Source organism: Papio anubis, chromosome 4, assembly GCF_008728515.1.
Source record: "Papio anubis isolate 15944 chromosome 4, Panubis1.0, whole genome shotgun sequence".
Classification (NCBI taxonomy): domain Eukaryota; kingdom Metazoa; phylum Chordata; class Mammalia; order Primates; family Cercopithecidae; genus Papio; species Papio anubis.
Window position 1 is genome coordinate 14,344,436 of NC_044979.1, and position 56,803 is coordinate 14,401,238.

A 56,803-nucleotide genomic window follows, 5' to 3' on the forward strand; every position below is an offset into this window, starting at 1 on the left:
ATTTCACTGTTAACTCACTTTTGGAAAATTACTAAGGCCACAAAAAATGTATCCAAAAAAGTTTTTTTTTGTTTGTTTTTTTGAGACAGAGTCTCACTCTCGTTGCCCAGGCTGGAGTGCAGTGGCAGGATCTCGGCTCAGTGCAACCTCTGCCTCCCAGATTCAAGCAATTCTGCTGCCTCATCCTCCCTAGTAGTTGGGATTACAGTCACCATACCCAGCTCATTTTCTTTTTTTCTTTTTTTTTTTTTTTTTTTTTGAGACAAAGTCTTGCTCTTGCCCCCCCAGCCAGGCTGCAGTGGCGCGATCTCGGCTCACTGCAACCTCCACCTCCGGGGTTCAAGCGATTCTCCTGCCTCAGCCTCCCGAGTAGCTGGGATTACAGGCGTCTGCCGCCACGCCCAGCTAGTTTTTATATCTTTAGTAGAGACAGGGTTTCATCATGTTGGCCAGGCTGGTCTCGAACTGCTGACCTCAGCCTTGGCCTCCAGCCTCCCAAAGTGCTGGGATTATGGGCTTTTATTTTTGACAGGGGTCTCACTGTCACCCAGGTTGGAGTGCAGTGGCGCGATCTCAGCTCACTGCAACATCCATCTCCTGGGTTCAAGTGATTCTCATGCCTCAGTCTCCCAAGTAGCTGGGACTACAGGCATTAGCCTCCATGCCTGGCTAATTTTTTATTTTTTTGTAGAGATGGGGTCTCTCCATGTTCCCCAGGCTGTTCCTGAACTCCTAAGTTCAAGCAATCTGCCTACCTCGGCCTCCCAAAAAAGTTATCTTTTGTTTTATTTTTAAGTTAGAATTCTTATTTTATAATAATTCTTTTTTGTTTGAGTTAGAATTATTATTTTATAGTTATTCTTTAAGTTTCGGGATACATGTGCAGAATGTGCAGGTTTGTTACATAGGTATACGTGTGCCATGGTGGTTTGCTGCACCCATCAACCTGTCATCTAGACTTTAAGCCCCGCATGCATTAGGTAATTGCCCTAATGGTCTCCCTCCCATTGCCCCCCAGCCCCCAACAGGCCCTGGTGTGTGATGTTCTCCCTGTGTCATCTGTTCTCACTGTTAACTCCCACTTATGAGGGAGAACATGCAATGTTTGGTTTTCTGTTCCTGTGTTAGTTTGCTGAGGATGATGGCTTCCAGCTCCATCCAGGTCCCTGCAAAGGACATGATCTCATTCCTTCCAAAAGAGTTACCTACCTTTGGATCACTTTTATTAACATATGTGGTTACTCAGCAACTATTTGTAGAATGCACAAGAAAACTTTCTATGTAATATTATGACATTCTACTCAGCTCTCCCTTATAGAAATTCTCATGCTTTGTCCTACCACAACTTGCTGAATAACCCCAATAATTTTAGTGTCATAGGTTAGGAAATTTTAAAAACAATCATTTTGAAGTAAGGAGCCTCCCAGTATTAGAGCTATGGGACCAAATGTATGAAAGACATAGAATAAGGGATTCCTTCGAATAATATGTGAGTTTTACTTTTTTTGCGCTATAGAAAATACATAAGCACCCATCAATACTCCTCTCTCCACCATATCAACGTAATTTATTTAAGAAATACCTTTCACTCTACCTTTAGTTCCTTATTCATGAAACAAATGTCCTAGGCCCCAATGCTCCACACATTATGCTCTTTTATTGGCATTCCTTAAAATTCAGGGAAGCCTACATGAATAATGAGATGGAGAGAAATGGTGTAGAAAGGTGTTGGGATAGCTTTTAGTCAGTGAATTTATTAGGCATATTTTAAAGTTGACCTTTTAATGCAAGTTTTTATTCAATTCTATTGCAAGGAACTGAGCAGCATGGCCAGTTGGAATATTTGCATGCCAGCGGCATTGAGCAGTGAGTTTCATGAGGAAGCCATGGATTAAATCATGAAGAAGCCAATATATTATTTCAAGGCTTGAGAGATACAGGAGTGTTTTTTGTTGTTGTTGTTTGTTTGTTTGTTTGTTTTGAGACAGAGTCTCGCTCTGTCACCCAGGCTGGAGTGCAGTGGTGTGACCTCAGCTCACTGCAACCTCCGCCCCCCGGATTCAAGCGATTCTCCTGCCTCAGCCTCCCGAGTAGCTGGGACTACAGGCGCCCGCCACCACGCCCGGCTAATTTTTTGTATTTTTAGTAGAGATGGGGTTTCACCGTGTTAGCCAGGATGGTCTTGATCTCCTGACCTCGTGATCCACCCGCCTTGGCCTCCCTGCCCTAAATTTTAAGAAGTGGATATGCAAATCATTTTCATAATTTCTTCTCTAGATACTCTAGTAATTATATACCCATATAAATACATTAATAATGTTAGTCATATTGAGGCCATTGTTATTCATTCCTGTTTTGAGGAATGAAAACTTTCCACAAGTTGCTGTAAGTCTTAATCATTCTTTTGGGTAGATGTATCATTTATAAGAGCCAAAGCTTCACAGAACTAAAATCAAGTAAATAATGTTAGCGTTTAAGGGGATGGGGTAAATGGATTGACTACAAAGAATTAGAGAAATTACAGAAGCCTCAAATTACTAAAGTTTCCAATTATTCATACTTTAGCCTCCTTAAAAAAATTCCATATACCAGAACCTTTTTGTTGACTCTGTGGGAGGCACTTTTCATCTTCACATAAAAAAGACTCTGCTAACAATTTTTCCATCCAACAACAACTACAGAACAGACCCATTCCCACTAGACATGGCAAGCTCCCGGCAACAGAAGTGTTCAGTCTAAGGCTAGACAAATGCTTGTGGGGATCTGGCCTCTAAATTAATCTCCAAGGTTCTGTGTTGAGTAACTCCCCAGGAAATCTAACATTTTATAGCTATATGAAGTTTGAGGGAAAGGGCAGATGTATCTGCTTCCTTCTAAAATTGTGCTGATTAGCTAAAATCATCACAAGCAACCTTAACTTTGTACTTTTTGTAAATGCATTCTTATGGCCTCATTGAAAATTTACCAATACTGCATCTACTGGTCAGGTTTCTAAGTAGATTTATGACTGAAGCGTTTGCTCTCTGTAAGACTATGGATGCAAGAATGTAGATAAAAATGAGTTTCACTGGGTAGATGAGAGTTCCACAGTCCTCGGCAGGAAACTAACCCTGGCCATTTCATTAGAAGTTAACTTTCAATAAACCAGACAGTCCAGTTATATGGGATATTCCAGGTTGACATGTCATTGTCCTTACATGCAAATTTTAGTACCTACTGTAAGACAGACATTAGGGTATAAGGATGCCCTCACAGAACTTACAGTGTGGTAAATGAATAGGAGACAAACGAGAGAAAGGGGCCAGGAGTCAAAGAGGCATGGGAAGAGAAAGAAAAAGAGACAGAAGTACCTGGGAACACAGACGGGGAAGACTGTAGAAAGTGCAAAAATGGGGCATTCGCTGTGGGCACAGGAGATGGGGAAAGAAGAAGAGAGTGGAAGGTTTGCTTCCCTTTTCTAAACCACTCAGAATGACAACATTACCTTAAATCATTGTTTTGTTTTGTTTCATTTTCAGACGAAGTTTTGCTCTTGTTGCCCAGACTGGAGTGCAATGGCACAATCTCGGCTCACTGCAACCTCTACCTCCCGGGTTCAAGCGATTCTCCTGCCTCAGCCTCCTGAGTAGCTGGGATTACAGGTGTTTGCCACCATGCCTGGCTAACTTTTTGTATTTTTATTAGAGATGAGGTTTCACCATGTTGGCCAGGCTGGTCTTGAATTCCTGACCTCAGGTGATCTACCTGCCTCGGTCTCCAAAAGTGCTGAGATTACAGGCGTGAGCCATCGTGCCTGGCCTACCTTAAATTATTAACACCAAAGTTGCTATAGAAGTGGAAGACAGTCTTTTATGCATCCAGTAAAAAGGATATTTGTGAGACATTTGTAATAGACTAATATTAAGAGCATAAAGGATACAGTGCATATGTACATTTTGATTACATGTATGTAAATAATAGCCAATACTGGAAGAGAATATATTTAAATTTTTAACATGGTTGATTTTGAATAATGATATTGTAGGTAAGTTTTTTCATTATAAATCTATCTACATTTTTCTATATTTTGTAAAAATAGGTGACATGTATGTTTATAAATCAGAATTTTTAAAAACAGTTGTATTTGATTTAAAATATTTAAAATATATGTAAGAAAAAAAACCTCAGTAAATTATTATTCAAACATTATGAAGACATGAGTTATTATTCAAACATTATGAAGAAACAGAGAGGCTCAACGAGGCCCACAGAGGCAGACAAAATCTGATTCTCCAAGGCCCTCATGAATAGAAATGTATAGACAGACCACGGAAGAAGGACAGAGAAATAGGCAAGGTGCGCAGAACAGCAGCCAGCACGAAGACCCTCATTGTCTGACTCATTCTGCAATTTCTCAGACATTGAGATGGCACTAATTCCCAAGCACATGTTTTTTCTTTTTTATAAAGTTTCAGCTTTTCCTTAAATCATTTATTCATTCAACAGACAATCATTAAGCACCTGTACAAACTCCATTTCAGTTAGAATCATGCTATTGCTTGTCCCCTGGACTCAGACTCACCAGGAAAAACCCTATCACAATCCCACCCTCTCCCTCTCCAGCACCTGAAAATTTCTGGGGGGGAGGTAAAAAAAAAAAAAACAAGGCCGGGTATGGTGGCTCATGCCTGCAATCCCAGCACTTTGGGAGGCTGAGGCAAGCAGATCACCTGAGGTCAGGAGTTCGAGACCAGCCTGACCAACATGGAGAAACCTTGTCTCAACTAAAAATACAAAATTAGCTGGGTGTGGTGGCACAGGCCTGTAATCCCAGCTACTCGAAGGCTGAGGCAGGAGAACTGCTTGAACCCGGGAGGCAGAGTTTGCAGTGAGCTGAGATCATGCCATTGCACTCCAGCCTGGGCAACAAGAGCGAAACTCTGTCTCAAATACATACATACATGCATACATACAAAAACAAAACATGACAACTATGATGTCTGACCTCACTTAAAATTGCATGCACACATCCCAATACACCTTTTTTAAGTGGGTCTTTAATGATGCCTGGCAATTCTACTGCATATCCCCAAACAATTCATTCTCCCATTTTCTTTGTTTCTATTTCATGGCTGCTCCTCTTCCTCAGACTTTCAATACCTCTTCCCCAACTCCTCACTTCCATTTGGTGACCTAGCTTCCAACTTCTCTGAGAAAATTGTAGCAATCAAAAAAGAACTCAGACTCCATCCCATTCTCCACCCACTGCCCCTGCCACCTTTCCTTCTGTTACCATAGATGAACCATCCACTGTTCCCATCAAAGTTGGCCATCCACTTGTGCACAGTTCTCCTTTCTGGTCCCTTCAGGATCATCCTACAACCTGCCCCTCTCTTTCCTACATCATGGGGTTTTCCCCCCTTTCCCCTGGATCATTCCGATTGGCATAAAAAGTACTTCCTTAAATTGCTTTATTGACCCTACCTCCTTTATCAGCCACTACCTCATTTCTTTATTCTCCTTTGCAGTATACTTTTAAATGTTGTCTAAGTGCACTGTAGTTCCAATTCCTCTCCTGTTTCTCTCTTAAACCCACTCCAAGGATGCATTGGCCTCCCCATTCCACCAAAACAACTGGGTGCTGGTGAATCCATGTTGCTGAAGTCAGTGGTCAAGCCTCAGTCCTCATTGGACTTGACATGTCTCATCAATATTTAATACAATTATCACATTCTACCCTTGACTCCCAGGACACTAAACTCTCCACTCTCCCACTGTTATTCCTGTCTCACTGGTCAGTCTTCTGTACCCTTCGCTGGTTCCTCATCTTTTCCCCCAGCCTTTTAACATAGGACGGCTGCTAGGGAAGGCCTCGTTCATTTCTTTTTCATTGTGTCTGCTCACTCTTAGTGGTCACACCTAGTACATATGGTCTCCAACAATGTGTGCATGGAAAGTCACATACTGAATCTTCTACTTGTCATCTCCACTCTGATATCCAATGGACTTTTCGCACTCAGCATGTCCAAGACTAAACCGGTACTCTTCTCCCAAAAGCCTGTGTCATCTCCTACCTCCCCATCTCAATTGCTGGTAATCCCGTCCTTCTCGTTTTCAAGCCCAAAACCTTGGATTCATTCTGATTTCCTCTTTCTCTTGCACTTGCTAGTTCTGCTTTCAAAATGGACTTTGACTCCTTCTTGCTGTGTCATGATCACGCTGGTTCAGGTCACGTGGTCTCTCTTGTGAATTACTGCAGTGGCCTCCCGGTGGTTCCTGCTTCTACCCTGAGCTCCTTCCTGACCGTTAGCACAGTGGCCACCTCCCGTCATGCCATTTCTCTACTTAAAATCCTGCTTAGGATTAGGAAGAAAGGCAAAGTCTTTACAATGAACTGAAATAGCCTAGATGGCCTCCCATCACTTCTCTAATCTTATTTTTTGCCCTCCCTCTTCTCACTCTGCTAAAGCTTCATGGGCCTCCCTCATGGGCCCCCTTATTCCTCAGACACAACCCTTGCAGCCTTGGTCCTAGCTGCTCTCTCTGCCTGGAATGCACCTCCCCACATGTCCATCTAGCCAGGGCTCTTGCCATTCACATATCATTTTTCAAACCTAACTTTCTCAACAAGGCCTCCTCGGAGCTTTGTATTTAATAAAGAAATAGGCCCACTAACCCAACTCCACCCCACCATACCCCGGCACTTTCAATGCCCCTTACTTAGTGTTGATTTTATTTTTTCCAAAGAATTCCTCACCTAGCATCCCACATAATTTACTTATTTATTATGTTCTCTCTCTTCCCCTTGCTAGAATGTAATCTCCATGAGGGCAACGATTTTTGTTGTTTTCACAGACGTTTCCCAAGGCTCTAGAGCAACATGGCAGATGCATTCCTTCATTCAACAAACACCTGCTGAGAATTTTCCACGTGCCAGGCAATGGGAACTGAGCGCAGAATAAAACCATCATGCTGTCTGTCCCTTTAAAACCTCACAGTCTGATTCTTATTGAGATTTCCTGGACACCTAACTTTTAAAATATCTATGGGAAAGTGGAAAAGCACCAAGAAGAATTGCATCAGCCACACTCACAGCATACTAAATGCTCTCTTCAAACCCTGAGATTCTGCTGACTGAAATAAACACCAGAACTGTCCACTTGGGTTTTAGGCTTCAGTGCTATCTCAGACAACTAAGTGTCTACAAACTAGGACTCCAAGGTTCCTCAATCTGGTACGCAAAAATGTATTTGCCTTAATGACACTAGATAGAATTAATGATGGGCTGGGCACGGTGGCTCAAGCCTGTAATCCCAGCACTTTGGGAGGCCGAGACGGGCGGATCACAAGGTCAGGAGATCGAGACCATCCTGGCTAACACGGTGAAACCCCATCTCTACTAAAAAAATACAAAAAACTAGCCGGGCGTGGTGGCGGCGCCTGTAGTCCCAGCTACTTGGGAGGCTGAGGCAGGAGACTGGCATGAACCCGGGAGGCAGAGCTTGCAGTGAGCTGAGATCCGGCCACTGCACTCCAGCCTGGGCGACAGAGCGAGACTCCGTCTCAAAAAAAAAAAAAAAAAAAAGAATTAATGATGAACAAAATAAAGCAAATAAGATACTATGTCTTTCTCACCCCAGGATTCTAGTTTCTCAATAATAATTCTAGCATCTCAATAATTCTTCCCCTAAATTAAAAAATTAAAAGCTTTGAATGAAAATATCCCCATTAAAAAAATTCCCCTGACATGGTAATCGAGTCTTATGCTTTAGCCAATAATTAGCTGGACTGAAATTTTTCCATGCCCATTTTTCTGCAGTTCTGGCAGCAAATTGATAACCCCAGGCAATTTTTAATTAGCACCCTTTAAAAGTGGTTTGCTAAATTAGTCGACTCTGAAATCACCTCACCCAAATGATTAAGTTCAAATTGCATTTCAAATCCATCACCTGTTTTGACTGTATGAACATACTATCAGGCCAGGATGGTTAATTACAATGTTTATGTGTCTGTGTGTTCACACACGCATAGCACAGCATGCAGCAAATGCCAGCTGGCACATCCTGACGCTGCTGTTTCTAGTGTCCTGCCGGCCTTTTGGTGTTGACATTTCTATCACCAGCAATCGTTCTGGCGCCTTAATCCTGTGGAGACAGTATTTAAAGATAACTCTCCTTACATCCAAGTAAATCACTTGTTATCTTGAGAAAACCTAGGGCCTACTTTAGTGAGGCCTTGGTGGTGGCTATGCTCAGCTGGCCTGACAGCTGTGCTAACTCAGGGGAGGCCACTCCGTCCTCATACCTTTCACACCCAAATCATATTTATGAAGCACCTATTAGTAAGTGCATTCAAATTATTTAATTCTAAAGACTAGGAATGAGGTAGTTTTTGTTTTGTTTTGTTTTGTTTTGTTTTGTTTGCTTTGCTTTGCTTTTTTTGGGATGGCGTTTCACTCTTTTGGCCCAAGCTGGAGGGCAATGGCATGACTTCAGCTCATTGCAACCTCCACCTCCAGGGTTCAAGTGATTCTCCTGCCTTAGCCTCCCAAGTAGCTGGGATTAGAGGCACATGCCACCACGCCTGGCTAATTTTTGTATTTTAGCAGAGATGGGGTTTCACCATGTTGGCCAGGCTGGTCTCGAACTCCTGACCTCAGGTGATCTGCCTGCCTCAGCCTCCCAAAGTGCTAGGATTACAGATGTGCACCCCTGCACCCAGCTGAGGTAGTTTTAACTCTGACTCATTGATGAGAACATGGAACAACAGAAGGCTTAAATAATTCAACCAAAGTTAGTGACAGAGTCAGAACAGACTCCTGGTTACCTGACTACAAGTCAATTGCCACCACCTAGTGCCCCCATCATCTCCAGTCTCCATTCCCCCAACCATCTCCTTGTCTCCCTTTCTCAAGTTCTGTCTCCCTCTAATCATGTTTCTACCCTGCAGCCAGTTCTTAAACCACGAACCTGCTTGCAATACTCTTTTGCTTACATAGCTTACCATTGACACTGGCTAAGGTTCAAGGTCATCCTGCAAAGCCTTGTGTCATCTGTCTTCTGCCTTCCTCTTCCATTTGCTCATCACACTCCAGCCACGCTGACAACGTGCAGTTCTCTAAACTCTCTTTGCTCTCTCAAGGCCTTTGCCCAAGCGAATCCCTCTGCCTATGACCCAGTGCCTACCCCTGCACTTTCACTAGGGTTATCACTGGTTCCTCCAGGCAGCCAGTGGGAAAGCTGAGTCCAGGCTCTTCCCTTGGCCTCTCCCAGGGGAAGGCAGGCTCCAGCATGGCTCTCACTGAATCTGGCACAGTGGGAGCTGCAGCAGCATTGGTGCCCATACCTGACCTGACTAGGCCCATTGAACTGGGCCTTCGCCAATGCTGGAAGACAAGGTAGACAGTGAGATTCCGTGAGGGGACAGCAGTGATGGGACTCTTCATGGAGCCAGCAGCCAGTGGCCCAGGAAAAGGAAGCAAGGAAATCTGGGAAGGGTATAAATCTGATTCAACATATTGTTATATGGTCATTCTACAAGATCAAGATGTCTTACTTATTGTTCCACAACCCAAAGAAAGTAGATCATCATTTTCCTTTTTCTTTTTTTTTTTTTGTAGTTGTTTTTTTTTTTTTTAGACATTGATTAGAAAAAAGAATCAACTTAAGGAAAATCGGTCAGGTACTTAGCATTGTTAAAACTTAACTTGCCTGCTTTTCCATTCTACTTCTTTACATGCTCCTTGCTTACAGGGCTATTTTCTGATAAAGGGAGGTGAGGATTCCTTCCTGTTGTAATTTGTTCCATGAGATCTGTTCTAAGAGTGGGTGGTTTCTAGGAGATTTCACACCTGGCTTGGAACTGGTGGGACGTGTGTTAGCTCCAGCTGGCAATAAGAATCTTAATAATTCTGGCCTCAAGTTTATTCTCGAAGTCTAGGTGAAGACTGACACAACCTCAGAGCTGGAAAGAACCCTCGAAGACAAAGACTCTGGGGCCTGAGTCTTACTTGGTTAATGAGCAATCATATTTGCAGATAGCAGGTACATGCCCTAACACAACCACAATTATAAGTCTTTAATTCCTTTAAGGTAACGGAACTATTTTGGAATATCTTAAGCATCCGAGCATACAGTTAGGTGACTAATGACTTGAGTCTTATGTGTTTGACGTTGAAATGAACATACTGCAGAATTTCCCCCACCAGGTGGCAGCCAAACCTTACTAAACTATGATGTGTATATTCCACATGTATACAAGTAGTGTGTATATTTTCACTGCTTGTTGGCCAAGTAGACAATGTAAACGTTACATCCATATTTTCAGCTCAGTTCAGTGGGCCCACCATCTGCAGACCCTATGGACGGTATCCTAATGGTGAAGTACTGAAAAAACGGAGGATTGATACAAGCGGCATTATTAGGGTACCAGGGCTAAACAGCAACTCTGGGGTAGCTATTGGCAGTCCAGCCTGAATTGGGTTCATGTCTCAGATAATCTTCATTTAGCCATTGAAGTGGGGAAAATCAGATAGTGTACCATTGACACAGTCCTAAATACAAGACTTTCCGTTAAATCCCAGGCACCTCAGTTCAATAAATCCTACATTGCATGTTGGCTTTTGTCAACCTCTCTTCTAGATACCAATGTAAGAAGGTCATAGCTATTGGGGAAAAAAAATAGACTCATACACAATAAGGGAGTAAAAGAAAAAGAAATTATTCTTATGAACCATTCGTCTTCCCTTCCCCAAATAAACTCCTTGAGCAAACTACAGAAATGCTAACAGCAAGAGGTCAATGTACTTAATTCTTTCAAAAATCACGATGTGTGATGGCCAGACAAACCACCCAAGGGTTCAAAATAGGGAAGGAAAGAAAGATGTTAGTTCATGGTAGCATAATATTACCAGAGATATTACTGTTGTTCTCAGTGGGAAAAAAAATATGTCAATTTTATAGGGGAATGAGGACAGAAAAAGCGGTTCTTTCCTTCACCATTTACTCCTCCTTTTAATCAAGGCTTGCCTGCCCAGTTCCCATCTCCCTGAGTGTTCTCTGAGGATCCCACATGTAAGTCTGCAAGGGAGAACAGGACAGGAAAGTTTGTTGATCAACTATATTACACTGTGTGTGTGACTGTATGTGATTTGTGGGGAAAGGGACAGGGGGCGCACTCACTGTCCCCACCCTTAACGAAGAGCAGAAACAGGTGTCTCCTTGAGACAGCTGATCCAAACAGATGGGAAGCAGGATCAGATGAGAAGCGAGGTTTTGAATGGTTTGCTCAATACACGTGTTCTCTCTGATGTGAGGAAAAGTTTAAAATGAGAAAAGGTAAATAATTAAACCATAGCACTGTACCTCATTCCCACACTCAGATTACCATTTACCACAACATTCTCTCTCGGTGTATCTAAATATGATTGCAAGTCCTTCCCACACAATGCTTCAAGCAGCCCCTTCTGGTCGATTAATCTATCAGACTTAGCAGAAAAGTTGAAAACTATTTCCCAAATACCAGCTCTAAAGATCACCTACACAGAAGACTCTTTTGATTCCAGAACTATCCAGTATGGAAGCCACTACCATATGTGTCCACCAAGCACATGAAATGTGGCCAGTGTGACTTAGGAATTAAAATTGTATTTAATTTTAATTGAAAGTTTAAATTTAAATAGCCACATATAGCGGCTACTGGGCTGAACAGTGCAGATCTAGAATGTTTCCATCATCACAGAAAGTTCTATGGGACACCAGTCTATTCCACAGCCACATCAGAAAGCTCTAAGTATTTACAGAAGTCACAATTAGAACTTGGCTTCTGGCCAGGCACGGTGACTCATGCCTGCAATCCCAGTCTTTGGGAGGCCAAGGTGGGTGGATCACCTGAGCTCGGGAATTCAAAACCAGCATGGCCAACATGGCGAAACCCTGTCTCTACTAAAAAATATAAAAATTAGCTAGGCATGGTGGCGCATGCCTGTAATCCCAGCAACTCGGGAGGCTGAGGCACGAGGATCACTTGAATCCAGGAGGTAGAGGTTGCAGTGGGCCGAGACTGCACAACTGCACTCCAGCCTGGGTGACAGAGCAAGACTCCATCTCAAAAAAAAAAAAAAAAAAAAACTTGGCTTCTTCATTTGAATATACCCTTGCAAGCAGTCTTGCAACTTCTTTATAGATTATTTTATTGGTAATAACACCTGAATCAAATTAAATTTGATCTTTAGCTCTCATGCAACAAACAGCATGTTGAGAAACTCAAACTCAGTGATGTTTGGGGCAAAAGAGTCTTTAGTGCAGACTGCTGCTGAGATGCTCACCGTCTGAGCCCACATTATTCATTCACAGATGGGCGGTGTATTTCATTATTCTAAGCCTAGGCCTAGCAATCCTTCTTGATAAACCTCAAGAGCATGGATCTCAGAGTTAATCTCCTATTCCCACCCCAGGCATTCACACATCACACAGAATTTTATTAACCAAATAGGAAGTAATGTGTAAATGGGGCATGGATCTTTACCATTCACAGATTACAAACACACACACACACACACACACATACATACACACATGAAATAGTCATGGGGGGAGATTTGCATATGCCACCCATGCTACCCAGAGCCCCTTGCCACCAGTCACGTTCAACCTCACAGTATTCTTCAACATCGCCATAGCAAACCCTTGGGCAGCATCTCCTTTGAGCTGTTTGCAGACAAAGTTCCAAAGACCACAGGAAACTGTCTTGCTCTGAGAACTTGAGAAAAAGGATTTGGTTATAAGGGTTCTTGCTTTCACAGAATTATTCCAGGGTTTACGTGTCAGAGTGGTGACTTCACACACCACAACGGCACTGGTGGCAAGTCCATCTGCAGGGACAAATCTGATGATGAGAACCTCATCCTGAAGCATACAGGTCCTGGCATCTTGTCCATGACAAATGCTGGACCCAACACAAATGATTCCTGGTTTTTCATCTGCACTGCCAAAACGGAGTGGCTGGATGGCAGGCGTGTGGTCTTTGGCAGGGTGAAAGATGGCGTGAACCTTGTGGAAGTCATGGAGTGCTTCTGTTCTAGGAATAGCAAGACCAGCAAGAAGATCATCACTGCTGACTGTGGGCGAATCTAATAAATTTGATTTGTGTTTTACCTTATCTACCAGACCATTCCTTTTGCAGCTCAGGAGAGCACCCCTCTACCCTATTTGCTCTCAGTATCCTATAATCTTTGTGCTCTTGCTACAGTTCTTTGAGTTCCATATTTTCCTAATTCTCTTCCACATCTAGCCGGATTACAGAGTTAAGTTTATGATTATGAGACAAAAACTAACAAAAAAAAAAAAAAAAGAGAGAGAGAGAGAGAAAGAAAGAAATGGTGTGGTGAACTTACCCCTTTTCTCACTGCAGATAAACTATCCTCCAGGTTTGGCCCATCAGCCTCTTCAAAGCCCTTACCTTTTTCCTCCACACTGTGATTCAAAGATTTGAGGGAATGCACTCCTCTAAATCTGCTCTAGGGACAGCAAAGACCACACTGTTACCATCCCTGGTCTTGGGTTCAAATTACTGCTTGTTAGGTAAAGAAAATGTTGATGTGTGGGGTGAGAGGGTTTAGTTGTCCACAAAGAAATGATAGCTTCCATTCTTTCTGATTTGTTTATAGCAATGATGCTAAAATACAGATGAACACCTTAATAAGTTATTCTTCCAGATTGATCCGGTGTTGCTATTTGATAAGTAGCAATAGTATCTAACAACACATCCACCCAGCATGTAGCATTACATTGTAATATTGTAACATTATAATATTAACTGCCCTGATTAATGAAATGATTTAATCAATGCAAATAGTATGTCTTCTTCCAAACTCAGCTGTGACATTTTGCCACTGACCATGCAAGGTTTCAAGGAAGAGAATTTTAAAGTGGCTTCTCCATTTAGAATGTTCTACTGTTTACGCAAGGCAGCCTACTCTTCTCCCTTGTCCAGACAGATTTGACCTGTCCGGATAATCTGAACATCAACTCTACCACTGTGTTAGTATTTAAAGGTTATATGCTGCTCAAGACCAACTTTTCTTCTAAAAGCCCTGATGCTGCAATTTCCAAGCAGAACTGGGACTAGCTTTGCCTCCTTTCATTCATTGCCTTGTATTACATATATAAAGGCCCATTTCCTCACCGAGCTGTAAAGGCCTTTGAGGGCAGAGCCTAGATTATTCATTGTTATTTGCCTTTCTTCATTTTCCATACCTGGCCCCTACATATTTCTTAAGTGTTTTCTCTCATTCACCTGGCTAACTCCATATTATTTTTTTCCTTTTCTTTTCTTTTTTTTTTTTTTTTTTTTGAGTGCATGGGGGCGGAGGGGGAGTGGGGACTTCTTTGATGCACCCAGCCCCTTTTGCTTAAATTTGCAAAAACTGATTTTTTTGACTGCACCCTGAACCCCACCTGATGTAGGCAAGGACCACCATACGCCTTCAATGCTTAACAGAGTGCCTAAGCTACCATTAGCACCAATTCACAAGAAGGAAAGTGTACTGAGTGTTATACATAGTAGGAACTCAACAAATGCCTGGTTGTTAGGATATGACACTTCTACTATCAGCCTTCTTTATTTTTTTTCTTTGCTACACTAGAAGGATAAGACGCAAATAGACCCCTCACTTTCTGAGCCTTTGTCCCTGTGTTCTCAACGAAAGGGAAACTAAATTTTTGTCATTAATGATTCAGTATAAGAACAAGGTTTCAAGGCCGGGCGCGGTGGCTCAAGCCTGTAATCCCAGCACTTTGGGAGGCCGAGACGGGCGGATCACGAGGTCAGGAGACCGAGACCATCCTGGCTGACACGGTGAAACCCCGTCTCTACTAAAAAATACAAAAACTTAGCCGGGCGAGGTGGTGGGCGCCTGTAGTCCCAGCTACTCGGGAGGCTGAGGCAGGAGAATGGCGTAAACCCAGGAGGTGGAGCTTGCAGTGAGCTGAGATCCGGCCACTGCACTCCAGCCTGGGCGACAGAGCGAGACTCCGTCTCAAAAAAAAAAGAACAAGGTTTCAGGGAAATTGTAGAATGGAGAGAAAAAGCAGACAGCAAGAAGGAGCTTCAAAAAGAAAGATCTGTCCCTGCGCTGAGGAGGTGGGGAGTGTCAGGGAGGAGAAGCAAGACCTCAGAGAAGAGGACTGTGCTGCTTCTACAGAGATAGCACCACCGAACCAGTTTACAGAATATCTTGTTTTCCCAAGCAGAGAGATCTCAGACCTAAAGAGAATGTTTAGACAAGAAGAGCAGATGTCCCTGATGATCTGTAAGAACAAGTAACAGACAAGTAGGTGGTCTCTCCTGTATAAGGCCCAGGACCCTAGAGAACCCCTCAGTATGACATGCCCAATTTCTAATCAGACTGATTTGGAGAACATAAAGAAAAAGATGTTAGCCTGTAATCCCAGCACTTTGGGAGGCTGAGGCAGGCGGATCACCTGAGGTCGGGAGTTTGAGACCAGCCTGACCAACATGGAGAAACCCTGTCTCTACTAAAAATACAAAATTAGCTGGGTATGGTGGCACATGCCTGTAATCCCAGCTACCCAGGAGGCAGAGGTTGCGGTGAGCCAAGATCGCACCATTGCACTCCACCCTGGGCAACAGGAGTGAAACTCCATCTCAAAAAAAAAAAAAAAAGATAGTATTTCTCACGTATCTGAATATGTGAACCTAGATTCATATATACGTTATTAAATAAATTGGAAGTGCTCAGGATACGTTCCCATATTATTCAGCTTTGGCATTGAGCTGTTGGTTGTACTGCTCTGACTGACCATGAAGAGCAGAGCTTTAGTGCACAAACGCAAGGGAGCAGTGAGACTGTGTGTTCTTACAGGCTGCCCAGGACAAAGCTAATCCTCGCTCGAGGTCGAGAATAGAGATGATGTAGGCTTCTTTCTTTGGTGTTTAACATTCTTGTAAGTCTAAGGACAAATTTACGACGTAGAGTCCTCCCAGAACAAATGGTACTCTCTCACCTCTGAGCCTCCAGTGATTTACTACCATCATCTTCCAACTCAGAGTTCAAAGAATCAAGGAAATTGAGGCCTACCTCTTCACCTTTTAAATTAAAATCTACAAAGAAAGTTTCAAGGTGAGAGAAGACATAAAATCATATCAATGTATAAAATACAAGACAAAGAAAATGTTCTAATCCTCTTAATAAAACACTGTCAGTGTAGAGGAAGGCAGTCTCCTTATTCAAGCATATCCTTCTAACCTCTTGCTTACCGTAAAGACAGAAAGTAAAGCCATACTTTTAAGCCAGGCTAGTGAACAATAGAAGAACCCTCAAAATAATTTTCTATGGATAGTTCCACGGTACAAAACAATCCTTTAAACCATCACGCTTGAAAAGAAAGATCCAAAGGAGATCATAAGGGCTGGATCATAATGTGCCCATACTGTGCCCAAACAAGAGAGTAAATATTCACTGCAGGTCACACAGAACATCCCTTGAGCAGGGCCAGAAGGGCACATTGACAAATAATTTGACTTATGGCATGACCTGTGCAAATCTGCCCTAGTGAAAACCTGTTGGGTTGCAGAAACAGAAGTCTAGTCAAAGTGTTACTGTTTACTATGATGAGGATTCAGGCCACTTTTGCATTAGTCACCTATTGCTTCTAGTCAGTACCCATTCTAAATGGTCAGTACCTGTGCCTTTCTAGTTATCTTTTTCTTTTTCTTTTTTTTTTTTTTTTTTTCTTGAGACAGGTTTTCACTCTGTCACCCAGGCTGGAGTGCAGTGGCATGAATATGGCTCACTGCAGCCTCAACCTCCTGGGCTCAAGTGATCCTCCCACTTCAGCCTCCCCAGTAGCTTGGACCACAGGCTTACACCATCACACCTGGGTAATTTTCTTATTTTTTGTAGAGATGGGGTCTCACCATGTTTCTCAGGCTGGTCTTGAACTCCTAGGCTCAAGTGATCCTCCCACCTCAGCCTCCCAAAGTGCTGAGATTACAGGCATGAGCCACCGAGTCTGGCCTCCAGTTATCTCATACTGTATCAACCAAAGCAGCCACATAAAACTCAATTTCTGGAAATACAGACAAACTCCAAGGGATGCAGAAGGTAGAAGGTAGTTTCCCTGGATCTCCCTGATGCTATCGCCACAGAATAGGTAGAGAGGCCTATAAGAAGTTCTGTACTGGTGATGGTGGGACAGATAGAGTATAAAGTTAGTAATAAAGATGGCTTGAACGTAGTCTTTGCAATAGAGAAGACATACTGTTTTAGGGAAAAGATTGGGAAGACTTGAGAGATACAGCAGAGAAAACATTGGCAAAAATTTGTAATAGATGAAAACCCTGTTTCCCAAAGAGCACAGCCATTATTAGTTTGAAAATTTCCTGGGCCACCTGCTGAAAATGACAGACTCCTGGGCTTTCCTTCAGAAGCTCAAAAATCAGCATTGCAGAGGAGAGAGAGGAAGTCTAGAAAATCTGCATTTTTAACTCGTTTCACAGGTGATTCTCAAAGAAATAGTCCGAGAAGGGGAAGACGGATGATGTGCCTGGTCATTATCCTATGTGAGTTTATCCTATGGAGCACCCAAGAAGATGCCCCTGAATGCATTTGGAAAAACAAGTGTAGATGATAAGAGCTGGAGTTAAAGATCTGGGATGAATCAGAATTTTCTGATAAAATGGAGGCAGGCACTGACAGAGAGAGAAGTTACTTGTCTATATATTCAATATCCAAATACTCTCCTATTTTGGAAGAAACTTTACTGTGTGGATCTTGGTGGGAGCAGGGCCCCACCCCTCACTATGGGAGAAGCAGCCAGTTATTCCCTCCCCCTACCCTCTAGTGACCAGGATGTAAACACACATCAAGGTGAGGTCAATTAGATGCTTCCACTCAGGACTTGGTGTATTGAACTGGAGACTTAAAGATGCAAAAAGAGTTGAGATGTCCCAGCAACCACCACTCTAGTATTAAGGTTCCCATGGTAATGCCCTACCCAGAATCTTACTGGAAGAGGAACTTCTCTTCTGCTGAGCCATTTTCCAAGTCTGGTTTTTCACTGCTGCCAGAATCTATGAGCTACTTATATATTTTTCCATAAATTCTCCTACTGCCTCAGTTTATATGATTTGAAGAACCCTAGGGGACAAAAACAGACCCATAATAAATTCCTCTGGATATTAAAAAGAAGTACAAATATATGAGACAGAGAAAGCACATTCAAAAAACAAAGAGTCAAAGAGTTTCTTGAGATAAGGATTCAGGAGAGCACAATACAGAAATTAATAAAGAGTTCACTGAAGAAACCGATGTTCTAGGGCTGGCCATTTCCTTTTCTCTCCTCCCAGATTACATTGATAGTATTTCTATTTTTAAGAATTATCACACAATAATTATTTCTCCCAGTAGACTATTGGTGCCAACAGGGTAAGAACTGCCACGTATTCCCTGATAAATCCACAGGCCACTTCCAAGTGTTGTCTGCACACAGCATGTGCTCCAGAAATTCGTAAGGGAGGCAGGGAAGAAAAAAGGAAAGACTGAGCCTTGAAAAAGGAAAAACAGGTGGAATGGCAGTTCCCTTGGGCCTCCCTGAGATACAAACTAAGCCAACCTATCGGGTTCCTCTCCCTCCTGCTGAGATGTCGCCAAAGCAGTACCTGGGTTCCCACCATGACCTCTTCCTCCTTGGGACATGTCTTTGCCCCTTTCAAAGATACTCGCCTCTCTCCTCCCCACCAGACACTTTAATATCATTTACACCAATTATGCAGCGGGATAGATTATACTTAGAAATATAAGACCCCTTTCAGACAGCCGGAAAAAGCCAGAAAGTGGAGGAAGAGCCCCTTCTTTCTAGTGAGAAGAGGCCAATGAAGCAGAAGAGTGCATGCTCATAACTTCCATTCTTGGCTTTCCAGAATGTGTTTATTGATGTTAATCTGTTCTTGTTCTATCACTGAGTACTAGTTATATGGGCAGCAGAAAACTCATCTTCTTAGCTCTTAGATCTGCAGACCAAGAAGAGCCAGGTCCTAACCTGATATGGTAACTATTGTATAGCATTCAGTGATCCTGGAATGGGTGCCAGATGCATTGATCAAATTGAAGTTTTAGGTTGTCTATGGAAATTGGGAATAAGGAAGTGATGTGGTTTGGCTGTGTCCCCACCAAAATCTCATCTCAAATTCCCATAGGCTGTGGGAGAGACCTGGTGGGAGGTAACTGAATCTTGGGAGCAGGTCTTTTCCATGCTATTCACATGATAGTGAATACGTCTCACAAGATCTGATGGTTTTAAAAAGGGGAGTTTCCCTGCACAAGTTCTCTCTCTTTGCCTGCTGCCATCCACGTGAGATGTGACTTGGTTCTCCTTGCCTTCCACCATGATTGTGAGGCCTCCTTAGCCGCATGGAACTGTAAATCCAATTAAATCTCTATCTTTGTAAATTGCCCAGTCTTGGATATATCAGCAGCATGAAAATGGACTAATATAGAAAATTGGTACCAGCAGAGTGGGGTGTTGCTGAAAAGATACCCAAAAATATGGAAGCGAATTTAGAACTGGGTAACAGGCAGAAGTCAGAACAATTTGGAGGGCTCAGACGACAGGAAAATGCTGGAAAGTTTGGAACTTCCTAGAAACTTGTTGAATGGCTTTGCCCAAAATGTTGGTAGCAATATGACAATAAAGTTCAGGCTGAGGTGGTCTCAGGTGAAGATGATGAACTTGTTGGGAACTGGAGCAAAGGTGACTCTTGTTATGTTTTAGCAAAGAGACTGGTGGCATTTTGCCCCATCCTAGAAATTTATAGAACTTTGAACTTGAGAGAGATGATTTAGGATATCTGGTGGAAGAAATTTCTAAGCAGCAAAGCATTCAAGAGGTAATTTGGGTGCTGTTAAAAGCATCCAGTTTTATAAGGGAAGGTGAACATAAAAGTTTGGGAAATGTGCAGGCTGACAATACAACAGAAAAGAAAATCCCATTTTCTGAGGAGAAATTAAAACCAGCTGCAGAAATCTGCTTACATAATGAGGAGCCAAATGTTAATCCCCAAGACAATAATGGAGGGAAAACATCTCCAGGGCATATCAGAGGTCTTCACAGCAGCCCCTCCCATCACAGTCCTAGAGGCCTAGGAGGAAAAAATGGCTCTGTGGGCTGGGCCCAGTGTCCTTGTGCTGCGTGCAGCCTAGGGTCTTGGTGCCCTGCATTGCAGCCACTCCAGCCATGGCTGAAAGGGGCCAAGGCAGGACTTGCCTGTGGCTTCAGAGGGTGCAAGCCCCAAGCCTTGGCAGTTTCCACATGGTGTTGAGCCTGCAAATGCACAGAAGTCAAGAATTGGGGTTTGGGAACCTCTGCCTAGGTTTCAGAAGATGTATGGAAATGCCTGGATGCCCAGGCAGAAGTTGCTGCAGGACCGGGGCTCTCATAGAGAACTTCTGCTAGGGCAGTGCAGAAGCGAAATATGGGGTCAGAGTGTCCACACACAGTCCCCACTGGGGCACTGCCTAGTGGAGCCATGAGAAGAAGGTCACCATCCTCCAGACCCCAGAATGGTAGATCCACTGACAGCTTGTACCATGGACCTAGAAAAGCCACAGACACTCAACACCATCCTGTGAAGGCAGCCAGGAGAGAGGCTGTACCCCGCAAAGCCACAGGGGCATAGCTGCCCAAGATCATGAAAACCCACCTCTTGCATCAGTGTGACTACAATATGAGACATGGAGTCAAAGGAGATCATTTTGGAGCTTTAAGATTTGACTGTCCCACTGGATTTTGGACTTGCATGAGGCCTCTAGCCCCTTTCTTTTGGCCAATTTCTCCCATTTGGAATGGCTGTATTTACCCAATGCCTGTACCCCCATCGTTTCTAGGGAGTAACTAACTTGCTTTTGATTTCACAGGCTCATAAGCAGAAGGAACTTGCCTTGTCTCAGATAAGACTTTGGGTTGTGGACTTTTGAGTTAATGCTTAAATGAGTTAAGACTTTGAGGGACTGTTGGGAAGGCATGATTGGTTCTGAAATGTGAGGACATGAGATTTCAGAGGGGCCAGGGACTAAATGATATGGTTTGACTGTGTCTCCACCCAAATCTCATCTCAAATCCCCACAGGTTGTGGGAGGGACCTGGTGGGAGGTAACTGAATCATGGGGGCAGGCTTCCCATGCTGTTTTCTTGATAGTGAATAAGTCTCATGAGACGTTTTTAAAAGGGGAGTTTCCCTGCACAAGCTCTCTCTTTGCCTGCCGCCATCCATGTAAGATGTGACCTGCTCCTCCTTGGCTTCCACCATGATTGTGAAACCTCCCCAGCCATGTGGAACTGTTAAGTCCATTAAACCTCTTTCTTTCGTAAATTGCCCAGTCTTGGGTATGTCTTTATTAGGAGTGCGAAAATGGACTAATATAGGGTATAAATAGATATTCAGTGATCAAAAGAGCAGGCTGAGGCAAAGACAATACTGTTGTCCCAAATATTCCATTTTCTCACACATTTCCCAGTGCCCTTCCAATTAATCATGACCATAGACTAGTTCAGGCTAACAAAATATAAGCAGAAGGGAGGGGTGTCAATTTTCAATTTCCATTCTCCCAATGAGGAATATGAATAAAGATCATCTTTTGGACCTGCAGATAGTAATTTTTCAGGAAGAATGGAGAGATAGAGACAGAAGAAGCTGAGGCAGTTGAACGGCCGTCATTTCTCCTGCTGGCAGGGCTGAGGAGGAAGATATGCTCTCCAGATGAAGGAGCTGTAAGATGGTCAGCTTGGGCCTTTGTGTACATGCAGCAGAATGCCCTGCTGACCAGTGATGGACATGTACTATGAGAGACAAATTAGCTGTGTTGTTTCAAGACTCTGGGATTTGAGGATTCATTTTCTTAAAATGCAGCATAACATATCCTGTCCTAGTCACACTGCAATATTCTGTTTCCTCTTTCATAAGGTTCACACTGTACACATCTTTCATGGATGGCTCTTTTTGAACAAACAGTGTATTAGTTTGTTTTCACACTGCTGATAAAGACATACCCAAGTCTGGACAATTTACAAAAGCAAGAGATTTAATTGGACTTACAGTTCCATGTGGCTGGGGAAGCTCACAATCATGGTGGAAGGCAAGGAAGAGCAAATCACATCTTACATGGATGGCAGCAGGCAAACAGAGAATGAGCAAGACACGAAAGTGGAAACCCCTGATAAAATCATCAGATCTCGTGAGACTTATTTACTACTATGAGAACAGTATGGGTAATCCACCCTCATGATTCAATCATCTCCCACCAGGTCCCTCCCACAGCATGTGCGAATTATGGGAATACAATTCAAGGTGAGATTTGGGTGGGGACACAGAGCCAAACCATATCAAACAGTAATGAATATTATAGTCCTAATCCTGCCTAAAATGTTGCAAAACAACATTACAGTCACTCTAAGCCACTTTGTACCATGTACTGTTGTCACTCCTTTAGAAAAATTCTTCAAATGCATTAGAGAAAGCTTTAAACTAGATTTGGTAAGAAAATGGTGAAGAAAGTCCCTCAGACTTCAGGGCCAGATATCCAGGATTCTTACATATTCTCAAAGGCATATACTTTTTTTGTTGTTTTGTTTTTTGTTTTTAATGAAATAGGGTACCCAGTTCTCCATCTTGTTTTATGGAAACTTGAGCATTTGTTGGTTTATAATCACACACATTCCTTGGTCTCAAATGTCACTGTTTTCTCCTGTGCACAGAAAGGACAGATCTTCCAGCCTTGGCCAACAAGTACCAAATATTCCACAGTGTTCTGAGTGTATCAGAGAAGATCTTTGCCATTTGAGTAAAATTAGAATTATGCTATAGGCCATGTAGGGCCCTGTATTGGGGATAGAGAATGAAGGGAGTAATACTCACTGGTTCTGGACATCTAAGACACTAGTTCTCTGATGTTACCAAATCTAAAACTCTTTTGCCCCTGCATTTGATGATTTGCCTTCCTCAGGGCAGTCTAATTTCCAACACCAAGCATTCAGAATCTTATAATAAACAGGAATGCTGTACTGAAGTTATAATAGAATCTAATTTTAATGAAGACTATGAATTAAGGTCACCTTTTGGATCTGCAAATAGCGTGTTTTCAGGGAGAAACAAGAAATAAAAGAAGTTATATATGAAAAGGGGGTTGCAAGTATAGAAGTGGAAGGGACATTGTGAGAAGGAGGCAAAGAGTGCAGGAGGGTATGCAGGGACAGTGGAGGCACTCACATATACAGTGTGCATGTAGGTGGAGGTTTGCTCCACAGAAAACTATCAGCTATTCACTGTTTATCCCATGAGAAGCAGGTAGGACACTGAGGGAGCTGGCTTACATACATCATCTCATTTAATCATCCCATTAGCTGATAAGACTGATATTTTCTGTTTTATACGAAAAAAACTGAGATTAAGACAAACGTGTTCAGAAAATCAGTGACCAAATTGCGGTGCAAAACTAAGTCTTCCCTACTGCAAAGCCCAAATTCTTTTCTTCAGCATTTGATAAATTATATTTTTTCAGAGTTTTATATATCGAATATCATTAATTTTCCCCTGCCAATATATAGTTCGTGTTGCGCCCTTCTCCAAGCTAAATCAGGTATGCCCCCTGCCCAAATTCTACATGGGATAAATCACATGATAACATGTGTAAAAGGACAATTTTGCATTTATAGCTACATGTGCATAGAAGAAGTCAAAACTGAGTGTTAGGTTCATCAAGACTGTTTCCAATCAGATGAAGTCATTAAACAACCATGAACTTTCAGCAAACCAACATCCCAAGCTGATAAAGGACTCAGAATTGTGAGTAATCTGGTATGTCAGAACCAGTGTACCAAAGTACAGAACACTTTGACTAATGGAACATGATTAAGCCAAACATGTGCAGACAAGAACTCATTTTGTTCCATCAGAGAGGGAGTTTTCAATCTCTACTTAGTATAACCACCTTGAAGCCCCTTCCTAGTGAATAGAGCCTTTTGATCCTCACCCTGACTCCCTCCTATTAAGCATTCAGTGAATTTTGTTGACGGTATATACTCCTTTGTCTGGCAGGCAACTAAACTCAGGAGAGAGAGACAGAGAGAGAGAGACAGAGAGTAAGAGTGTGTGTGTGTGTGTGTGTGTGTGTGTGAGAGAGAGTGAGTGTGTGTGTGTGTGAGTGTGTGTGTGTGTGTGTGTGTGTGTAACATTCTGGTGGACTTTGTTTTATTCTGAGACATAACTGATTACGCTTCTCCCTCTTGAATAAGGAGGTGGGCTTCCAAAATGTTTGCTCTTTCCTAAATTGTTAGCCTTCAAGAACAGTTAAGAATCTTGAATCCCTAATATACATTATACCGAGACACATGCCCCAGGCAGTTCAGGGCATACCTGAGACATAGCTGTCTAAGACACCAGCTTCGATCAGGCCAGAAGTGGCTGATTCCAGCTCTTTCAGTTGAAGTTGACGCTTTGGAAGTGATTATATTCCCTTTATGGAACTTCCAAAGAACAACTCTTCCTGTGCTTACCTCTCCCAGACGTAAGTCACGGAACTCCACCATCTGTGAGAGAAAAATCCCAGCTATTGGCTATGAATTGTTTTAATGCTGAGATAAAGGCTTAGAAGAGAACCAGCACCTGCCCAGCATCCTCCGTGATTAACATAACACAGAACACCTGCTAGACCATGGCGGTTATTCCAGTCCAAGTTTTATTTTTTTAATCATTCCCACATTCCTCCAAATAAGCAAGCCAATACTATTTTCAGAAAGCAAGATTATGCACTGCGACAGGGCATTCATTCAGAAGTAGACATTTGCCAAGAACCTAAGTCAGGCACTAAGCTTGGCCGGGAGATGAAAATGTGAATACGATGTCGAGGTTACTGCCCTTGAGGAGATGAAGACATCTCCATCAGGTGTGTAAGTCAAATAACAACACTCCATAATAGTATCCTAAGAACGTAATAAAATCATATCCTGTAGCAACTAACACTCAGGTCTGGTAAAATTTAACAGATATCCTGTAGCAACTAACACTCAGGTCTGGTAAAATTTAACAGAGGGACTGGTAATTGAGTTGGGTCTTGGGGAACAAGTGGAATTTGGAGAGATGGAAGATACAGGGGAATAAAGTCATTCTAGGCAAAGACAAGAGCATGTGCAATGCACTAAGACATGAAAAAGTACGGATACGGTCAAGATGTGGCACGCTGTCTTGAGTTACTAGAAGTGGGTGAGGTGTGGGTAGGGGATTGTCATGAAGTCTGCTTGTAATGTACTAAGTATGCTAAACTAATGACTTTGAACTTTATCCTGTATACGGTGAAAAACTAGTCAAAATGTATAGTTTGTGGGCACTTCATCTTCCAGCCAAAATGGGCAAATAGATACCATATTTACCCTACCATCCAAACAATTAGAACACTTTACAAAATATGTAAAACAATGATTTTCAGATATTGGACAACAGCCAGTACAAAACAATCATTCTTGAGAAAAAGGAAACAAGATGAGCCCACAATTACTGTGGCTTATTGTCTAGAGGAAAGTTCCAGATTTCAGGCCAGAGGGTGGTCTACCTGAGTTGAGGATACAGAATTGAGAATTTGGGTGGGTACTGGGACCCAGACAGGAGCTGAAGGAGAGAAGGATGGAGCAAGAGAACCCTCAGATGGGGACTAATTACTGCATGTGTGTGAGGAAACTACCCTAGCCAGGAAAGAGCCAATTAAAAAGAAAAGGTAAAATAACCAGTAAAGTTCACACAGGGCCAGGAATAGTTTGGATTTCTACCAGTCGGTATGGAAGGACACTGTAATTCATGGGGCATTGGGTGGAGTATTTAGAATATATTGCTTTGGTAGTAGGGAAAATTAGCCTTAGATGGAAGCCTTCTTTATCTTAAAAAACTTAAAAATAGGTCTTGAAAGGATGAAAGTACTTCCAAGTAACAGGATACAGAACAAGCACACAAGCACACACACACTCTCACACAGTAAATCTAGTAAATTCACAATGTTACAATGTATAGCATCTAATAAAACACATCCAGCCATGCAAAGAAGCAGAAAAAAAATGAGCCATAATCTGAACAAAAGTATTGATAGAACTAGAAATAAAAATAGTAGACAAGGACATTAAAGCAAGGACATTAGACAAGGACATTTCATCCATTCAGGAAGATAAAGGAGAATATTTTCATGTTTAGACATTGAAGATATAAAACACCCAAATCAAACATCTAGGGATGAAAAAAGTTAATGTCTGAAATGACAAATAAACTGGATATAATAACTACAGACACTGAATAAGAAAAAATTACAAAACTTGAAGACATAGCAATAGAAACTCTCCAAAATGAAACATAGAAACAAAAAACATGAACAGCTTTAGGGAATTATAAGGCAACTTCAAAAGGCTAATATATGTAAAATCGGTGGCCCCAAAGAAAGGGAGAGAGAGAAGGATGGAAAAAAATATATTTGAACAAATAATGAAAAAATTCTCCCAATTTGATGGAAACTATAAACTCACAAATTCAAGAAGCTAAATGAATCCCAAACACAAGACACATAAAGAAAACTACACTAAGGCACATCATAAACTATTTAAAATCAGTGACAAAGAGAAAATATTAAAATCAGCTAGAGACAAGAATCACCTGTGCAGAGAAACAAAGAATGGTGATAGCAGCTTTCCCTTTAGTGACAAAGGTAGCAGCTTTCTCTTTAGTGACAATATATAAGTTAGAAGAAAACGGACCAACATCTTTATATATTCAAGGAACAACAACAAAACATATCAGCATAGAATTCTATACCCAGCTCTCAGAAATGGAGACAAGATAAACACCAATCACAAATATAAAAGCTGAAAGAAATTACCACCAGATTTTTACTACAGGAAATCTTGAAGACATTCCTTTAACATGGAAAATGATATCAGGTGGAAATTTGGATCTATCCAAAGGATACAGCACTGGAAATGGTAAATATGTAAGCAAATGCAGAATACTCTTTTTCCTTATTTGGAAAATATTTTTTAAAGATAACTGACCATTGAAATAAAAAAATAACCACGTGTTGTGGGGTTTATAACACGTAGAAGAAAACTGTATAACGATAGCACAAAGGCTGAGAGGGGAGACACAGAAGTCTAATGTTGTCTGTAATCCCAGCACTTTGGGGGGCCAAGGTGGGCACATCATCTAAGGTCAGGAGTTCAAGACCAGCCTGGGCAACATAGTGAAACCTTGTCTCTACTAAAAATACAAAAATTAGCTGGGCATGGTGGTGCACACCTGTAATCCCAGCTACTCAGGAGGCTGAGCTGGGAGAATCACTTGAACCCAAGAGGCGGAGGTTGCAGTGAGCTGAGATCGCACCACTGCACTTCAGCCTGGGCAAAAGAGCGAGACTCTGCATTAAAACAAAAAAAAAAGTCTAATGTTGTAAGGTCTTATATTTCAATGAAGTGATTTAATGTCACTTTAAGGCACATTCTGATAAATTAAACATATATCCTATAAGTCCTAATGCAATCACTAAAAAAAATCAATGAATGTTATAAATCAATAATATATTCAATAAGCCAACAAATGAGATAAAATTGAGTCATAAAAATAACGACTCAAAAATTAGCAGAAAAGAGGAAATAAGAACAAATGTGACAAATAGAAAAAGAACACTAAGATCATAAATTTTAAACTCAACCATATCACACACTTTTTTTTTTTTTTTTTTTTTTTTTTGAGACAGAGTCTTCGCTTTCTATCAGCTTGGTGGCTGGAGTGCAGTGGTGCTTATCTGGCCTCACTGCAACCTCCACCTCCTGGGTTCAAGTGATTCTGCCTCAGTCTCCCGAGTAGCTGCAATTACAGGCATGTGCCACCATGCCAGGCTAATTTTTGTATTTTTAGTAGAGATGGGGTTTCACCATGTTGGCCAGAATGGTCTCTATCTCTTGACCTTGATCTGCCTGCCTTGGCCTCCCAAAGTGCTGGAATTACAGGTTCAACAAATTTTATATGTGGTCGAAATGCCCTAATCAAAAGGTAGAGATTGTCAGACTGAATTTTAAAAAGCGAGATTCAACTATACGAAGCTTACAAAGCCATTTTTTGGTTGTCTGTGCCCATCTTTGTAGACTGTAACAGCCCTAATGGGCTGTAGCTCTAGCTGTTGCTTCTCTTCTCAGCCTCTGAAAAGCAATGGCCTCTGGTGATAATGGACTTTACCAAAGTATAGTGAAGTCTCATTGTATTCCCTAGAACGGATATTGAAATGCCACATTTTATCCCTAGTTTCTGGATTCTTCAGCTCTCAAAATGGCCAACTCATATTTTCAGGAAGCATTCTAACTTAATGTGCTTACCAAATACCTGTAATGTATCAAATTGTGAACTTCCCAAAACTGCAACATGTATCATGAATCTGATAATCTTCTCTCTTCCAACTAAAAGGTCCACATTATTAGTTCATTTATTAATTCATTCAACAAATAGTTAACACTTAGAGCCCAGCCACTGTGCTAGATATGTCCTATACACAGGTATACATTGTTGAAACAAACTGGGATAGTTTCTGTACCCATGAAACTTAAAATATAGTAAAAGAGGTAGATTGTAAACAAATAAACATGTAATTACATGTTGTGTTAAGAGTTGTAATGGATACAACAAGAAAATATCAGGAGGCAAATGTTAAGTAGATAATGTGGCTGAAATAATTGACATTGAGAGATATCATTTAAACTAAATCTTGGCTATGAACTAGTCACAAGAACAAAGAGAAGAGTTTGGCCAAGCACAGGAACAGTGTATGTGAACCCCTTGAAATGGGAAAATTTGATCTATTTCAAGCGCTTGAAAGATCTGAAGAGTCACCTGAGATGAAGCTGGGGTGGGAAACTGGAGCCAGATCACACAGGATCACAGCAAGAAGTTTTAATTTTCCTCTAAGTACACTAGAAAATCACTGATGCATACAAATAGGAGAAAAACATATGTGACTTAATTTACGTTTTTTTTTCTTTTCTTTTTTTTTTTTTTAAGACAGTCTCACTCTTTAGCCAGACTGGAGTGCAGTGGCGCGATCTCAGCTTACTGCAAGCTCAGCCTCCCAGGTTCAAGCGATTGCCCTGCCTCAGCCTCCCTAGTAGCTGGAATTACAAGTGCACACCACTACGCCCAGCTAATTTTTTTTTGTATTTTTAATGGAGACAGGGTTTCACCATGTTGGCCAGGATGGTCTCCATCTCTTGACCTCATGATCCTCCTGCCTCGGCCTCCCAAAGTGCTGAGATTACCGGCGTGAGCCACGGCGCCCGGCCTTAATGTACATTTTAAGACTTTCACATGCAAGTCTCTGGAAAATTGGTGACAGTGGGCTGGGAGTAGAAAAAGGGCAACAGGAATAATCTGGCAGTTTCTACAGACACTGTGTGTGAGAGAGAAATCAAGGATGATTCCAGTTGGGTGGAGGATACAAAGATCGGGAGGACAGGAGGAGTGACAAGTTTGGGGGTGCGAATCAGGAATTCAGTTTGAAAATCAGGTTAAGTTTGAGAGATGTGTTTCCCTTGCTCAGGAGCCCACATCAACAGAGAAGCTGAAGAACTGGACCTTGGAAGAGGATCTCAAGAGTTCAGATCATAAACTAGGTCTCCTGATTCAAGAATGCATATCCAATAATATCTAGTACATCTCTAGTTCCAAATATGGCTTCTTCCTCTCTGTTGCTCTGCTCTCCTTTTCCTTATGACTGCTCTGAATGAGAGCCTAACTGAGCTCCAGGTTGCCCACTCACAACCTACACTCCCTTGCACCACCTTAATAACATGTGCAGCATGCAGCAATGCAGCTTGTAAAACAGAAACGATCAGAAGCCCTTTGCAAAACACAGGCCGGATCTCATAGCCTATCCAGTTTGATTGCTTCCTTCCAACCAATGGAATGACAGGTTTTGCAGGCCTAATTATTTGTCAGGTAATCAATCTAGTCTGCTATCATTGTTTAATCTCTACGCCTCACTAAACGCAAGCCTAATATTTCACCATTCCCTCCTCCATGCAAAGGAAGTTGCTCCCAGCTTCTAACCCACACTACTGCTCTTGCCCTTGATTGACATCAAGCAAAGGAGATATTTAAAGACAAGCTCAAGTATCTTCAATTTTACAGATTTAGGATTGTCACCGTAAAGTTAGTGAGCCTAAAGTTTGTTGCCCCAAAAGGATAGAGGAACCCGCTGGCCATGACACTGCTCTCCTTTTGACACTAACATCACCAGACCTGGAGGGCACCTGGGACACCAGAGACAAGGATGGCTTCGAAGCCCAGGAGAGTGAGCTCATGTCCTAGAAGCAACAGCAAAATTGTGAGCACCACACTCTGGACAGAAGACAAAGTTGTCTTCCCATACACTGAGGACTCTTGGCAGAGCACCCCCTTGGGATCCACTGACCTCAGACTCAAACATCAGAAAAATCTATCAAGCCACTGGTATAGCCCCAAGATACCGAAGGAGGAAAAAATACCTTGTTCAGGGACATTCTTGCCTCTCACTAAAGCTAAGCTGCCCTGCTGGCTGTCAACTTTATGACTCAAAATCCCAGAACTCTTCTCGAAGTTACCCTTAGCTGTCCACTTACCAGCCAGGCAGCCTGTCTATTCCTGTGAAATATACAACTTCAGGGCTTCTCACGGGCTTGGGACTATTAAAAAAAAATATATATATATATATAGACCAATAACCAAGTGGAAGAGGTGTTTATTTTTTAAAAGCCATTACGGGACAAAGATATAAGCTTTATTTCAAATTTGCCTTTTTAACTTTTTAAAATGTATAATATTTAAGTTAAAAAGATTGCTCCAACAGTCGGAAAATAGTTAAATTACAGTACTGACACTCAATAAATTCTGAAGACTTCGAAACAATACAGAACTGTGCTTTTCATAGTACATTTTAAGGAAGAAATGCTTGAAGTTATATATGGAGTGTAATTACAATCATGAAAATCATATACAAAACAGCAATAATGGAAAAAATCCTGTAAGGAAATATGCCAAATTGTTAATAACTGATACTGTTGTTTGATGAGAAATATCATCTTTTTCCTTTCATTGTTCAGTATTTGCCATTTTTTCTAATAAATTTGCATTCCTATTATGAGACATGTTATTGTTTTACTTTTAGAACAAATTAGATATAAATTCTTCTACTTTGCCTACCCACAGCCCTGTTAAATATGTAGGTATCATTTAAATCTATATTTTAAAATTACCATCAAAAGCAAAGGTTAATAATGCTACAATACCAAAATGTTATTTCTGTGAATTATATTTAACCAAGTCCAGGAGAACCAAACTTGTGGTCAGAACACTAGGATCAACTTTTTTCCTGCTTTTTGAGATAATTGTAGATTCACATGCAGTTGTAAGAAATAATACAGGGATTCCATATTCCCTTTTCCTGTTTTACATCTTCTGTCACGCCAGTACAATACCACACTAGGAAACTGACTTGATACAATCTGTGACCTTACTCAGATTTCACCAGTTTTCATGCACTAGTGTGTATTTAGTTCTGTGCAGTTTTATCTTGTGTGTAGACTTGTGGAACCACCGCTATAGCCAACATTCAGAACAGTTCCATCACTGCTGCTATGCTTTTGAACTCACAGCCACTTCACTCCCCTGTTCCCTAACTCCTGGCAATGGTCAACTTTTCGTCACTGAACAATTACCCATCCCCCATGCAGGATTCACTCTGCCAGTAAAGTGATGGATACAATCAAATAAACAGTGGAGGCTAGTGGTTAGGAGTGCAGGCAGAAACTACAGTAACTGGGTTCAAATCTGAGGTGGCCACTGTCACCTTTGGAGAAGTATTAAACTCTTTATGCTACAGTGTCTTCAGTAAGATGGGGATAACCACATAATAGAACTGCATAGGGTAGTTAGAACTCAAGCAGTTGATACTTACAAAGCAAGAAGAAAGCACCGGGCATGAATAGATGCATGTTACTATCTAAGAACTCCCAATCCAGTGGAGAATACACAAAGCCCTGATCAGTTCAGCCTGTGAGCAGTGATGTAATATAAATGTAAACACAGTACAAGGGGAGGCCCTAGGAGGGAGCAGTTAATTCTGGCTGTGGAAGGCTGAGCTAGGCTTCCCCAGAAAGGGAATATTTGGGTTGGGTTTTGGAGGATGAGTAAGACTTTGCCACGGAAAAAAAAAAAAAAAAAAAGATGTTTCATGCTGATAAACAGCTTGATCAGTGACCCTGAGAAGGCATGGCCATTTCTAAGGGGTAAAAGCTTGGAACAAAAATCTGGAAGAGTAGGGGAGACTGTGGGGGCAGGGGAGTGGTGGTAGCCAAACAGGAAGCCTGAGTGAAGGTTGGGGCTGGGTTTTGAGAGGTCCTTGTATGCCATGCTGTAATTAGCAATCGCGATTGCAATCCTGGAGAAGACTAGAATACAATAGAAAGAACAAAGTGCCTGCAAAAGTCAGGCACATCAGGAGGAAAGAATTAGAACGGATGTGAAAGTATGTTCTAAATTACAAAACACCAGCAGTGGCGATTAATTGCAAACACTAGCAGCAGCAGAAAAATATTTAAAACACGGTCACCATTCTTGTTAGACGCACATTATCCTGAGTGTCTGGGGCAAGGGCATTAGAAGTTACAACGCTAATTCACGCCAGAACTTGTCCTCGCCCTGCCCGGCAGTTTCCACTCTAGCCAGGTGTTCCTAATTCCCTTCACAGGCAACCTGAAACCATCCTTTTCTGGGATTTCCACAGGAAGCCCCTGGGCAGGGACTTTGGCAGTTGCCAGTGTCTCTCCCAGTCTCTGGGACCATTCACTTTTTCCCTGTCATCGGTCCCCAGTATCTATCCAATCATCCGGCCATTTGCCCAGGCTCTGGCAGTGCTGGTCCCTGAACATGTGCCTGGCTCAGGCTTCCCTTCGCTCTCTCTGCCTTGGACATGTCATCTCTTCCTGGTGGTTTTCTGAGGGCCCTGACCTCCCATACTTGCTGTGACTATGATCTCCGGCCAGGGCCGGTGCAGATTTCTGCTTGTCTTTCACAACTTATTCTTGCCTTTCTGGTCCTAGGTCTTCCAATGACCTGACGCTGCCTACACTGGGGTGTGGCCCACAGAACAAGAACACATTACCTTGTGGTTTTGCTTCAAAAAATGTTCTCAATCAGCCGCCTTCTTCTGCTTATTTTTCTCATTATAGAGAGAGAGGGAGAAGGAACCAAGAACACTTATTTCACTTACTCTTCACAGACTGAAAAAAATTAACTACTTTTTTTTAGTATCAGACACCTTCCTTTTTGTTCTGGTGTTCTCATATCTGTGAGGAAAAAAAAAAGATTTTGGAAGAAATGGCGCTTGCTAAGTACATGGTGGTAATAGTATAAAGTCTGGCTCTGAAAACTAAGAAACCAGAAAAAGAATTAAAAATTTAAAAAATACCTCCCTGTCCTCTAAACAAAGTTGAGTTAGTCTATGAACTAGTCAGCTGATCCCAAAGATGAAATGCAACCAAACAGGACTTAGGAAGAAATAGCCCCAAGTTTCCCTAAAACAATACCTTATTGTCCTCCATACAACTGAGCTGTCTCTTTGCATCTAGCCAGTATTTTAACCTCCGTGACAAACCTCCCTCATTTGAAGTTGATCCATGGAAGATATGACTTAACAGGATATATCAAAAACACAACACCTTCCCAACAAAACTCATCAGACATTTTCCCATGCAATGTACGTCTTAGATAAAATTCACTTGCAGCCAATAAAATTCTTCATGTAAATAAACAAAAACATCCAACTATATTATTTGTGGGGAAAAAAATCCCTCATTTCTATGTTTGGAAAAATGCCAATTTTTTTTTTTTTTTGCTTTTTTGAGACGGAGTCTCACTCTGTCACCCAGGCTGGAGTGCAGTGGCGCGATCTCGGCTCACTGCAAGCTCCGCCTCCTGGGTTCCAGCAATTCTCCTGCCTCAGCCTCCCAAGTAGCTGGGATTACAGACGTGTACCACAACACCCAGCTAAATTTTGTATTTTTAGTAGAGACAGGGTTTCACCATGTTAGCCAGGCTGGTCTCAAACTCCTGACCTCAGGTGATCTGCCCACCTTGGCCTCCCAACGTGCTGGGATTACAGGCATGAGCCACTGTGCCCAGTTGGAAAAAATGTCAATATTTTAAATTCCCTAAGTCCCTATGCCAATCTGTTGCAGAGTTAGAACCTGTATCTTTCACAGTTTGCGGAAGGGTGCCATATAGCCTATGGGGAATTTGGATCTTTGCTTTCTGACCTTCACCCTGGCAGAGAGGAGTCAGCCAGAGAGAGGAAATACAACATTAACGATGGCAGAGAAGGATGACTTATTTTCAGTTTAATGTGATAGGATAATCTGTTAAGAAATTAATTGCACCCCGCTTCTCACTGCAGTAGACACCACAGTAATGGACAAAAGGTCATTTCCTTTCCCCACACAGGCCCCTACCATCCCTTGCCCCTACTCCTATCCACAGGATAGTTTTAACTGACTTTGTTTTTGCAAAGTCTAAAAGTGTCTCAAACTCTGCAATGTACAAAAATTACCTGAGGGGCTTCAAATGGATGTTTCTGGGTACCTCCTTGGACCAGCCAATTACGATTTCTGGGGATTGGAACCCCCATTTTAAACAAATTCCCTAAGAAATTCTGATCCAGGGGGTTTTAAGAACATTCTTTGAGAAACATTAGGCCAAAAAAGACACACACAACACCACTGAAATACCGCGGTGGGTAACACAGGGGAGCTGAGGATCCAGGGGAAAGATCCAGATCTCAGAGCTTGGCATTCATGCTGGCAGTCAGGGGTCACTGTCAGGTTTTAAGAGGGACTGTGATGTGGTAAACTCCACAGCTCATAGCCCACGTGTCGCCTTCTGCAAGAAGCTTCCATCCTAGTCCAGAAGGGGTTCCTGCTCCTCCATGCTCCATACTTTCATACTCCATAGCCTTTCATACTTCTAACTCACCACTGACCACACTATCCTGACATGATCATTTGATGATCTCCCCTCCACCGGTAAGCATCTGTGAGCAAGGACGTGCCTGGGTTCCATTTACCATGCCACCACCAAATGGTCCTGATTTTTCATCATCAAATGTTCCTGGAAGCAACGTCAGTGCCCCATAACTCCTTGCTCACTTGTCCTGGAATGCTTCATTTCTAGCAGAGAAACTGGGCCCCATCTGCCTGAACGCCTCATGAAACAGAGGCTGTCCACGTTATGGAAGGCATGGAATGAAACAGGGGATGCCTGAAGTCTTGATCATATTCGAAGTCAGTTTACATTTTTGTGTTTCAGAAAGAACTAAATCTCTCACCATCCTCCAAAGTCCACATGTGTAGGCCAAGCCCCTCAAGGCAATTAAAGGAATAGGAAAATGTACCCACAGCTGATTTCAGCATGAAAGCACGTGGTGTCCAGAGTCTTTTAAATCCTTAAAGCAAAACACCTGGATTCTGTTCCCGGCCGTCCGCTCCCCACCCAGCTCCAAGCACCTGTTTCTATCTGACCAGCCCTCCCGCTTTCTACCCCTCCCCGCTCAGGAGAAGAGGCAAGAATTTTTAAATTCTGATTTTGCTTGTATAAAGATGGTAAGAAACATTCCGTGAACTAGGAATCATAAGGCTCCTCCCCCCCACCCCCCGCCGTGAGATCTCCCCTATAGAAAGTCCCTTCCATTTTCAGAGAATAAAATCGAAACATCAAATGGATGGGAACACAGTGACCACACCGTCCCTGGCAGGGCCGCCTCTGACTGTACCTGAATTTCCTCTGTGGACTGCACCCGATCTACGGAGTCTGTGGCTCTTTCAGCTCCTTCGTCATCATCTGGTGCAGCGCTTGTGCGCTGGAGACCCTCAGATCAGTACCGGGGCCGAGCGCCGTGGCTCACGCCTGTAATCCCAGCACGTTGGGAGGCCGAGGCGGGAGGTTAACTTGAAATCAGGAGTCCTAGTCCAGCCTGGCCAACGTGGTGAAACCCCGTCTCTTCTAAAAATACAAAAATTAGCCGGGCGTGGCGGCGGGCGCCTGTAGTCCCAGCTACTCGGGAGGCTGAGGCAGGAGAATTGCTTGAACCTGGGAGGCGGAGCTTGCAGTGAGCTGAGATCTCGCCACTGCACTCCAGCCTGGGTGACAGAGCGAGACTCCGTCTCAAAACCAAAAACAAACAAAATCAGGAAGGGGACTTTGAACTCTTTAATACTGAGGCTTGGAGGGGCCCTAGCATGGGATTTGGGCAACCCAGCGCTTCCCCTTTGAGGAGTGGCTCTAGAAATCGCCTTCCACAGTCCACAGGCAAGCGCTTTAGCCACGATCCAGGACTGAGTTCTCCCTAGGGTGTGGGCGAGCCCCACGGCTGGGCCCAGCCCCCTGAAGACCACCGGGTAGCCTCGCTCCCGTCCCTCGCCCCAGCCTCGCCCTACAGCCCCGCCGCGGGAGGGGCCGTCTGGAGGAGACCCGCACCTGGGCCTGGGCTCCTGGCTGGGGGGAGCCGAGCAGGCGGCGCCCAGGCCCGGGTCCTCCCCGCCCTCGCAGCTGCCCCAGCCGAGCCTCCCGGGCCGGCCTCGCCCTGGGGGTGGGGGTGAGGGGGAGCAGCCTCGGGCTGCGGCTCCCCCGGCCCGGCCCGTGCGGGCTGCACACCTGCCCGCCCGGTGAGGCTTCATTAGGCCGCGCCTGTGCATCACGGGCCGGCCGCGGCGGCGGGAGTCCAGGCCATGGAACCCACAGAGGATCCCTGCCAGGGACCGCGGGGTGAGTGTGGAGACCCTGTCCTGCGAGGGGGTCAGGCTTTGGGGGCTGTGGGATTGGGGGGGCCTGTGATCACCAGTTCAGCGTTAGCCGACCTAAGAGCTTCAGTAGGCCAAGGGCCGGGTGGAGTCGGTGGGGTAGGGTGGGAGGAGGCCGACCTCACTGCCCCTGAGCTTTGGGTTTGCAACCCATCCCCCCTCCTCCAATCTCCCAGCGCCCTACGGAGAGAACCCTGGGAGCCCCAGGACCCTTCCAGTCTGGGGTCTGACACCCGTCCCCTTCTTACAAGGGCACATCACTCCCATAGGACAAGTGCTTACGGAGCACCCACAGTGCTGGGTACCAGGCTTTTTGCTACAGTACAAGCTCTCCTAAAATGCTGTAAAACAAATTTGTCCCTGCTTCCCCACACCACCAGTCAGCTTTGTCCCTTCACTCCATAGAGGCCTGTGCATCCTCTTCACCAGCCCAGACCCTCTCATGCAAGTCGAGTCCAGCCTGTGTCCTAGGAAGGGACTTGGAAGGGCACCCTTGACCATGACCTTCTTCCTTGACACTCTGTTAGAAAGTCATTCCTACGGCCAGGCGCGGTGGCTCATGCTTGTAATCCCAGCACTTTGGGAGGCCGAGGCTGTTGGATTACCTGAGGTCAGGAGTTGGAGACCAGCCTGGCCAACATGGCAAAACCCCATCTCTACTAAAAATACAAAAATCAACTGGGTGTGGTGGCACACACCAGTAATCCCGGCTACTCTGGAGGCAGAGGCACGAGAATCGCTTGAACCCAGGGGGCCAAGTTTGCAGTGAGCCAGAATCGCACCATTGCACTCCAGCCTGGGCGACAGAGTGAGACTCCATCTCAAAAAAACAAAGCAAAACAAAACAAACAAACAACAACAACAAAGTTATTCCTTAAGACCTATCTCATGCAATTTTCATTAATGTAACAATAGCTTAGTCGTTACTAAGCATTCATTACAAATGTTCCAATTTAGTTGGAAATGATAAAGCAGCTCCCTGAGCTCAGGGTTCTTGGAGTTATGAGTCAGTTGGGAGGTGAAAGTGGGGGGACCATTTGATGGCCCCAGGAAGGACTCCATGTTGTGATTAAGTACACAGAGTATGTGCTCAGGGTGCTGTGTGATCTTGGACACATTGCTGTCTCATCCTCATTCCTTCATCTGTTAGAAGGGAATATTAGCAGTGCCATTCTCGCAGAGGTTAAATATGCACTGTGCTAATCTTTGAAAGGTGCTTAGTGCCATGCCTGGAACATGGTAAGCTCCCGATGCATCAGTCAGCTCAAAGAAAGGAAGCCAAGCTTTAGGGATAAGTGGTAGGGTTTTTAGTTCTAGCTGGGTTTCCTTACTCGAAAAAGAGGTTGACCAGAGACTGAGATTCTGCTTTGCAGGGAGCGGGAGGAAATGGACATGCTGGGTGGTGGTTGGTCGGGGGGCCTGTATGGGGCTGAGTAGGGTTGGCAGAGACAGAGTTCCGTGGTTGTCCCTGTTATCTCTTTTGATGTTCTTGCCTCAGCTGCTGGAGATGATCGAATCCTGCCTTGTCCCATTTCCAAGCAATAATGCCTATGTTAATAATGATGCAGCAGGAACAGCATCTCGCCTTGGGAGAAGCAGAATCCCTGTCAATCTGTTTCTCTTTGTCTTCCTGGTCCACCCCCAGCCCCAACATGATCCCTTGGAGATACCTGAACAGTCCCTCAAACTCATACCCCTGGTGTCTGGGAAAAAGGGAACTCACAGGGAGTGAACACTCCCAAATTAGGAGATACTATGAACTAAGGCCTTCTCAGAATTGCATGCATTTGTCTAGATTTTTGAAAGAAGTTGGGTTATCTGATTTAATCCTCACAAGAGTCAAGCTAGGAAGGTAAGTGTGGAATTATTACCCCATTTGATAGGTAGACAAATTAAAGCTTAAGATCAAACCGTTTGCAGAGCAGGAAGCAACATTTCCTTTTGGCCAGTTCTTCCTTCTCCCTGATGCGAAGGTCAGTGGATGTTGGCTCCCCACAGGCCAGGAAGCTGCAGAGAAGGCCCTGGCTGCCGGACCCCGGGAGGAGGAACTGCTCCGGGGCTCAGCCCCTCATGCTCAGGACACTCCGAGTGAGGAACCGCCACCCTCCTGCACCATCTCAGGAGAGAAGAAGCCGCCAGCAGTCTCTGGAGAAGCCACTGGGGCTGATGCTGGGAGACCGTGCCCGCCCCCCCGCTCCAGGGCTCTCCACAAAGACAGAACTGTAGCCCGCTCCAGGCCCCAGGCACCGGGGGAAGATTGCTCCCTCCCGGTGGGCGAGGTGAAGACAGGAAAGAGGTCCTATTCTCCAGCCCCTGGGAAGCAGAAAAAGCCTAACGCCACGGGATTGGCCCCAACATCATCTCCTGGTGCCCCTAACTCAGCCCGTGCCACACACAACCCAGTGCCCTGTGGGTCAGGCCGGGGGCCCTGCCACCTGGCCAACCTCCTCAGTACATTGGCACAGAGCAACCAAAACAAAGACCAGAAGCAGGGGCCCCCGGAAGTGACTTGCCAACTTAAGAAAAAGACACGAACCCTATACCGCTCAGGTAAGTCCCTAAAGAGAGGAAACTGAAGAGATCTGGGATCATCCTGGGAAAAGGTGGGGCTGTGCGAAGAATCTACGCCCAGGAGACCCGAGGGATGTGGTTAGTTTGTACGTCACTTTGTCCCGGATTCTCTCTTGGGCCATGGTAGTGCCACTATCTCTGACCCTCAGAGGGAAGGTTGGGTTATCACATCAGAAAATGAGGTTGGAGCTGGGCACAGTGGCTCATGCCTGTAACCCCAGCAGTTTGGGAGGCCGAGGCAGGTGGATTACCTGAATTCAGGAGTTGGAGACCAGCCTGGCCATCATGGTGAAACCCTGCCTCTACTAAAAATACAAACATTAGCCAGATGTGGTGGCCTGTGCCTGTTGTAATCCCAGCTCTTTGGTAGGTTGAAGCAGGGGAATCGCTTAAACCCGGGAGGCAGAGGTTGCAATAAGGTGAGATTGCGCCACTGCACTCCAGCCTGGGCGACAGAGTGAGACTCCGTCTGAAAAAGAAAAAAAGAAAATGACCAGGGTAGAAAAGTAAGGAAAGTAAACATACCGCTCTCGGCTATAGCACCCAAGAGTGAGAAGGCCCAGCCCAATAGGAAAAAGGCTTTGGGAAAGTGTTGGGTTAGGGGCAGTGGCCCCATCTGTTAGAGATACTTGGTGAGCGTCTCTCTTTCTCTTTGCCTGCCTGTCACTGGCATTTGTCCTCTTCACACAAGTTTCTTCTTCTTTCAGATCAGCTGGAGGAGCTAGAGAGGATATTCCAAGAAGACCACTATCCTGACAGTGATAAACGCCGAGAGATTGCCCAGACGGTGGGGGTGACTCCCCAGCGCATCATGGTAAAGGGGGCTGGCTCCCTGGTGGAAGGGTGGATTGGCGGAGGGCCCACCATTGAAACTCTTGAATTGCAGAGTGAGTGCTTAGGGGCAGCCTGGGTAGAAGCTGAATTGAGGCCTCAGAAGTGGCTGTGTCCCTGACTGTTTCCAGAGTGCCACAGCCTGAGAGCATTAGGAGAAGGCACTGCAGACTTTTGATAAAACCAGCCTGACAGAGGCCTCAGAAGCAGAGTGCTGGAGTGACCTTCCAAAGCCCTGTAGCTCCTTGTGCAACAGACAGGACCTAAGCCTGAGTCTCTGCCCCTCTTCTCCAGTTCTTCAAGCACCTTTCCCCCGTAGGTGTGGTTCCAGAATCGCCGGGCCAAGTGGCGAAAAATGGAGAAACTGAATGGGAAAGAAAACAAGGACAATGCTGCAGCCCCTGGCCCTGCCAGCAGTCAATGCAGGTCAGAATTCCTCCTCTTTCTGTATCATCCCTGTGGGTAGAAGTGGGGTCCAAGCTGGGATCCTGAGGGTCTAGAAGGAGAGCATTGGAAGGCTAGGCATGAGTCCTGGGGTTGCCAGCTAAGATTTACAGGGATTTTGGCTGCCATGGGATTGGGAAGTTGCCAATGCTCTGTAGGAGGCAGAGTTTAGGAATTGGTGTCTCTCCTGGCAATGATCGCCTGGGCAAATCCAGAGACCACCAAAGCTACAGTCTTCATTCTTCCTGCCTCCAGTTCTGCAGCTGAGCTCCTACCTGCTGTGCCCATGGAGCCAAAGCCTGACCCTTTCCCTCAGGAGTCCCCTCTGGATACCTTTCCAGGTGAGCTCCCACCTTCAGAGCTGGGGGAAAATGGCAACTAAAGATAGTGAAGATGGACCTTGTTTGATGGAGGTGGGAGTGACCGGAGTCCTCCAGTGTTTCGGCCAGCAGGGCCTATTCAGGGGGACCTGGCATGTCTTGTGTCTACCATTCAGCAATGCCAAACATGCCTCCCATTTCCCTTACCTTTATAGCCCCTCTTTGCTTTCTGCTCCTAGAGCCCCCCATGCTGCTGACTTCTGACCAGACTTTGGCCCCCACCCAACACAGTGAGGGTGCTCAGAGGGTGGTGACCCCCCCACTCTTCAGTCCCCCACCTGTGCGAAGGGCCGACCTTCCTTTCCCCCTTGGCCCTGTCCACACACCCCAACTGATGCCACTGCTGATGGACATTGCTGGCAGTGACAGCAGCAACAAGGATGGCCCCTGTGGGTCCTGGGGGACAAGGTAAGGAACCTACGGGGGGTAGGTCAGTCGAGTTATCTGGGCGGGGGTGGGGGTGTACATGGAGAGAAGATAGACCCTGAGAGAGAAGAGGGTTAACTGAGGGGAGCACAGAGTAGTACAGGAGTTGGGGATGAAAGAGATAAGGGGATCTGGGGAATGGCCTAGGGGATCACAGCAATAGAGCAGAAACAAGGGCAAGATGCTAGGAGCAGGAGGCAGGAGAAGAGGCAGCTGCAGCAGCCTTGCAAGGCTGGGGTCACCATGGAGATGAGAAGGAGTTGAGAGGAAGGGACTCAGCTACTGTAGTAGGAATAGGGAGCTCCTCCACCCCTGCACCTCACCAGCTGTTCCCCTGTCCTTGCAGCATCACCCTGCCACCCCACTGTTCATATTTGGAAGAGCTGGAGCCCCAGGATTACCAACAGAGCAACCAGCCAGGACCCTTCCAGTTCTCCCAGGCTCCACAGCCCCCACTTTTCCAGTCCCCTCAGCCCAAGTTTCCCTACCTCCCCACTTTCCCCTTCTCCATGCCCAGTTCACTGACACTTCCACCGCCCGAAGACTCTCTGTTTACATTTCCCTGTGGCCCCAGCGGGGGCACGTCACAGGGCTATTGCCCAGGTGCCTCCTCAGGGCAGATCCTGATGCAGCCCCCTGCTGGGAATATGGGTGAGTTGGGGCTGGGAGAGAAGGTCCCCTTGGGATTGAGGAAGGTGGGTGGGAGGGGACAAAGAGCCACGTTATCTGGAGGGTAGACTGAGGCAGGTCATGCGTGGTGAATAAAACCTTCGGTTTATGAAGCTCTTCTCCCTCGAATTCTGCAGCGGCTGCAGAGCACAGGGAGAGTTAGCAGAGAACTCTGGAGTCTGGCATTAGGAAAACAGGTTTGAAATCCAGCTCAGTCAGTTACTAGCTCTCCTGAGTCTCAGTTTCTGGGACTCTGAAATGGGACTCAGTTCTATGTCAGGGAGGGATTTGGTGAGGATTATAAACAACAGGAGTGAAAATACTTGGCTTAGAGTAGATGGCAGCTAATATTCTGCTGGGCCACTCGGACCTCTGAAATCCCAGAAACATCTATCATATTAAAACTAGATTCTAGCAGAAGGGGAGACAAGATCAGGTGGTTCCTGGTCTCCTTGTTGCGTGTATGAAACAGCATTGGCCTGATCCATGGTTCGCTTTGTGTCAATGTTACTAAACCACAGGACCTCGAGTGCTGGAGCCTGTGTCCTAAGGGTGGAAGACTTGCACTGAGGTCCTAAGCTGCGTCTGTGTGTGTTGGGGCACGGGGGGATCTGTTGTAGAACACAGTTAATGATAGTTGATACTGTCGGTCCTGTCTGGTAATCCTACACCCTCTGACCCCACAGGCACAGCCTCCTGGAGTGACCCCTGTTTGCCAGAGCTGCCCTTCCCTGGTCCGTTCTGCCCGCAAGCTCCAGGGCATCCCCCAGGAGGGGATGGCTACTTTCCTGATCTATTTCCAGCTCCCTGCACCCAGGCTCTGGGCAGGCAGCCTTCATCAGCTCTCTCCTGGCTGCCTGAAGGGGCCAGACCAGGGACTGGGCTCTTACTCAGCAAGGCAAAAGAGGAACCGCCAGCTGCTTCCCTTGATCAGCCCTCAGCACTGGAGGAGGCCAGAGGGGATGACAAAAATAGCCATGTCCCCTAGTTGGGGGGTCAAAGAGTGAAAAGAGGCTGCTTGGTGGGACAGGATTAGGCCCGCTGAGAGGACAGGGGTTGGAGGTTTGGGAAAGAGTGTGGACTCTGTAGACTGAGGGGAGAGTCAGATGTTTCCCCTGTGTAGGCTCGTCTTGCTGATATGAGAAGGAAGAAAGAGGGCTGGCCCTTCCCTTTTCTTCACACTCCGTGTGGGGGTCCTGAAGGAAGCAGGTGGCCTGTGTTACTTCTGAATGTTGTATCAGGTGTTTTTGTTTGTTTCCTACCCTTGCTTGACAAATGAGCTGGAGTGTCCACCGTAAGCAGTAAACTAGTCCGTCCTGGGGTTTTCTCTGTGGTGATGTGTCTCAGTGATGTGTCTCCGCGCTCACACTAATGAAGAGCTCCGTTTTCTTCCTTTTATTCCACTTGGCTGAGCAGTTATTGGATGCCATTCTCAGGTGGGCACCACTGGGCAGGACTACATGGAGGGCCTCTTCCCTGGGCCCATCTCTCCCACTGAAGAAGGAACTGGGCATCTGGGGCTTTTCCTTCAGTCCCAACATGTAACCATATTCTATTTCCAAACCCATGACTGACCCTGAGCAAATCTGAGTCTGGGCCTTTCTCTGGAAGTGGGGCCCTGTAGGGACAGGATCACAAGAGAAGCCTGAGAATCAGGCTAGAGAGGTCTGATCCTAGAGAAGTGAGGTCACTTCTCTAGGATTGTGAACGATGACTTACTTTCCCACAGCTCTTTTGAGTGTGTGTGTTGAGGGCGGCCCGAGGAGCACTCCGAGGATAGCAAGTAGACAGTTCTCTCCCGCACAGGAGGACATGACAGCATCCCCAGACTGTAATGGCCCAGACCTTACTGGGCCAGAATGAAGGGTCCACAATCTTTTCTGTCTCTCCCACCCCAGCCTGCAGAGGCACCAAAAGACACTTCGCTAAGCGCCTTGAGAAATCACCCCCCTAAAATGATCACCAACCATTTCATGCTTAACTCTCCCCCATAGACTGCAATTTTACCTCCTGCATTTGTTGATGATTACCATTTGAGGTTGGGTGCCAATCTAGGGAGGTTTGGTTATAGGTTGAGATGTGGGAAGAGGAGGGAACAAGAGACAACCAAAGATGGAGAATGCTCCCTAGATGTCTGCACGAGGGGTCAGGAGCTCAGGAAGGAATGGACACTGAGTGAGGAGGTACCAGCCTCCCGTTCCATTGCACAGAGTGATTCTGCATCCACATTGAACTTGAATAGCTTCCTTCTGTCCTCTGGTGGTGAGTCAAATTAGGCAAATGACAAATTAGGCAATGAAGGAAGAAACATCAATTAGACCTTATTGGTTCTATGCTTGAGATCCTGCTTTAGGATGTTAAGGGCTAAAGGGAGCATAAGAAGGAGGGTACACAACCAATTTGTATAAAAAGAGAAATGGGTGGTGCCTGGGAGATGGGAGAGATGGGACTGAAAAGGACCAGAAAGATGAATAAAGGGTGAAGACAGTAGGTCTAAGAAGTAGCAAAACGTTGACTGGGTGATGAAAGAGAAAGATAACCACAGAAAAAAATCTATCCTAAAATACATTTAAACAGAGGAGAAAAGGTAAGGCACAGATCTGGAGACTAGAGGAAAGGGACCTGAAGGGTCTAAAGTAGGAAAGAACAGGATAGGAGGGGAACAAAGGAAAAAGGCCAGGGGTTGGGAGAGACAGGAGATGACACATGAATCAGGAAGTGGAATTCAAAAAGAGCAGCGAAAGGCCGGGTGCGGTGGCTCATGCCTGTAATCCCAGCACTTTGGGAGGCCGAGAAGGGCGGATCATGAGGTCAGGAGATCAAGATGATCCTGGTTAACATGGTGAAACCCCGTCTCTACTAAAAAAAAAAAAAAAAAAAAAGCCAGGCATGGTGGTGTGCGCCTGTAGTCCCAGCTACTCGGGAGGCTGAGGCAGGAGAATGGCGTGAACCCAGGAGGTGGAGCTTGCAGTGAGTTGAGATCGTGCCACTTGCTCTCCAGCCTGGGAGACAGAGCTAGATTCCATCTCATGCTCTCCAGCCTGGGAGACAGAGCTAGATTCCATCTCAAAAAAAAAAAAAAAAAAAAAAAAAAGCTGAAGGGACAGGAAGATGAATATGAAAAGGGGGAAAGTCAGTAAATAGTTATAAAGATCAATGTTCTCCTAATAAAGAAGAGTAATAAAGAAGAGGAGTGTTTAGGGATTAGAGAGATGGATTAAAGCAATAGGTAAGTGTAAGCCAATGAGAAAATGTCTTAGAGGATGCAGAAATCCACCAGAGGGGCATAAGTCAGGAGAAAACCAGAGGGTCGACTTGGCTGGTATGTGATGGAGATTGTAATAGCCAGGTTTCAGTATCCTTAATTTAGGGATTAGGATATGTATTTGTTAAATTATGAAAGGTTTTATGATGCATAACTGATAACTGAGTTTTTAAAAGTATGTATTTATATATCTCTATTTATTTTCACATTCTGTCTCATGAGGCTCATGAAACGAACAGCCTAAAAACAGCCATAGGGGAAAACAGATGGAAGACTGTAACTGCTCTTTCCATTAACCCCCAGTGCGTTCTGTTGCTTTCAAAGCCCTACATGGTGGCTGAATATTTTCTCCTCCAGATCTCCATTGGTTCGTGCTCCCGCTATTCAATGATTAGTAGCACCTCTGCATGGAGCAAATACAGCATCTAACACCAAGTGAAGGGAAATCAACTTTGATATCTGTCCTTACATGCAACTCTTAGATAAAAAGTATTGATCTAATAGTATACTAAAAATGAGTTAACTGAGAATTACAAACAAACACTAAACAAAGAGAAAATGGTGAAAACATCTTAGAAGCATAGAAACTTAGGGGTGAAAGAAAAAAATCCAAGCTCCTGACTTGCAGGAATCTCTTCTAGCCACCGTTGATGGGGCACCATTCAGTATTCTTTTCCCACTGGAGGGTGTGGGGCTTGGGGCTAACTGCCTTACACAAGAGCCTGTGGAATTTTTGAACAGCTTTATTATAAAATTGTTCTACTAGAAATAAACCAATATCTTGTTTGATGGATCTGGGTTTTGTTTTCCAAGAGCTACAAAAAATAAATCACAAATCTAAGGGACTGTATATCATTCCTATTACAAAAGCTTTGCCTTCTACAGGCGATGGTGGGAGCTCTGTCTGCTAGCCCTCATGGGGCTCGGGCTCCAGGCTCTTTGCCACCCTGGACACCTCTTTTCAAATAAATGTGAGTTTGCCCATGTTCCTTTTAGGAGTGGTGTCAGAAATGAAGTCTACTTTGAATGTGGTCTGGTCAACACTTTGGTACAGCTGTCATCTCCATTAAATAGGATACTCTACAAATGGTGTCTCTATTAAAAACAGATTAGCATTTTTGTGCAGCTGGTTCATATTCTTGGTCCAAAACTATGACCTCTAGGTCATTTAAATAGAAGCTGTTTTAAAGGCAGTGCACCCTCCTTATTTTGCACTTGGAGAATTGACATTTCTAATCTAAATATACAGAGACTTATACGGCTTGTTCAGTTTCATTTTGTTAATTTTAGCCCAATATTGAGCTTAAGATGCTCTGGAGTTTTTATATAGTATTAGCCATTTTTTGCAGTTTTCTTCTGCCTGCAAATCTGATCAATATGTTTTACATATTTTATAATCAAATCATTAATAAATTAGTCAACAGAATATAGGTCAGCACAGGACATTTTGGTACTCCTCTTGGAAAATACTCCATTAATGGGTACTTCTTTTTTTTGTATAGACGGTTAAACTAGCTACAAATCTTCCTAAACTGTGTTATCATCCCATACCATCCTTTACTGTCTCCCTCAAGGATTTTAGGAATAAAACTCCTGTGCGATTCAATAAAATCAAAAACATATTCTCTGTATAGCACTCTGATAATATAACATTCTTGTAAACCTGAATATGTAACAAATGAGATAGACTAGTTTGGAACACCTGTTGTCTTTCCTGGTTATTTTTTACCTGAGTGTTCATAAGCCATTTTTCAAGAATCTCATAGAATTCCATAAGATTTTACATTAAATTTATTGTCCTTTAGTTTCGACAGATCATGCCATTGGAAATTAGGATATCTGCCTCTAGTAAGTCTTAGGAACCCTCTCTTGTCCTGTACTAGAAAGAATATAGGATGATTTAAAAGTTGTAAGGCTCCAATTTGGGTTTTTAAGTTCATCTATTTTTTTTTTTTTTTTTTTAAAGACAGAGTCTCGCCCTGTTGCCCAGGCTGAAGGGCAATGGCATGATCTTGGCTCACTGCAACCTCTGCCTCCCGGGTTCAAGCAATTCTCCTGCCTCAGCCTCCTGAGTAGCTGCGATTACAGGCACGTGCCACCACGCCCAGCTAATTTCTGTATTTTTAGTAGAGATGGGATTTCACCATGTTGGCCAGGTGAACTCCTGATCTTGTGATCTGCCTGCCTCGGCCTCCCAAAGTGCTGGCATTACAGGCATGAGCCACCGCGCCCGGCCCAACTCTTTTAATTTCTAGAATATTTTCATTTCTTTGGGAAGATAGTCTGAAACAAAACTCAAGTGCACCTGCTGTGTCTGTATTGCATGTTGACATTATGATGTCTGCCTGCAGGAGTATATTTCTCTTTTCTCTCTCCTTCCTGTCCCAAGTTTGGTTTTATTATTGCGATTGCTAGTGTTACTGTTCATATTGGTCTTCAGCATGCTTGCAGAGTGGAGTTTCTTCCAGGCTTCTCACGTTGAGATACCGTCTTTGGAATTCCAGCGTGTGCTTTCTTTTAACTTTTGCATTTTTTCAACCTTTTCAAGATCCGAGCTTGCCTGTGTAGCCACATTGTCACCTTTTGGATGACTTCCTTTGTCGCTGGTTGTAACGATGAGTGATTATATCTTTAGAATTTTGTTTCTGATAGTTCCACATCACTTTGAGCCATCCTCAGGTGGAAGAATATTGCGCTTCTTACAGGAAGCTCTAGCTTTTGCTCTGGCTTAACGTGGAGAGGGAGCAAAGTTTCTGCATGCTGGAATGGAGCAATGGTCTAGGCACTCTGCTTAGAACACGAGGCAAATGCATTTCAGCCTTGCTCCTATTCCACCTGCTTCCTCCCCTCCCTCCCCACCGCCCATGTCCTCCTCCTCTAACAGTGCAACCTCAGGACTTTGCAGTTGGCCAGAGCAGAATCCTTCCTGGCAACTCCAGAAAAAAATAAAAATAAAAATAAATGAAAAATCTGTCTAGTCCTCCAATTTGAGCGTTCACTACTAGTATCTTTCCACTAGATGGCAATCTACCACCAGTGTCACTGTGGCCCTAAAATACTCGGTTGTGTACAGCAAGAAGAGTCCATGCTAATCTTCCTCAATTCTTTCTCCAAGATGCTCCAGAGCCGCATCCTGTCAATAACATCAGGTTCAAAGCTGTTAAAGTCATTTGGGTTATAGCTTGGTTTTCCAGATAAAATATAGGATGTCCCGTTAACTTTGATTTTCAGAAAAAACAACAAATAATTTTGTAGCATAAGCATGTTCCCTGCACTATTTGGATATCTTGCATTTTAAATTTTAATTTTAATCTTTATTTATTCATTTTTTGCCAAACCTGGCAAATCCTAGTTGTAGCACTTTGCTAAGGACATCTACATCCATGTTAATTTCCCAGTTCAAACAGATAATCCTGAAGTTGGCCTCCATGTTTTACCCAACTTTCTTGCTGTTCAGACTCCTAGGCAGTCCTGGGTTCATTGCTGGCATTTTAGTAACCCCCCACCCTACCCCTCACCATTAGAACTCTCATACAGGCTCAACAACTGTCCAAAAAAGTCATTTCATGTTCTAAAATCTGTTTGATCCCCATTATATTTTTTGTTCCTGTAGGCTGAATATTTTATTTATTTTGAGACAGGGTCTCGCTCTGTTACCCAGGCTGAAGTGTAGTGGTGTGATCATGGCTCACTGCAGCCTTGACCTCCCGAACTCTAGCAACCCTGTCGCCTCAGCCTCGAGATTAGCTACGACTATAAGCAAGCACCACCATGCCCAGCTAAATTTTTGATACTTTGTAGAGATGGGGTCTCACTATGTTACCCAGACTGAGCTCAAGCAATCTTCCTGCCTTGGCTTCCCAAAGTTCTGGGATTACAGGCCTGAGCCACCTCACCTGGCCCTGAATCTTTTATATTAGTTATTTGGATAATTTTATGAGATAGCCTATTAGAAATAATTTTAAATGTCTATATCAAATATTATTTGCAGAAATGGAACACAAAATAGAAACAGGCTACAAAAGACAATTAGGCTTTTGTTGGCCCCACTCCAATTAAATGGTCTTTATTAGTCAACAGCAAATCTGCTTCCCCAGGAATGACGCATCTTCTTCATTCACCCCCAAGAGCTGATATTGAGTCCAGAGGGCCAGTCCGGGAGACTCGGCATTCCTATGTTTGTAGTTTAGTTCATACTGTTCTTTCACAAATACCCTTTCATTTGAGTTTATAACAAAGCCTTGAGATATAGGGCAGACATCCGTTCCATCAGGTGACGGGGATTTACGGGCACAAACAATACTGGGTGAGCACAAAGATAAACAAAATCTCGTCCCAGCTTTCAGGGAACTGCCACTGTCTCTGGGGAGCCGGACACTCACATGACCAGTTACAACACAGGGGGCCAGTGCTGTGAGGTGCTAGCCCGAGAACAAAGAGTGGCAGGAGCTCAAATGGAGGAAAAGCCACGTAAGAAAGCTTTAAGGTCTAAGGCATTAGAGCTAGCTTGTGAAGGAACAGTGGAATTTGGATAAGCAGAGAAGGTAAGGAAGGATATTTCAGGTAGAAAGTATAGCCAGTTTAAGACCACTGAGATTGGTAATAGGATGAGGGAGAAGCTCAGAGTGACTGGGTTTGAGTGGAGGGGCTGAGGTAGCAGATGAGGCTGCGAGGGAGATCGGGGAAGGCCTCACACAATGCTGAGTGTTTGCATATTTTTTTGGGCAAACAGTTGCACTGGCAGTTTTAACTCATGGGCATGAGTTGCCCATATTTGTGTTTTAGAAAGTTGAACAGGCCGGGCACGGTGGCTCATGCCTGTAATCTCAGCACTTTGGGAGGCTGAGGTAGGTGGATCATGAGGTCAAGAGATCAAGACCATCCTGGCCAACATAGTGAAACCCCATCTCTACTAAAAATACAAAAATTAGCTGGGTATGGTGGTGCGTGCCTATAGTTCCAGTTACTCAGGAGGCTGAGGCAGGAGAATTGCTTGAACCCAGGAGGTGGAGGTTGCAGTGAGCTGAGATTGCGCCACTGCACTCCAGCCTGGGTGACAAAGTTAGGCTCTGTCTCAAAAAAAAAAAAAAAAAAAAAAAAAAGAAAGTTGGAATGAGATTGATAGATGTAGAGAGAAGATGCAGGGACATAATCAAAGGCCACTGAGACAGCCTCACTGAGAAATGTGTAGAGTAGGGCAGGGTGAAGAGAGAAGAGTGAACAGACTTGAGGAATATATACAACATATATATGTGTATATATATGTATATTCCCCCATAGGGTAGAACTTACAGACCTTTGTTGTAAGAAAAATATAGAACTAGGGTCTGTAACAGAGACGAGGACTAAAAAGACTAAAGGCAGCTCTTAGGCCTATTCAGCGTAGAGAACACTAGTTCAAGAGAAAGTCACGCAGGCGCAGCACATAGCAGGAAGAAAAATGGTCTTAGGCAGACTCACTATGTTTCCTATGGAAACAACAACATAGGGAAGGGGCATTGGGCAGAAGAAAAAGTGGCATCGATAAGGGTCAGGGACAGCCTGAGAGTACAAGTAGAAAGAGCTCAGAGAGGTGCTGGATTGGGAAATGATCAAAAACCCAAACAGGGCCATAGGTCCTGGAGGGGAGGTTGAACAGGTGTGAAAATATAAATACAATTATCCAAATTCACAGAGCAAGAAACAGGTTTAAATGATTACCTAAAAAATGCCTTAACCAAGGTCAGGTGTGGTGGTTCCTGCCTGTAGTCCAGCACTTTGGGAGGCCGAGGTGGGAGGATGACTTGAGTCCAGGAGTTCAAGACCAGCCTGGGCAATATAGCGAGACCCCCATCTCTATTTTAAAAATTATCTTACAATTATCTTTTAAAAAATAAAATTAAAATAAATGCCTTGACCAAGTCTAGATGGAAGTCTTCTAGTTTTTTATTCTCCATTTCAGTAAGTGCAGAGAGAAGAATCTTGCTTTGGGAATGCTAATATATCTTTGAAAAAACGGAAAGAGCCTTAACAAATAAAAGGCTATAAATGATAGCCAATTTTGTGTGCTTGTATGTTTTACAAGACCATGAGGAGCTGAAATAGCTTAACCCAGAAATTAGTCCTTAGGCAAAATATTAATGATGATGCTAGCTATTTATTTGGCATCCATCGTGTATCTGGCTCTCTGCTAGGTAATTTTATTTCACAATCACCCTATAAGGTATTCCTTATTTGACAAGTGAAAATCTGAGACTCAGAGAGGTTGAAGTATTTGCCCAAAGTTGCAAAAGGAATACATTCTGGACATGATTTAAGCCCATTCATGAGGTGTCAACTGCAATAAGCAATGTCTAGTGATAGTTTTAGAAGGCTGTGTTAAAGGTCAAAAGCTGGGGTTGGGTGGGGTATAAGCTAGATTCCAGTTAGAATCAAATCTTTCCACAGGCCCTGGGTCTGTATTTAAATAACTTAAATGCTCAGTACTGTTTGATTTAAAAAGAAATAGACACATTATTGTGATATGTAAGCGGGAAGAGAGAATAGTCGTCAAAGAGAGCAGGAAGCTGAATGTTCTAAAACTAGAAAGGGAGTTGGAATGTGTGAGAAGAGCAGGCAGTGAGGTTAGTGAATGTGTAACCTAAGGGGCAGTGTGAGAAACAGAGGGGGCTCATGGACGCTGGATGGCTAGGTTGGGCCCAGCCTTATTACCTGGTAGACAATGAGAGGGGTAAAGAATATAAGGTCAAATTTGAGACTGTGGAACACTCTTCCAGATAGATTGTGGGTGAAAAGACTGAGAGTAGATAGACCAGTGGGGAAGTCATTCCAGTACCCAGGGATGAGGAACTCAGACCAAAACAGTAGTAGGGAAATAGGAAAGCAATCAATGTGATCAATGTTATGAAGAAATCAATGAGTTGATTGCATGGGTGGGGAGGAGAGAACGTCAAACGGACTCTGGGTTTCAGAGCCCAGGCATCTGGGAGTAAGATGTGCAAAATACATAAGCCCACAAGCCCAGGGGAGAAGTTGGTGTCAGACCCAGGGTTGTGGCTTCTGCACCCTACTTGCTTCATTCTGTAGCCTTCACATTTTGTTTCTTCATCTCATTACCCTGGCAGGTTGCCTCACATACATTCCTACTGCCACAGTTTCATTATCTGAGAATGGAATTTCCACCCACAGAGATTCCAGGGTGCTTTCTGGTACACTTTCATTCTATTGGTTTGTATGTCATTCTTTCCACATAATTCTACCCAACGTGCCCCTTCTCAAGCTCCTGCACCCTTACCCCAACCCATATTCTTGTAGCCTGCCAGGGATACAATCCTCAGTTTCTCAAAAGCCCCTTCATCTGAGCTACCAACCACAAGCGTTCAACGTTTCCAAGCATTCCAATTTGACTATTTCATTATTTCACCTCATTGCCCCATACAAAACAGATTGTTATTTTGGTCTGACTTTTCTATTACTTCCTATAAATTACTTAAATTGGTGAAATCAGGTATACTTTCATACCTGATAAACAAAAAAATGTTCCGAGAACCATATTTCAAAGATGACTGTCAAACACTTAAAAAAATACACATTTGGCAGGTGCAGTGGCTCACGCCTGCAATCCCAGCACTTTGGGAGGCCAAGGTGGGAGGATCACTTGAGTTCAGGAGTTCAAGACCAGCCTGGGCGACCTAGCAATACCTCATCTCTACTAGAAATCAAAAAAATTACTTGGGCATGGTGGCACACGCCTGTAGTCCCAGTTACTCCGGGAGGCTGAGGTGGGAGAATTGCTTGAGCCCAGGAAGTCAAGACTGCAGTAAGCCGACATTATGCCACTGTACTCCAGTCTGGGCAGCAGAGTGACATCCTGTCTCAATGTATCTATTCATTTCGCTTGGTTTCTTAACTGGAACACACCTTATCTTTTTTCCCTTATATTTGTTAATGCAAATATTATTTTATTTAATTCTTTTTTTGAGACAGGGTCTTGCTGTGTTGTCCAGGCTGGAATGCAGTGGTGTGATCATGGCTCACTGCAGCCTCAACCTCCTGAGCTCAAGCTCTCACCTCAGCCTCCCCAGTAGCTGGGACTACAGATGCGTACCACCACACCTGGCTAATTTTAAAATATTTTATAGAGATGGGGTTTTGCCATGTTGCCCAAGCTGGTCTTAAACTCCTGGGCCCAAGGGATCTGCCCACCTTAGCCTCCCAAAGTGTTGGGATTACAGAGGTGAGCTACTGAGCCCATCACAAGTATTATTTTATTTCAGGGAGGAAGCCCAGTCTTACTGCATAAATCCCATCTCTCCCAAAGATCTGTTTGTACTCTCTTTCCTTGAATCTAAGCAGCCACCTCTGCACACACATACTGGACTCTTCAGTGCTTTAAGGCCCTGCTTGTGCAAGGGCAATGAACTGCTTTGAAAACACCACCTTGGTTCGTGTTTTCTGGCTTATGTTGTCTGGCTAAGCTCAATTCCATAACCCAAACCTGCTTATTAACAATTCCACAAGTCTGACCACCACCTCCTCCTCCTCTCTCAAAAATATTCTACCTGTGCATTTTCTGTTCACTCAACCTTTGCACTGTATGGCAAATCACCTTCACCCTTTCGGTGATGAGCACAATCTCAGTAGGTCACTTGCTTACATCCTAGCGGTGGACATGGAGCTGGACCAATCTGTCATTTATAAGCAACCGGCTGTAGGGCCTTAGGTAAATCACTTCCCCTCTCCAGGCTCCATTGTAACCAGTGAGGGTGTTAGACACAAAGACTTTCAGGGTTCTTTCAAATCCAGCAGTGGATAATTTTCTCATTTGCACCACACGTTGATCTCAATAAGAAAGTACTCTAGAACGGGCTGGCTGAGTCCCACCCAGGGCCCATCATTTCTTTGCTTTCTGCATTTCCCTTTTCTCCCTGAGACTGTCTCCTTCTGGGATAGCCTACAGTCTGTCCCATTGGGCTGCTATGACTCTCCCACAAGATTCCACGGTCTGTTGCTTTTGCCCACCCTTTCCCCAACAGTCTGAACGTTCTCCTTGGTGCTCAGGAGCCCCTTGGTCTGAGCAGATGCAGAGCCCCCATCTCACTCAGCACACCACGTGGACTGGCTCCCTCTCTACCTCTGGGTTTCCATCTGCATTGTTCAGAGCTAGCTGCCTCTCTGAAATGCTCAGGTAAACTGCTGGAAAATATCCCTCTGCCCCTTGGTGGTTCTGCAGAATGCTGTGAGCCAGACGCAGCCCCTCCCTAGAGCAAGTTCTGCCCTCAGCCCATGACTCATTCACGGAGCAGCAGACACCAGCTACCCCCACCCCAGCAGTACGGAGACAAGTTTGTAACGCACACCAACCCGGCTCCTTTCCTACACAGATGCCCCACTCACAGCCACCCAGAATCAACACCCTCACTCACTCACCTTCACTGCCAGAGTTTTGTCTGTGCCCTCAGCCTCGTTTTTGCGATGCTCCTTGGGAACTGCAGGGTGAATGGATGCTATTCCTAGGAAGCAGCTAGGGAAACTTCCACTCCATGATTTTCATTTACAATGGGCGGGTTGGAAAAATGGGTCAAAGACTAGTAAGCATAGAGAATGTTTTCTAAATCTAAGCAAGAAGTGCATTTGAATCATGACTGAGTTTGGCATCCGTCTCTCTTCAGCTCATTTACTCATAACCTTCGGCCCTTCCACACACCTGACTTCAGAGTTAGAAGATTACCCTCAACTACAGGCTTGGAAGTGCTGTAATCACACAGCTTCTGAGTCATGTTTACAGCCAGTGTGGCTCTGGGGTCACTGGACTGTGTCAGTGATAGAGCGGAGTTACCACCACAAAAGGTGTTTACGCAGAAGTCTGAAACAAGTACAAACCTGCACAAGTCTCAGTGATGTGTCTCAAGGGGATGGGTGGGGAATAACTGTCTGTGAAGGGCCAGTACACCAAAACACTGGAATTCTCATTTGACCCCATAAACAAGAGGAGTTTATGATAAGGGCGACATCGCTAAATACTTAAAAAGCACACAGACTATCAAGAATAGACCCGGCTGGGTGCAGTGACTCACGCCTGTAATCCCAGCACTTTGGGAGGTTGAGGCGGATGGATCATGAGGTCAAGAGTTCGAGACCAGCCTGGCCAAGATGGTGAAACCCCGTCTCTACTAAAAATACAAAAATTAGCCAGGCACTACCAGTAGCATGTGCCTGTAATCCCAGCTACTCGGGAGGCTGAGGCAGAAGAACTGCTTGAACCCGGGGGATGGAGGTTGCAGTGAGCCGAGATCGCTCCACTGCACTCCGGCTTGGGTGACAGAGCAAGACTCCGTTTCGGGCGGGGGAAGAATAGACCAACATGGGGTCCCTAAGATAATCAAGTTTATTTATTTAAGGGGGTAAATACATGCAAAGGAAGGGGAACCAGCAAATGTAATCTGGGTTTTAAAAGACATTTTGCTGTTGCTGTTGTTGTTTTTGGGGGGACGGAGTCTCACACTGTCACCCAGACTGGAGTGCAGGGGTGCTCACTGCAAGCTCTGCCTTCTGAGTTCACGCCATTCTCCTGCCTCAGCCTCCCGAGTAGCCATTACAGGTGCCTGCCACCACGCTTGGCTAATTTTTTGTACTTTCAGTAGAGACAGGGTTTCACTGTGTTAGCCAGGATGGTCTTGATCTCCTGACCTCATGATCCGCCTGCCTCAGCCTCCTAAAATGCTGGGACTGGGATTACAGGCGTGAGTCACCGCACCTGGCCTTAAAAGACTTTTTAACCACCTCAATCCTAAAGGTTAAATTAAAACAAAATCAGTCATAGAACTCAGATTCATTTTATCTGTCATGGACATAAAAGTTATTTGAGACAAAAAACAAAATTAGGGAAAATAAACACATATTAAACTGTGTGCTTTCCAGATACTTGTAGGCTGATCTTATTAAAATCACTACAAATGGCCAAGACAGAGCAAGTAGTGCACAGTTAAAAGCTAAAGGTCATAGCTAACTTTAAGTACAAGTTGGTAGTAAAAGTAAACTTTAAAAAGTAGCTTTCTAAGCTGTGTGCTTAGGCAAAAATGACAGAAGTCCAATGTGGTCAAGTGCACACATAAAATAACTGAGCACACACCTATATGATTTTAAGCTCCAAGCATATTACAATTCAGAAAAGGTTCTATGAATAGAACTATTTTTGAGTCTCCTGAAGACACTATTCAATGCATTGTTTTGCTTAAGAAAGCAACAAAAGACTGTATATTCATACATGCTTCAAATGCAGTTCTGTCCAAAAAGTCTTGGTTGATGATTGTTTTCATAATCTTTTTTAAGAAATGGCCATG

General features: G+C 44.3%; 1 protein-coding gene across 1 annotated transcript; it reads left to right on the plus strand.

Annotated features, from left to right (window-relative positions):
• Nucleotides 1-9,269: 9,269 nt before the first annotated feature.
• Nucleotides 9,270-43,539, plus strand: NOBOX (NOBOX oogenesis homeobox). Its single transcript, XM_031664957.1, is given in 13 exon segments — nucleotides 9,270-9,376; nucleotides 12,782-13,010; nucleotides 30,205-30,361; nucleotides 35,852-35,879; nucleotides 35,881-35,974; nucleotides 38,542-38,624; nucleotides 38,875-39,446; nucleotides 40,175-40,281; nucleotides 40,618-40,724; nucleotides 40,998-41,083; nucleotides 41,302-41,530; nucleotides 41,895-42,199; nucleotides 42,904-43,539. Coding segments are annotated over 13 exon segments (2,406 nt in total). The 3' UTR covers nucleotides 43,206-43,539.
• The last annotated feature ends 13,264 nt before the right edge of the window (nucleotides 43,540-56,803 follow it).